Source organism: Sphaerodactylus townsendi, linkage group LG06 (assembly GCF_021028975.2).
Source record: "Sphaerodactylus townsendi isolate TG3544 linkage group LG06, MPM_Stown_v2.3, whole genome shotgun sequence".
In the NCBI taxonomy this organism is placed as follows: Eukaryota; Metazoa; Chordata; class Lepidosauria; order Squamata; family Sphaerodactylidae; genus Sphaerodactylus; species Sphaerodactylus townsendi.
This window is the reverse complement of record NC_059430.1, coordinates 97,883,007-97,952,811: the sequence shown is the minus strand read 5'-3', so window position 1 is coordinate 97,952,811 and position 69,805 is coordinate 97,883,007.

Genomic DNA, 69,805 nt, shown 5'->3' with positions numbered 1-69,805 from the left:
CCTGGGAATTCTACCCGAGAAGGAGGTTTGGAAGCAGTGAGAGAGAAGCAAGCCAAAAGATCACACCTTTCTCACTTCACAGAGCATGGTCTTCCCTTCATGAGAGTTCTCTGTTCTACAGCACACAAGCTGGGAATCTGATTGTCAGGAGAAACAAAAGCATATTATTCACAATGCATAATTGTGATGGTAGGTCCATTCACTTGGATTGGGGTTTCCCCCCCAAAAAAAGATTATACAGATCACGTAGAAGAGATTGTTGATCATGGGAGTAAAATGGCGCTTCCTTTGTTCTCAGAGTACCAGGTGCCAGAGACAAATAATAGGGGCAAGGCATATATGACCTTATCTTGAGAGCATCCCTGAAGCATCTGTTTGGCTAGAACTGGCCAGCAGGCAAGTAGTTCTAAATTCTGTTGAGAGGTGGCTACCCCCTTTTCAGTCATATATATCCTGCCTTTCCTTCAAGTATGGTCTCGAAGGTGGTTTAGACCATCTTGGTGACAGTATTCTAGTTCTGAGGCCAAGGCTGCTCTTGCCACCCAGTTCTTTCCCAGACAATGGCAGATGGCATCCTAACTGGAGGATGCTTGATGGAATTGTGGTATAGTGTGCAGACTCTAATTTGGAGGACCAGGTTTGATTCCCCACTGCTGGCAGCTCTAATCTGGAGAACTGGATTTGATCCCCACTCCTCCACATAAGCGGCAGAGTCTTATCTGGTCAACCAGATCTGTTTTCCCACTCCCATACATTCCCGTTGGGTGATCTTGGGCTAGTCACAGTTTTTTAAACTCTCTCAGCCCTATTTTGTTGTGGGGAGAGGAAGGGACAGGAGTTTGTAAGCCCCTTCCAGTCACACATGATCAGTCAGACCTCCCTTACAAATTTGTTATGAAGATAAAATGTAGGCCAGGAAAACAATTGAAGCTGCTTTAGGTCTTATTAGGGAGAAAGGCAGGGAATGGCATTTGTTATAAATTTAATTTTGCCTGCAGCTCACCAAAAGAGGATGATTGCTCTTGTTTCATCAGGTCTTGCTGTAACTATTTTGTCAGGAGGAAGAACTGTTCATTCAGTATTCAAACTATCGCTAAATACTGCGAGCACAGTAGTATGGACAGGCCCCGAGTATCTACACAAGCCTTTGTAACTGCAGAAAAGAAGCCAGATCAGCTTTCTTGATGTCTTTCCAGGCAAGCTGTTCCTGCCAAAAATGCCCTCCACATCTACTCAGTTTGTACAGCCTGTGCCTCCCAACATTATTCTCTATATTATAGCAGCTCTCCAGATGTTATGGACTACAGTTCCCATCATCCTCTGCCAGCATGATGCTGACAGGGAATGATGGGAACTGTAGTCCATAACATCTGGAGGGCCACGAGTTTGACACCTGTGCTCTATAGCTATGTACGTAATTCAGTAGTTTTATATTTCCTACACACACATATATGCTTAACAATATAGGATACACTTATTACATCTGATGAAGTTGTCTGTAGTTCACAGATATGTCATGCCACGATAAACCTTTAATAAGTAAACTAGTAAGTCATCTATTTCAGTTTACGCTTGTTCATGTACCTTACCCAGCACAATATCAGGAAGGAAATGGTTACATATTGGTGCAGGATGAGAAAGACTGGGATTGATTTTGCTGACACTTAAAAAAAAATCACATCGTTTGCTATTTAACTTAATTCCTACAGTAGCAAAATTGCATTTCCAAAGAGATATACCAATTCAATAACAATAACCCAATGCAGTGTTTAAAATGTAGTTACATCTAATTAAATGGTGGGGGGAGCTCTAACTCCTGCGAGTTACCATACATGTAACCAAGAGGACGCATCCTTTTGCTATTTTAATAGATCGTGAGTCAATATTAACTTTTTGCCCCTCCCCTCAGTTCATAATTTTAGCAAAGGTTTACTCCTATACTGTAGTGGACTATTAAGAATGCTACATGTTGCCAGTGAGGATGGGGTGAGAAGGAATTGAGACCAAGACTGAAAAGTAAGAGGTGGGGAGAAAAATTAGAAATGACAGCAGATCATAGAAGCAAGAAAGCAGAATGAAGAGTAAAGTATGGAAAAGAGGAAGAGGAGAACAGAAAGAAAAGTGGTTTTATTTTGCTACAGCGCACTAAGAACTTTGCAAAATTTAGCTAGGCAGACTTAAACTGTGGAGTTGGACAGAACAGAGGAAGGAGGAAACAAAAGACTACTAGAGAAAACAACCTTGTTAGCAGACTGCATCCTGGCAATGACTGTAGCAGTTATCAGTTGTACTTGATGGTCTTGCTTTGCTCTATTGCTGGCTTGGTTGATATACTGAACTGCCTCATGGTAGCAAACTTTACAGAGAGGCTCTGCCAGCAGACTCAGAAAGCTGCTGTTTACTGTGCTCTATCTGAGCTCCTAGTGGCTGTAGTGTAGAACTGCATTAAAAGTAAAATAAATTGAAATGCAATTGGTCCCAGAATTTTGTATGCCCAGTCCCACCCTCTTGACAGTCTTTGTGATTGGCCATAGGTCACCTATTTGTTGCTAAGTAAAGATTTGAACTTGGGACCCAAGATCCCAGTTTCACACTCCAGTCACTATGCCATGATGCCTCATCTGTGGATTTTTCTCCCCCCTTTTTTCTTTTTGCCATCAAGTCACAGCTGATTTATAGGGTTTTAAAAGCAAGAGAGGTTTGGAGGTGGTTTGCCATTGCCTGCCTCCACATCATGACTCTAGTGTTCCTTGGATGTCTCCCATCTAAATACTAGCCAGGATCAAAGCTGAGAGTGTGTAACAGGCCCAATGTCACCCAACAACCTTCCATGGCATGAGTGAGGATCTGAACCTGGGATTCTCAGGTCCTAATTCAACATCTTAACCACTGTACTATGCTGGCTGTTCATCTATGAACAGGTTAGGGTTGGAGATTCGGCCAGTCCAAATCCGAATTTTTACCGAATCTGCACTGATTCGGACGGATTCGGACGAGGAGGGGCCGAATCTGAACTGTCCGAATCCTAACAGATCCGAATCCATGGGATTCGGATCACCAGCCGAATTGCGTTTTTATTTTTTGGGGGTTTTTCACGTTTCGGCCTGCAGGGGGCGCATTTTTAAACATATCAGCACCAAGATTTCAGGGTATCATCAGGAGACTGTCCTTATGATACCCTCCAAGTTTTGTGAGGTTTGGTTTAGGGGGGCCAAAGTTATGGACCCCCAAAAGGGGTGTCCCTATCTCCCATTCTTTCCAATGGGAACTAAGGAGATGAGGGCTACCCTTTTGAGGGTCCATAACTTTGGCCCCCCCCTGAACCAAACTGCACCAAACTTGGAGGGTATCATCAGGACAGTCTCCTGATGATACACTGAAATATTGGTACCGATACATCTACAAATGCACCCCCTGCACCCCCCCCCAGAATTTCTGCACAAGATTCTTTTGTTCTGCAGTGACTTAGCTGCATTGCTGTCAATAGGGAAATTTTCTGATAGAGGGGAGCTGTGGAGTGCACATTTCATGAACTATTGCATCTCTTTCATTAGAGTCTCTGGATGACACCATCCAGGGTTGGGGGACATTACTTCAGGTGGCAGTGGGAGATGGACCCTTTCCTCTTCGGGTCCCATAGAATTAAAACCCCTGAAGCAAAAATCTCCAAAAATGCGTGGTGTCCTCCAGAGCCTCTCCTGAAGATAACAATTCTGGAAAGTTTTGTGACCATACCTTCAGAAATGTGCACCTCACAGCTCCTCTACCAAAAAATTCCACATTGAAAGCAATACAGCCAAGAAACTGCCGAACAAAGAATCTTGGGCAAATTTCTGGGGGGTGCCTGCAGGGGACGCATTTTGAGATGTATCGGCACCAAATTATCAGGGTATCATCAGGTGATTGTCCCGATGTTGCCCACCAAGCTTGGTGCAGTTTAGGCACCAGGCATGGACTTCAAAAGGCGTGCAACTATCCCCCCATTGTTTCCAGTGGTAGCTGATAGGGGATGGGGGCTACACCTTTGAGAGTCCATAACTTTGGCTCCCCTGAATTGAAACTGCACCAAGCTTGGGGGGTATCATCAGGACAGTCTCCTGATGATACCCTGAAAGTTTGGTGTCACTAGCTTTAAAAATGCTGGTTTGCATGGTTTCCCCACCGCTCACTCACTCCAGCAGGCTTCATGTGCAGGAGCGGTGAAACATGAAAACCGGAATTTTTAAAGCTAGTGGCACCAAATTTCAGGGTATTATCAGGAGACTGTCCTGATGACACCCCTGTGTTTATGCAGTTTGCCCAGGGGGGGCAAAGCTATGGACCCTCAAAGGGGGGCCTCTATCCCCTATTGTTTCCAATGAGAGCTAAGGAGATGGTGGTTACCTTACTCTTTGAGGTGGTCCATAACTTTGGCCTCTGGAAACCAAACTGCACCAAGTTTGGGGGGTGTCATCAGGACAGTCTCCTGATGATACCCTGATATTTTGGTGCTGATATGTCTAAAACGCGCCCCTGCAGGCAATTTCAAAAATTTGCCTAAGATTCTCTTTTTTTCTGCAGTGACTTCTGCATTGCTGTCAATGGGGAATTTCGGGTGGAGGGCCAGGTGCACATTTATCAAGGTACAGTCACAAAATGTTCAGGGTATCTTCAGGAGAGTCTCGATGACACTATCCAGGCTTGAGGAACTTTGCTTATGGGGGGCAGTGGGAGATGGACCTCTACCCATAACATTGAACCCTCTTTGAAGCAACGGTCACTAAACCTGGATGGTGTCATGAAGAGACTCTCCTGAAGACACCCTGAAAGTTTTGTGGGTTTACCATGAGAAATGTGCACTCCACAGCCCTCCCACAGAAATTTCCCATTGGCTGCAAATGGAGCCAGCCAGCCACTACAGAGCACAGAATCTGGGGAAATTGTTTGGGTGATTATGAGGGGTGCAGTTTTTAGAGCTAATATCACCAGAATTTCTTTAGGGTATCATACAAGTACTGTCCCTATGATACTCCACAAGTTTGGTGAAGTTTGGTTCAGGGGGTTCAAAGTTATGGACCTAAAAAAGTGTAGCCCCCATTTCCTGTTAGCTTCCCATTAAAACAATGTGGGATGGGGCACCCCTTGGAGGTTCAAATAACTTTGCTCCCCCTGAACCAAACTGCACCAAATCCTTAGGGAGAATCATCAGGACAGCCCTGTGATGATATCCTGAAAGTTTAGTGCTGCTAGCTTTAAAATTGCACCCCCTGCAGGCCAAAACGTGTAAAAACACCAAAAATTCAAAAAAATAATAAAACGGACCCGAATTTTTCGGATTTACCCGAATTTTCGGGCATATCCGAATTGGCTATGATTCGGATTCGGGCATACAAATCATTTTATGCCCCAAAATACCCAAATCCGAATTTTACCGAATTTCTTTTGTATTGACCAACCCTAGAACAGGTGTATGAATTCTGAGCTGGTATGTAATTTGTATAAGAGTCTTGTTCCGATGGATGAAGTTCAGAATTGTTCCAATTAGCTCCTGTCTTACCTTCCTTTGGATCATTGCCTCCACATCCCCCTCTTGAGTAATAACAGTTTGCATTGTCTGTGAGATGACTTGGAATGCTTGTGTCTTAATGTGATTGTTCTAACAGTGAGTACTATTAAGAACATAAGAACAAGCCAGCTGGATCAGACCAAAGTCCATCTAGTCCAGCTCTCTGCTACTCGCAGTGGCCCACCAGGTGCCTTTGGGAGCTCACATGTAGGATGTGAACGCAATGGCCTTCTGCGGCTGTTGCTCCCGATCACCTGGTCTGTTAAGGCATTTGCAATCTCAGATCAAGGAGGATCAAGATTGGTAGCCATAAATCAACTTCTCCTCCATAAATCTGTCCAAGCCCCTTTTAAAGCTATCCAGGTTAGTGGCCATCACCACCTCCTGTGGCAGCATATTCCAAACACCAATCACACGTTGCGTGAAGAAGTGTTTCCTTTTATTAGTCCTAATTCTTCCCCCCAGCATTTTCAATGAATGCCCCCGGTTCTAGTATTGTGAGAAAGAGAGAAAAATTTCTCTCTGTCAACATTTTCTACCCCATGCATAATTTTATAGACTTCAATCATATCCCTCTCAGCCGCCTCCTCTCCAAACTAAAGAGTCCCAAACGCTGCAGCCTCTCCTCATAGGGAAGGTGCTCCAGTCCCTCAATCATCCTTGTTGCCCTTCTCTGCACTTTTTCTGTCTCCTCAATATCCTTTTTTTGAGATGCGCTTACGACCATTGTGAACTGGACACAGTAATTCCATGCGCGGTCACATTCACACTGCTTTATATATGGGCATGACAATCTTTTGCAGTTTTATTATCAAATCCTTTTCTAATGATCCCCAGCATAGAGTTTGCCTTTTTTACAGCTGCCATGCATTGAGTTGACATTCCCATGGAACTATCAACTAAGACGCCTAAATCCCTTTCCTGGTCTGTGACTGATAGCACTGACCCCTGTAGCGTGTATGTGAAGTTTGGATTTTTTGCCCCTATGTGCATCACTTTACATTTTGCTACATTGAACTGCATTTGCCATTTCTGAGCCCACTATTACTACATGCTTGATATTATCATGGTCTCAATGAAATTCCTTCTGATTTCACCACACCCCAAGTCTTGGTACTTCTTCCAAACTTCCACAAGGAGCCTGCTCAATTTTGTCAAAGTTTCCTTTTCCTGGTGGTCTTAGGCCTTGTATATTTCTAGCTTATGGTGTAAAACCCTAAGCCAGCAGATCCTTTCACCTTGGAGTGACAGGAAGGCAACCTTCTGTGCTCCAACTTTTTCTGTGTGAATGTTGAACAAATTGGAAATGATTCATACATGTACCTTTATAATATTAGTATACCCCCTGGTAACAATACATTGTTTCAATTCTAAAGAGTATTGTCGAAGACTTTCATGGCTGGATTCAACTAGTTGTGGTGGGTTTTCCGGGCTGTGTGGCCGTGGTCTGGTATAAAGAAGAGACTCTGAAAATTAACAAAGCTTGGCTGCCAGTACTTAAAAACATCAGAATCAAAGGCCAAGGGCATGCAAACCCCACCCGCAATACAATATTATCAGCCACACTTTTGCATAGCAAGTTCCACTCAAACACTCACTGATTTGTTCCCCTCCCTGAGACATGGACAATATATACCCCACTAAAACACACCCTTTTCACTGGGCACAGTGTGTAACAGACTTCCCTCTGTGATACACCTCTGAAGATGCTAGCCACAGATGCAGGCAAAACGTTAGAATCAAGATCCACCAGACCACAACCACACAGCCCAAAAACCCCACCACAACCAAAGAGTCCCTTCCCTGCCCCCCACAATGTTTTTACCAGTTATTTGCTGGACTCAGTTTTCAAGCTGTCACAAGTGCTGAAAGTATCAGTCATAGCCAACTTATGGTTTGCCAGGCAGGAGACAAACAGAGGGGGTTTGCCACTGCCTGCCTTTACATAATGACTCTGGAAGTCCTTGGTAGTGGTCTCCCATCCAATTACTAACCAGGACCAATCCTGCTTAGCTTCCAAGATTAGGCTAGCCTGGACTGTCCAAGTCAGGGCCAAGTAACGATGAATGCCCTTTCTTTCTGGCCTTCTGTACAAGTGAAATTACACTTTGTAAAACCATTCCCAATTTCCCACTTTCTACAACCCCTTTAACCCTTTAACCTCCATAGCATAATGATTCAATGGATCATGCCGATTCAATGGATCATGCATTCAAGTCCAATGCAGAGCTTTCAAGATACTTTCATTAAGGAACTTTGCTTTTTAATGAAGGGCTGTGTTAATAAGGCTGTGCTGGGGAAAAGATCAAAGCATTAAGATGCAGAAGGAAAAACAGACAAGGGTGGGGAGAGAAGAACCACTCGTCTCCTGGCAATGGGCACTTCCCCGGTCCACTCAGTGTCCTGAATAATATTAGAGTGGCACAGTCTGGAATTCGTGTCTTTGTAAAGAGGGAGACAGACGTACAGCAGAGCAGTCTCTTACAAGAGGATTCATGCTTCCCTATAAACAGTATGGATAATGGTGTGTAAATCCATTGGATTAGAACTCCTAGAAAAATGCCCTCCATAACTAAACCGAGCTTTAATAAACACTAAGGCCTCTACATTTTTGATAGGCTGTCCACTGACACATTCGTGGCTGGCAGGCTGCTTTGCTACAACCTTTCTTAATGGTGCAGTCCAGAACAAACTTGCACATGCATGTTCTCATACAGCTTGGGTTCTACTCAACTTGACGATATTCCACGGGGAAACAAGTGTGGGTGTGGCTCCAGAGGCATAGCAAGGGGGGAAAGCGCCCGGTGCACTGGTGCATCCTCCACTCCTGTCCTTCTCCGGAACGCCCCCATACCTCCCTAGAATGCCCCCGGAATGCCCTCGCCACACCCTCAAAGGGGCGCGCGCCCGGTGCATCATGCGCCCCCAGGTCCCCTTGGAGCTACGCCTCTGGGTGGCTCAGTAGTAGAGTGAATTATTTATTCATTTTTATTTATTTATTTATTTTATTTGATATACCGCCCCATCCCCGGAGGGCTCTGGGCGGTGTACTGCATAAAACCACATAAAATCATCGTAAACATCCACAATTATAATAAAAACAGCAGTTGTTATATCCTAAGATGGCGTCCCACCTGAACCTAATCCTCCTAGAACCGTGGTGGCGAACCTTTGGCACTCCAGATGTTATGGGATTCAATACCTCTTATCAGTTCCTCCCAGCACAATGGCCATGCTGGAAGGGGCTGATGGGAATTGTAGTCCATAACATCTGGAGTGCCAAAGGTTCACCACCACTGTCCTAGAAGGAGGAGGGAGAGGTAGTGGGTCCTGATGTTATTGAGGACCCATAGATCCCAGTAATGGGTCCCACTGATATTGGGGACCCCTAAACTGATCCCAGGGTTAATATTCAACATCTCTTATTATGGGAAACTGGAGAGTGCCTTCCAAAGTAAGCGGGACTGTCCTTGATAGACCAAGGGGTGACTCAGTGTAAAGCAGCTGAAGGCTCACATTGCAGGATTCCTGGCACCCACATTTAAATGGATCACATAGCAGGTAGGGTTATCAACTCCATGTTGGGAAGTTCCTGGAGATTTGAAAGTGGAGTCTGGATAGGGTGGAGTTTTGGCAGGGATGTGGTGCAATGCACCGCACCATCCAAAGCTGCCATTTTCTCCGGGGGAACCGATTTCTGCACTCTGAGAATGCAGTGTAATTCCAGCCACCACATGGAGCTAGGTGATGTGGAAGACTTCTTGAGATCCTGGACAGCCACTGCCAGTCACAGTAGACAAAACTGCCCAAGGGTAAGGCAGGGGAAGGCAGGGTTTTGTGTGCATGGGTTCACAACCAGAGAGGTAATGCAGAAAGAGATTCCCTGCAAGGATAAAGTTTGAAAGCCATCGTGAAGAGTTTAATTGCTAAATATAACTGGATTGTGCACAGCAAATGTAGAACAGTTGCAGTCATGATCAAAGAACCCATTTTCCTTTCTCTGGTTCACATGCAGCGATTGGAGCCAATGGAAACAATCCGGGTTGCTTTCATGCCTTCACATGCGGACGCTTCTCTCTTTTTTTTAATGTCCTGCAACACATGTGTAGCTGCACAGGCATACAGAAATGAACCCCTGCAACCACGCCGATCATCCCACAATATGATCAGCTGCCCTTGCGTAGCCGTGCATGTGCAACATGCAATTTTTTCTTAGTAAAAAGGGACTCCGTATGGTGGTGTTGGAATAAACAAACGTGTTGCTGTAGACACATTAAGCACTTTAAGGCCACGGGGAGAAAACATGCTTGGGGGACTTTGTACCCTGTAGGACACTCAGAGACTCTGCCTACAACCTGCTGGGTGACCTGCACAGAATGGCAGGTGGGCGGATTCTCCCTGATGGTGGACAGCATGGAGCTTACAGTGAGCAGGTGGAAAGGAGGGAAATAAAGAGTTTCCTGCCTGGCCATTCACGCAGAAGCGACTTCAACCCAGAATATTGCAAAAGAATTGCTGGTTTATTAATTTTTGAAAATCCCAGGTGGAGGGTAATAAAATGGGGCAAACTCATTTTCGGAACAGGACCTGTGCAAAGGCCCCCTCCAAATGGTTTGTTTTGTGTCCTACACCCATAACATTTGCCTTGTATAGAATCCACCTCAGAGCTGCAACCACAAAAACACAGAAAGTCCAAAAAAGAGGGCTGCACTAGCTTCCTGTCTCAGTGTCACATGATGAATGGGGCCACCACTGCTGAGTAAATATCTGAGCAACTCAAAGTGTTCTAGGCCAAAGTTGGTACTATAATACCCCACACTGTCCATTGGTGACACTGTATCACCCAGTTATTTTTATCACACCAGACATGCAGGGAAGACAGAGGGGATATTGGAGAGAAACTGTCATATTTCCTTGAGGGAAAAAAAAAGGATGAAGATGAAAACAAGAATGAGAGCCTGAGGGGGGAAAAAACATGAAGGATCTTTTCATTAGCAGGGCTGGCTTTCTGCTCTGGTTGAATTCTGTCACATAAATACTGCAAGCAATAGGTTGTGGTAGTGCCAGCCTGGAAAAGAATGGGCTTTTGAAGGAACACTTCGACCTCAGAAGCCATTGCTCAAAATTACTGCTGCGAGGTCCTGAGTTGTTATTTATTGCCCGAGGAAGTAGGTTCCCTCTCCTTGTAGGTGTTCTGAAGCTTAAAGGAAAGGTTGTTAAGGTAACTAATGGCACAAATAAAAACCCTCAGTCCACTAAACACCACTCCCCTCATCAGAAGTCCAAAGAGACACAAGGGAATGTGAAGGACTATTGGGTATCTTCAAGGATGTTGGTTCGCTAGGAATCAGGAAAAGTGATAGTGGGGTGGTTTAGTGATTGAATTGTTGCCCCCACCCACCTGAAATCTTCACCAAAATTTCTGACTCTTGATGTCTCTGACCAAAGGTCCAAAAAGAATGGGGGTGCTGTAAAAAATCAAGGAAGAAAGAAACTTTTCCAAAATTTTCAAACTACATAGGGTGTAGTGAGCTTTGAAATGCTGGTTGCCGGCTCTGGGTCAGGAAATTGTGGAGATTTAGCAAAGGAGCCTGGGGAAAGGGGATGGAGAGGGGAGGGGAGGGGAGGAGCCTAAGCAGACATGCTATGAAACCAAAATCACCCTCCAGAGTCCACCCTCCAAAGAAGCTATTTTCTCCCAATGAACTGAATCTCTGCAGTCTGTTGTAATTCCAGAAGATCTCTATGCCCTACCTGGAGTTTGGTAACCCTGTCTGAAATAATCCTCCTTCCAGGGAAATCGGTATGCCCTAGAGTACAATTATTTCTGAGATGCATCCAGTAGGTTTCTGTCTTGTTTTGCCTCTGCAGCAATTTCCTCCTTTCTTCTCCATGCACCCATCTAGCTCTTTCTTATTTTGCATTACATTAGAAAGAGGAAGGAGCTTTCCCTTCTATGTTTTCTATGCCCCTTCAGTCTCACTAACTGTCAAGGCATTTTTGTTTGAGAACATTTTTCCTGTCGGAGTGAAATCTTTGAGTGCTGTATTTTAACCTCTACCTCCCAGCCTGTGATTGATTTTTTCAGGCTGATATGAGACATTCTTGCCACTTAAAAAAAAAAGTATTTTATGTTGCCTTGAATACACTTCAACTCAACAATTCTTGGAGAAATGAAGAAGGAATTCCATCACTGTGACCTGCACATCTTTGGGAAACTGTCCCTTGTTCTTTTGAAATTCTTCTGGATTTCCTTGGATGTTTCATGTGAAGGAGACTTTCAGGTTGCTTCAGGAAAGATCCACTCACCAGGTAGTTGATCCCAAATAACAATTTTGTTAATGTTTACAACTGTTTAGAATTTCTTCACAGTTCCCTGGATGTTAGGCCCCTTCTGCACATGCAAAATGATGGGTTTTCAAACCACTTTCACAACTGTTTGCAAGTGGATTTTGCCATTCCACACAGCTTCAAAGAGCACTGAAAGCAGTTTGAAAGTGCATTATTCTGCATATGCAGAATGAGCCTTACACATGGGAAGGAACCTCTGAATTTGTTCAGAGTTTGATTTTGGTTTCAGGAAGTCCAATGGAATCAGCTACCTAATCCTTTTCTTCAACTCGTGTTAGTTTTCATGGGGGGTTGTACAGGAGTATTTCCCAGTAGATAGAGCTGTCAGAAGCCAGTTAAAGATGGCGGGTCATTCAAGCAATATATGTGGTAGGCTGAGTTTCATAGAGTCTTGTAGTCCTTCCAGAAGCATAGTATTAAGTAGAAGTACCCCTTTTCTCTGTAACACACCATATAATCTTTCAGTTGATGGCCCTCATGAAAACAGTAAATCTGTTATCCGTATCCTCCCTGATTTATATATGGGGCTTTGATTCTGTGCCTGTGTGTCAGTTTTGTGAAGACTCTCTTATGTTTATGAAAATAAAAGAGATTACACAAAAGTTGCTTTGTGCATCAATTATGGCAAAAGAAACAAATTCTATTGCCAATCCATAAAGGAGCAGGTGGGATTCTCTATTCTTCTAAGTAGCCTGCAGTCTTGCTTGCTCAATCAGTGAACTTGATTGTACCACAACTAAAGCAGTTCATCTGGACTGGGTAAACAACCCCCCATTCCCTCCAACAATTTATTAATAAATCTGGATACTCATAATAATGATCACTTTTAACACACTGCATGAGTGCCCCCTGTCGCACTATTACATATGTATGAGCTATCAAGTTGCAAATGACCCCAGCAAAAGACTTTGCAGGCAAGCAAGGATCAGAGGTGATTTACCATTGCCTTCTTCTGTAGAGCCTTCCTTGGTGGTCCCCCATCCAAGTACCTACCCTGCAGCAGGGATCTGATAAGACTGGCCTGTACCATACCATTCCACATCCCAATTCCCACTATTATGCCATTCATCTACTCTGTGATAACACACACACGCACCTCCTGTCCTTTTACAGTTTAACCAAGTTCGCCCTTTTTATTAAATACATGAAGGGTACACTGCAGTTTTACATGAGAGGAGAAACAAGTGAACAGAATGGAGCTCACATGTGAGTGAACATACACAGAATCAGCCATTTTATACCATTAGCATGACCTGATAGTACATCCTCCCCATCCCACAGGATACTACTTTGGATTGCTTGTGGTGTTTCTACATATTTCAGTGTCCATCTCCTTATTCCAGAGAAAATTCGTCTTTGCAGGAGACTGCTAGCTCAAATTTTTCTATCTGAACTAGTGCAAGCGATGTTTTTTTTTTATTTACAGAGAACAGAAAGCCCAGTTCATTCTCTGAGAAGGTGATGATGTAAAATTTGGCATAAATTTGCTGTAGTGTTGCCAGCTTCCAGGGGGGTGGCTGGACATCTCCTGGGTTTACAACTGATTTTCAAGGAACAGGCTAGGCTGAAAGAGAGATCACCTGGTCCAAATTCATCCCCCAACATTTCATAGCTAAATAGGAATTTGAACCCAAGTCTTCCAGGTCCCAGTTTGACAACATAACCACTACACCAATGTCAGTGAAAGGATAGCTCCCTCCTTCATGGGTGGAGCCACAGAACAGCATTTAATTTTTTTCAATAATGAAGGGGAAAAGATACACAAGTGAATTTCATTAAACCATTATTAGTTATTAAATAGCCCACTGCTCAGTGAACTATTGCAGAAGTCTGCACGCAGCTTAAATTTTAATCAGCATTAACCCAGGAACAGCAATGAGGGCACAATGTTAGGAGTATCTGACTATCTATACAGTTTGCCAGGAAGGACATGGCAACCTGGAGGCGGGTTAGGGGCAGGGATATGGTGGGGGGTGGCATGGAAAGCACGATGATATTACTTCCAGGGAAAGTCCAGAAGTGACACATTGCCTCTAGGAATCACTGGAGATTTTATGGTAAAACCACAGTTTCCAAGGATTCCTAGAGCAGCTTGCTGTCCCTTCCAGGTATTTCCAGGTAATGATGTCATCTTGCTTGCAGTGTCAGTGACATTCCCCTCCCCCCCCATTCTTGCAGTAGCTTTGGGCAAAAGGAGTTTGGTACAGGGACTTGGAAAGCCTGAGTTTTACTCTACCATCCCTCCAAGGAGCTCAGGGCAGTATACTTTGCTGCTCCCCTCCCCCAATGGCCTCGCCCAAGTCACGCTGTCGGGAGTGTGAGATCAGTTCATTCTCCAGATGTAGTCCTCGTTAAATTAGATGGGAGTGTATGATTTCCATTAACAATGCCATTAACATGGTGAGGGGAGGACAGCTTACTGGTTCTGTGCCAGATTCCAGGATATTCCTTCACAATCCCTCATCCAAATATGTGCTAGCACATGCTAGAATTCCTCAATAATTTCTGAGCATGCCTGGAATATGTCCATCTCAGCATCTCTGCAGGTTACATGTTTCTGGCCGATTCTGTAGCCTTTCAGTCTTTTCAAGTGTAGAAGAAGAAGAAGAAGAAGAAGAAGAAGAAGAAGAAGAAGAAGAAGAAGAAGAAGAAGAAGAAGTAGAAGAGGAGGAGGAGGAGGAGGAGGAGGAGTTTGGATTTATATCCCCCCTTTCTCTCCTGCAGGAGACTCAAAGGGGCTTACAATCTCCTTGCCCTTCCCCCCTCACAACAAACACCCTGTGAGGTAGGTGGGGCTGAGAGAGCTCCGAGAAGCTGTGACTAGCCCAAGGTCACCCAACCGGCGTGTGTGGGAGTGTACACGCTAATCTGAATTCCCCAGATAAGCCTCCACAGCTCAGGCGGCAGAGCTGGGAATCAAACCAGTTCCTCCAGATTAGATACACGAGCTCTTAACCTCCTACGCCACTGTATAAGGGCTTGATGCTTGTCATTTCATAGAGTCAGATACTGAAATTTGAAGAAAACAAACACCCACATCTGTTGGCCCTAGCTACAAGCCTTTAATCTTTGTCTTTTCCCTCTATTAAAGATAAATAAATAAATTGAGCCTAACCTCTGCAATGTTTCAGTGGGTTATTTAATAGTGCTTAATTGCACAGGCCAGTGCCATTCATAATAATAACTGGAATAGCCAGCACACCATATTAATTTGATTAAGAGTTTCTTACTAGTTCTTCAAGCCACAGCTCACTGAACTCCTTTGAAGAGGGGAATGGAGAAGTGATGCCGATATGTTGTTTCTGATGTTCAGCATACCTCGAACCACTGCTGCAGAGTAGTGCAACTTACTCCAGAGTAGTACCGTTCATTTCATGAGTCATTCAAACTATATCAGATCGTGGCCTAGGTGTGACCATGCAGGCCCACTTGACCTCCAAGATAGGACTAACAACCTCCAGGTGGCACCTGGAGTTTTCCTGGAATTACAACTCATCTCCAGACTACAACGATTAGGTCCCTTGAAGGAAAAAGCAGCTTCAGGAGCTAGACATTATTTGGTACCATGGAGTATCAGAGCAAGGGAAGTCCTAAATTGACATTACATCCCCAGTGAGTTTCCTCCACATATTCTGCCTTCCCCAGGCTTGCCTTTTAACCTCCAGTAACTTCCAAAGCCAAAGTTAGCAATGCTATTTTAGGAGTATCAGATGTCTTAGCAGATGGTCAGCTGCCCTACCAAAGCTTCCAAAACTTTGTTTCACAGAAAGGTGATAGTTCGGTCAATTGAGATACAGTGATTGAGAATTTTTGTATGCTTCCGCATTAGAAAATAGTCTTGAATGAGTATGAAAATTATCATTCATTTTTAAGTGCTGCCTTTGTCAAAACCATTATTTTGTGTATTTTTGAACATAGTACTTTTTGATACAAGAGCATTTATGCCAAAATGTATATATATGTTAATAGGAAGGAGAATTACTGAACATATTTGTATCTCGCACCTAGAAACTGCACGGGTCTGTCCATATAATTTTCCCTTTCCTCCATTACATCTTTACAAGTATCCTTATTTATATTTATTTATACATTTGTATCTTGCTTTTCTCCTAAATGGGAACCCAAAGAGGCTTACAAAACCATTTCCTCCTCCTCCATGTTATCCTCATATCAATGCTGAGCGCTAGGTCAAGCTGAGAGTGAAATTGGTCCCAAATCACCCAGCAAGCTTCCAGGGCTAGGAGTGTATCTGACGGAGGGACATGTGACACCACATGTCCCTCCGTCAGATACACTCCTAGCCCTGGAAGCTTGCTTCCCATTTGATCATGGGGGGAGTGCAAAATCACCCCCACACAACCCTCTCGTGGAGAGGTGTCCCCACCCAGCGCTCCCCCCTTTGCCGGCCACAGTGGGCCGGGATAGTTACAGCTGCGGCCCCTGATGAACGAGGCAGGGAGGCAACCACCAATGAAGGTGGAGCCAGGGGCCCCAGCAGCAGCCAGTGGGTCGCGGCAAGCCTTGGGCCAGGCTGGGATCCTGCTGTGGGCCCGCTGAGCGCCCCTTGACCTGGCCCCACCAGACCTGCCTGGGACCGCTGCCGCCCTCCTCCGTTGGGCCGCCTACAGCCATTTCAGCTGCTGGCTGAAGGAGCAGGCTGGCCACTGCCTCACACAGCCCGGGCGGGGGTCTGTGTTGCAGTGAGGTGGAGGAGAGGATGCCCCTCGTAGACACTTGCCAGCTTGGTGAGGTTAGTTGGAATCCAGGAGGGGCACTGGGAGGAATTCCGAATCATCCACAAGGTATGGGTGTTAACCTTCAAGGCCTTGCGCGGCCTGGGGCCCTCGTACCTTCGGGACCACCTTACCCCATATGTCCCTACACGGCCTCTGCGCTCGGCAGAGGCCAATTTACTTATGGTTCCTGGCCCCTCAATGACACGGGTTGGTTTTCACCTGGGCTAGGGCTTTTACTGCCCTGGGCTCCCCTGCCTGGTGCTCACTCTTCCTCCAACTATCCTCAACTCCCAAGTGGGATCTTGAGGAGTTCCGTGAGGGCCTGTAAGACCTAGTTGTTCCAACTGGCTTTTGGGAGGGCTAGCTGCTGAGGGTGAGCGCCCTCCTTTGTTGCTCCCTCTTAACATCTGGGGAGCTGCTCTCTTTTTTAACATCTGGGGAGCTAGGACACCTAGATTCCTGCCGGCCCCCTCTCTGGGAGGCTTGGACATAGTTTATACTGGACGCCAAGTGGTATGCTGTAATTTTATGTTCTATGTTTTAATGACGCTGTATTTTATATTACCTATTTATTGTTACGATTATTTATGTAACATCATTTTGTTGTTCACCGCCCAGAGCCCTCAGGGGATGGGGCGGTATATAAATACGATAATAAATAAATAAATAAATAAATAAATAAATAAATAAATAAATAAATAAATAAATAAATAAATAAATAAATAAATAAATATCATCACAAAATGGAGCCCGGGCAGGGGGCGCAAAATTCATTTCTTGCCCTGGGTGCCATTTTGTGTCAATACACCTCGGTCCATGGCAGAATGGAGATTTGAACCTGGGTTCCCCACCTGCACCCTCACCTCTGACACTCTAACCACTGTGCTATGCTGGATCCCTGTAATGTAGATTAGACTGGGAGTGGTCAAGGTCACTAGATAAGCACATCAGAATCAGGATTTCTCCAAGCCTAATCCAACATTGTAACTACTGTTCCACACTGATTCTCAGAAGATACCAGTGCCATAACTGGACTCCTATTCCACGGCCCTTTGCTGGGCAACTATGGAGGAAAGATTTGTTTTCCAAGTCGTCAATCTCTGGGGCAAATGGATCACAAAACAGCCTACAGCTTGCATTCTATTAGAATCTCTTCCTTCCCTAAATAGCGAACTGATGCCCCGTGGGTTGGAGACACCTTCCTCCGTTTACATTTTGCAGCGCCAAACGTTAATCAGTGTGTGGCAAGCCAGGGGGGCCACTGCTCACTTGCAAGAAAAGAGAGCACAATTCCCTGTATTTCACATAAACATGGATTCTCTCGCTCTCTCGCATTCTCACTGCCATCTGCTCTGCAAGGGAGGCTGTCAGAAAGCACATTCATCCCTGGGAGGATTTTTAAGCATCTTGGGATCATCAAGGCTCCACTGCCTCTCCAATTGAGTGTTTATTGATTCTTCAATTGAAGGCATGCTTCATAGTGACAAATTTATATCCCTTAACTTGTTTTATCCACTTTAGCTAATCAGTGCTGCCATTAACGTGATCTTTTCTTACTTGGATGAGTTCAAAGTAAGGCTGCACTGAATATTCTCAGTTTCAAAAACATAGCAGTTTGGGTGGAGGAGAAACCTTTGCATAAAGTCTCTTTCTTTGACTGCATAAATGCTTGTTTTTTTAAAATCCAATTTTAAGACATGGAATATATTGTCCCTATTTTCTGGTAACAGTTTCTAATACATGGCAATGCCGATTCTGTCTCTGCAAGGAATTCTTGCCTCAGTACCAACTCCAGGGTTACTGACTGGCCAGGAGAAAAAAAATATCCTGCCCAAGTAACAGGCTTAATGAGATATTATTTACCGCCATGAACCAAAAAGCTTCACACATTAAGCCTCTGCTACACAGTAAGGACATTTCCCCCTTGCCTTGCACCAGTGGCGAAGCTCCAAGGGGACGGAGGGTGCGCCGTGCACATGCCTGGGGGTGCCAAAAATCGCCCCCAAGGCCCCTCCCCCTTTCCCCCTCCCCCCTCCCCGGCACCCCCCCTCGGCATCCCCCCTTCCCACATTTACCTTAGTTTCTTTCCTTTTTGAGAACTTTTTCAGGCTGCAAAAGGCCTGTTCACAGTAAAAACGCCCTGAGGGGCTCACAAGGTCTCCTGGGAAGTATAGTTCCCATCTGGCCGTTTTTACTGAGAACAGGCCTTTTGCAGCCTGAAAAAAGTTCTCAAAAATGGACGGAACTAAGGTAAGTGTGGGAAGGGGGAAAGGGGAAAGGGAGAAAGGGAGGGGGCACCGCGGGGTGGGGGTGGGGGCGGAAAATATAAAATGCGCACTGGGCGCAATTTGGCCCAGCTATACCTCTGCCTTACACCTGCCCTGGATTCATTTGTTTAAAACATTGATATGCAGCCTCTTCAGAGACCTGTTTGAGATGGTTCACAAAGCAAAAACAAGACAAAATAGTTGAAAACGTAACGTCTTATTCACAGCCATTATAAACCCAATCAATAAAAACCCAGAATCATAAATTCATCATCATCATTGTGAGCCATCAAGTCACAACAGATTTGTGGTGACCCCACATGGAGTTTTCAAGGCAAAAGATGAGCAGGGGTGGTTTGCCATTGCCTGTTTCTTTGTAGCAACTCTGGACTTCCTTGTTGACATCCCATCCTGATACTAACAATGGCCAGCCCTCAGGGGTGGAGCAAGGGGAAACTGCGCCTAGGGCACGTGCGCCCCCCGCCCCTGCCATGGCGCCGCCCACCCCACCCTGGAACACCCCCACCACACCCCCTCTACGGCCATGCCTGGCCATGCCCCGCCACAGCTCCGCTCTGGGGCGTTGCGCCTCCCCCCCACCCCGTTGGAGGCTTTGAAGTGATCAGGCTAGGCTGGGCTATCAGGCTGTTAGAAACATAACAGCAGTGTAAAAAACCCAGAACACCTTATAACCATCACAACACATAAGAAAGTCTTCTACTGCACCAGACCATTGATGTTTCAATGTCTATTCTGATTGACAGTAGCTGTCACATCACTTTCTAATACGGTTGCCATCTCTGGGTTGGGAAATACCTAGAGTTTTGGCAGTGGAGCTTGAGGAGCGTGGGATTTGTGGAAGGGAGACACTTCAGTGGGGCATTATGGGGTATCCAGATGAACTGATCTCTGTTGCCTGGAGATCGTTTGTAGTATGGGAGATCTCCAGTCACCACTCCAGTCAAAACAACAGTTCAACAAAGATCCATGTATGTATCTGAAACAATATAATGTATCATTACTGATAACTCATAAGTGATTGTGCATGTAAAGTGCCCCCAAGCTGCAGCCAACTTGCAGTGACCCATCTTAGGGTTTTCTCGGGAAAAGATAAACACGTGGTTGGCCATTACCTGCCTCTGCATAGCCACTTTAGACTTCCTTGAGGGTGTCCTATCCTACTACTAACCAGAATTAGCCCTTCTTAGTTTCCCAGATCGGATGAGATCGAGCTAGCCTGGACCCTCCACATGTTTAGTAACCAGTAAAGTTTCCACAGTCCCCCAAACTGGTCATTTGCAAAGGTTTTACTAGGAATTAGCACCCGCGGCATCTTGCAACAAGTTATAAATCTACACAGGAACATCCTGTACCATTATTTTAATGCATTGCAATAAAGCTGGCACATGGTTTGCACTTGATCTACTGGCAACTGTTCCTTTTGGATTACTGTCTCTCCTTTTCCTTTCTATAAAGCATCTCTAAGAAGCTCTTTAGTCCCATCAAAAGATCTTTGCCTGCCATTCCCTTCGCATCCTGGTTCTATTAGCGTTTCAACTACTCCTTCAATATACCTCAGCAATAAAGATCTGATATGCTTTTGTAAGGAGACAAGTTTGGTTCTGTACTGAGCCACATTTGGCCCTGGACCCATAGGATGCAAATCCCCTGCTCTAACCACTACACCCCACTGGCATGAAGTCCTTAGTAAGCCACCATGCATGGCCAGTGTACTTAATTTAGCTCAGTGGCCAAAAGTTAGACAAGACCAAGGTCATTCATGTCAGCTAGAAAACCCAGTTTCACGTCTGCTCTGATAATTCTCTGAGGACACACCATGAGGAAAAGGCTGTGGTTGCAGCAGGAAGATAAAAAGGAAACACGGCCCGCAGATGAAACTGTGGGCACAGGGGAAAAGAAGCTCTTTCCTTTCAATTGCAGGGCTTCATTAACTCCCCATCACATCCCCGCCACACAGTGAATAATGGCTACCTCTAACACAGAAATATGTACTGCGCTCGGCGCATTAAGCAAGGCTTCTGTGTGAATGTCTCCCACAAGCAGAACTAATAAAAAGACTAAAGAGAGTGCCAGATCTGCCGTTGACGAATGGGCTAAGCAGGAGATGCTTAGCAAAGGGGCTGTTTTTAGGACGCACAGTGATGATTGATCAAGCGCTGATTGGAAATCAGTTGACCCCTTGAGTGTTTTTGGAGAGGGCGATTATGAAGGGGGCTATGGGTTCTTTCCTATCATATGCTGGGAGGAAAAAATGCTTACACTGCAGCAATAGGAAACATCAGATTTTTCTGAGTGCTGTTCGATCACACTTCAGTCTTTTCCAGTCTTAGGCTGTTTCTGCACAGCCAATTACAGCGTTGTGCCGTTGGTGTTTTTGGCAACGCTGCAGCAACGGAGCGTTCTCATGGGCGGGTGCTCCTTAGACAGGTAGTGCATTGGCTGAACCCTGGCACTTCGCACGGCTGCGCTTTGCAAACGGCGTTCTTTTCCCCCCAAGGTAGATGTCATGGGAGTTCTGCGCAGAGATTGGCCATTGTGGGCCGCCATTGGGGGTGGGTGGGCTCTGCGGCACCAATTCCCGGCGGGCGCTTCACACGACACTGACTGCAGAGCGCCGTTGTTGAAAAGACATGCTTGGTGAGCGACTTTTCAATAAACTGTTGTGGGGCTGCTGGAGCATTGCCGCATTGCTGCAGCATCGTTTCTGCAGTGATGGCCATGTGAACTCCCCACCTATAACGCTGTTTTTAGCGTCCTTTTACTGGCTTTTTTTGCCCATGCGGAAGTGACCTTAGAATGAAAAGCTGCTCAAACGAGAGTTGGCAACAAGGTATACCTGAATTGAAATTTCTAGGCAAATTTAGAGGTTGCTGCTCAGGTGGATCATCTGGGAATTTTCAAAGAATGTATTGGAAGTCTGGAGAAGACTCCCACAGTCCTGGGGGCAGAGGGCATGCATCCTAAGGTTTTCTAATGGATTTCCCATAAAATGATAATTCAATTTATTTAGTTATTTAGTTTAATTTATATCCCACCCTTTCCCCCATAGGGCTCAGGCCAGGTTACAACAAAATGTGGAAGTTCTAGTTTGGTCAAACCATCTGAGAGATCCTGAATAAAGCAAGAGAAGTTTCAAAGAGACTAGAAATATTTATTGGGAGTGGGGGGAGTTTCCTTAGAATCCTTTTTAACAAAGTACAACCTAAAAGAGAATGATGGTAACTGTATTGTCAAAGGCTTTCACAGCCAGAATCACTGAAGTGTTGTGGAGTTTCCAGGCTGCATGGTTCTGTTCCAGTAGCATTTTCTCCTGATATTTCACCTGCAACTGTGGCTGGCATCTTCAGAGGATCTGATGGTAGTGAAGCTAGTGGACCAGGGGTCTGCAACTTGCGGCTCTCCAGATGTCCATGGACTACAAATCCCATCAACCCCTGTCAACATGGCCATGGTGGCAGGGACTGATGGGATTTGTAGTCCATGAACATCTGGAGAGCTGCAGGTTGCAGACCCCTCTAGTGGACTATATATACCTGTGGAATGTCCAGGGTGGGAGAAAGAACCATTTTCATTGCTTAACAAGTGTAAAGGGTGCAATTAGCAATCAAAGGGATTAAAATGCAAGGCAACTACTATGCAGATGTCCTCACTAATTGATTATGCAACTTCCTTGTTACTTACATATGCTAAAATGGGTGGATTTCACTCAACACATGCAAATCACGATTGCTAATTGCACCCTTTACACTTATTTATTATTCATTCATTTATTCTGCTTCTCCTGGAGAAAGCGGCTGCTTTGGAAAGTGGACTGCATGGCATTATACCCAAAATATGTCCCTCCTCTCCCTAAAGCCTACTCTCTCAGGCTCCACCCTCAAATATCCAGGTATTTCCAAACCAAAGTCGGCAACCCTAGGTTCATCCTAGGCAACAGGACTATGCCTAGGGAAATGTTAGAAAGAAGAGGGAGAGAAATTAGAGAGTCACAGGAAGCACAAAATGGACAAATCACATATGCCAGTTAAGGTTATGAGGGATCAATTGTCTTCAGAAGGGGTGAAGAATGGAGCCCAAGATTTAGAACGAGGATGATTGAGGGATTGGAGCACCTTCCTTATGAGGAGAGGCTGCAGCGTTTGGGACTCTTTAGTTTGGAGAGGAGACGTCTGAGGGGGGATATGATTGAGGTCTATAAAATTATGCATGGGTAGAAAATGTTGACAAAGATAAATTTTTCTCTCTTTCTCACAATACTAGAACCAGGGGGCATACATTAAAAATGCTGGGGGGAAGAATTAGGACTAATAAAAGGAAACATTTTTCATGCAAGATGTGATTGGTGTTTGGAATATGCTGCCACAAGAGGTGGTGATGGCCACTAACCTGGATAGCTTTAAAAAGGGCTTGGACAAATTTATCGAGGAGAAGTCGATGTATGGCTACCAATCTTGATCCTCCTTGATCTGAGATTGCAAATGCCTTAACAGACCAGATGCTCAGGAGCAGCAGCAGCAGCAGAAGGCCATTGCTTTCACATCCTGCATGTGAGCTCCCAAAGGCATCTGGTGGGCCACTGCGAGTAGCAGAGAGCTGGACTAGATGGACTCTGGTCTGATCCAGGTGGCTTGTTCGTATGTTCTCCTTGATGACTTATCACAAGGAGGAGCTAGTGTGCAAAGCAGGAGTTCCTCTCTTGGAGTCCATCTACAGTCATCTGGGGACAAAGGGTAATGCTTGCTTTGATTGATGTGTGCCTCTCCATTTGAATAGATTTTTCCCCACTTTGATGACATTCTAGTTATTTTTCCAGTGTCCGGATAGTTTTTATAAGAGTCCACTTTTGCATCTGGGCCCTGCTGGGAAGTGGAAGCTTCAGCGAAAGTTACCAAACCAACAGGAAGCCTGTATCACTTTTGACAGCCCTCGCATTTTGTGATTCCTCTACCTACCCTCTCTCCCCCTCCCACCTCAACGTTTCCCTGAGTTCAGCAGGAAAACTGCAAGAGGAGGCTTTCTGGAGAAAAGGCTTTCTGGAGAATCAGCACACCAGGGTTCTGATTTATCATTGTGTACAGAGAAGGAGAAGAATGATTGGATTCTACCCTTGAACACTTCATTTATTTTACAAATGTCTTTGTGAGGGTTACTTAAAATTCTCCAACAGGGTGTGAATGAGAGAGAGAGAGGGAGAGAGAGAGACTGTCCAGATGTGCAGACATTCTCAAAAGTATTAAGGGAGCTTCCCTCCCCTTCCCCATACTTCCCAGATAGTATAAAGGCACGTATACACGGTAATGTGCCAGCCATTTAAAGAATGACAATATATAAAGACCTTTTCTGGACCAGCCTAAGCATGTAGTAATTCTAGCATCTAGTCCACAAAGAACATGTCGAAGCCCACTCTATTTATACACAGTCAATTTTTGTTTGTTTGTTTGTTTTATTTATTCTATTTATATGCCACTCTTGACTTTTTCCCTTTCAAGCACAGGGTGGCTTCCAACATTTAAAGTACAATCAACATTTAAAAGTACAATCACCATTTAAAGTACAATCAAAACAAAAACCACAAATAACAACAATTAAACGCAGATGGTGAATAAAATCAGGTTCCATTAAAATAACCCCACCAATATAAACAATAAAGGGGAGAACAGGTATTCAACAAGTATTCAGAGATAAAACTTCAGGAAACAGGGTGGTTCTGCCTTGTGATGGAAGCTGATATGCACTTTCATCCAGAAGAAAAAGAACATATTGTTGAGTCACAACTGACTGATAGCAAGGGATGAATAGAGGTGGTTTGTCATTGCCTTCTGCCGCACAGCAGTCCCAGTCTTGGTGATCTCCCACCTAAGTACTAACCAGGGTTTATCTGCTTAGCTCCCAAGTTCTGCTGAGCTCAGGTTAAGGTGGGCTGTTTCCATTGATCGTCATGATCCACAAATACGTCACAGTAACTAGTAAATAGCAGAGCTCTAAACATCCCATCTATATTCAAATGTAAATCTGCCCCAAGGGTGAAGCTTGTCACTGTTTGGAATGCACATGATCACTCTTAATTAATTATCTGGAAACCTAGATAAAGCACAGATATAAATCGGATGCTGTGTGTTTTCTGGGTTGTAGGGCCGAGTTCCAGTAGTATTTTCTCCTGACGTTTCGCCTGCATCTCTGGCTGGCAACTTCAGAGGATCCGACAATATATGAATATAAATGTTTGCAATTGTGCTTGTAGATAACAACACCCCCCCCCCCTCCCGGCTGATGTATGATGATCTAATTGTTTTAAAATTATTTGCGAATCTTTGCCCCAACGCTTTGGATTAGTTCCTCTATTGAGTCCAACACTGGGACTTCAGAAACTAAGCAGGTTGACCCTGGTGGTTAGGACTCGAATGGGAGATCACAGAGGACATCCAGGGTTGCTACCCAGGAATGGCCAACCACATCTGAATGTTTCTTTCCCTGGAAATCTTAGGGGGTCACCATGGTGCATCAGCAACTTGATAGCACTTTACACCCAGGAGGAGATGCCAGCACTTTACACCCAGGAGGAAGCATCCCTTGCCTTGGCTCCCATCATTAAGATATGGCTTTGCATCCAGCCCCTACCCTCAACCACACAGTATAGGAACCACCACAGTAAATAGCAAACACAACTTTATTTCCAATTTTATTGTAAGAAATCTATCAATATTGAGCCAATATGCTCGAGTTGGCTGCATCTATCAAACCCAGCAAAGCATAATTTGAAAACATCTGCCATCTGCACCCGGGGCCCCAGGGACCTGCTGGCCCATCCCCTAGAGATCCTCCCTGGCCTTGGGGTGCCTTACACCACAATCCCTATTCCTTCCCCTGGATTCCCACTAGGAGTCTTGTCACAAGAGCCACCTCCTGCCTGCCTTGACTCCTGTCTCCTACCTCCACCTCCAGTGTGTTTAAGGTCTGGTGACCTGCTCAGATCCATCAGCTAGCCCTCTATCACTGTTGTCTTTCTGGCCTCCTTCAAACTTGTACCTTTGGCTCTCTTGTCTGCCACTGCCATCCCTGGCCCCGCTTCTGACACATCTGAAGGCCACTGTTTTGCAGCCACTTCAGCTCCTGCCACAGCTGGTGGGCCCTCCTCCGGACCCATCTGCACATCTTTCACTGCCTTGCTGTCTTTGTAGGTCTCTCTCGGTCCCTATCTCTCTGTCCCTAGACACAGCTACACAGTGGTTGTCGTGGCTTCATGTTGAGGCTCATGCAGCCTCCTCCCATCCTTCACTCTTTTCTTTCTGCTTCCATCCCTCCCCATCCCTCCCCCATCAGCTGGTCCCAGGCTGCCTTTCATGATTGGCTCAAGCAGATCCTGCTCTTCTGGTGGTGCCTCAGCATTCCTTCTGGTCTGGCAGTCTTTTCTTCTGGATGGCACTTCAGGAGCACCCTGGCGCTGTTCAAGTCCCACAGGCCACACAGATGGCCACAATATCTCATGACTTTGGCCAGCTCCACTGGTCTCTAAGATGGTCTCTGGAATCCACCTCGCAAATCCTCAACCATTGTTATCCCTGCCCTTATGTCCCAGAGGTGTGGGAGAACTGGAAGATCTCTGGCTTACCTTGTGATCTGTGTGGATTCCAAGGTGAAGTATCGAAAAAAATGTTCCTTGGGAGGAAGAAATAAGTTAAAAACAAGAGCTTCAAGAGGAAGCAGCAGAATCCCAAAGAGTGCTGGACACATCCATAGGAATGAGGGTAGAGGGAATTGTCTGCAAGGGGACAGAAATGAATGCCAGGAGGCAGAATCAGGGGCAAGCCTCAAACTCTGTGTCGTTTGCTCACGAGAGGAACTGGTTTGCCACTGTGTGAGACCAGACACTGGACTAGATGGACCACTGGTTTGGTCCAGCAGAGCTCTTCTTATGTCCTTAAAATCAGGAGAGATACCCATGGCCAAAGCCCACAATGGCATAGAAAGCCATCCTCTTTTGAAACTACGAACTGAATATGGAGGCTGGAGATTTCCAATCCACTTCAAGGAAGCAAAAAAATGGGGATTTGAAACAACTGCAGCCACGGGGGCAGGATCTGTCCCGGGCCCTTGAAGGACTGCATCATTCAGGTACCACTAAAACAAGGAGCCAGCATGGACTTGGAGGGGCTGCTCTTACCATCAGCTTTTGCCATCAATCAAAGGCAAGCTATTCCCGTCCAGGCAGGGGGCTGACACTGCATCTTCCCCGTCACTTGTGAAATGGGCTGAGTGACGTGTTTACAAGGCCAAGCAGTGGCAGGTCACCCAGCCGTGCTGAGGTATTACAGAAAGCCTGCCCAGCTCGCATGGATGAAAAAGCTATTCACCTTCACCGGGCGCTGGCTCTGACATCACTTGCTTTATCTTGTTTCTTTCTCTGGCTGCTTCCTCCATGTCAAGTGTGATCGACACCCCTCCAAACTGGGGGTCAGAAGGAGGCCAGCAAGATTAATCGCTCCAGGGAGAAGACAGAGAAGGGCATCGCACACATTCTGCATGCAAAATTCACCCCTTCTTTCAGAGCAGAGATGGTGAGAGACTGAAAGCTCAGGCGCTGGGGCTATCTCCTCTGGCCTCTTCATGAGCTTATTCAATTTTAATCAAGAGTAATGTCCTCGCTCTATCTATCTTTCCTGAGAAGAGATTGGCTTGCATGGCAAAATATACATCCAACCTATAGCAGCTCTCCAAATTAGGGTGCTCAAAATTCCACCCAGCTCTGCACCATTTCTCAAGACCTACTACTCCACCCCTACCTGGTTCCACCTTAACAAAGAGGGAGAAAAGGCAGAGGCGTAGCTAGGGAAAATGGAGCCTGGTAAAAAATCTGAATTTTGCTGTCCCCCCATGTTCATTTGTGTTTTTTGTATTTTTAGTGTTTTTTTCAGTTTTCAGACTGCAGGGGGTGCAGTTTTTAGGCTAGCAGCATCAAAATTTCAGGGTATCTTTAGGAGACTCTCCTGATGATACCAGCTAGGTTTGGTAAAGTTTGGTACAGGGGGTCCAAAGTTATGGACTCTCAAAGGTGTAGCCCCCATCTCCTATTAGCTCCCATCGGAAACAATGGGGATGGGGCACTACCTTTGGGAGTCCATAACTTTGGACCCCCTGAACCAAACCTCAACTAACTTGGGTGGTATCATCGGGAGAATCCCCTGAAAGCTCCCTGAAATTTTGGTGCTGCTAGCCGAAAAACTGCGCTCCCTGCAGGCCAAAACTCGAAAAACACTAAAAAATACAAAAAACAAACCTGAATTTTTTGCTGCCCCCCAGGCACGTGCCCGGTGCACTGCGTACCCCCCGGCCCCCTTGTAGCTACGCCTCTGTGGAAAGGGGCTTGCCCAAAGCTAAGAGATAAATCTATTTCAGAAAGTCCTTGAACACAATTATTAGCTCAGCAGAAGAGGGGATAATGTTTTACAAAGGGGAAGCTAGGGTTGCCAACTCTGGGCTGGAAAATTCCTGGAGATTTGGGGGGGGGAGATCCTAAGGAGCTCAGGGTTCAGGGAGGGGAGGGGAGGAACTTCAGTGGGATATAATACCACAGAGCTTATCTCCGAAAAAGCCATTTTCCCCAGAGGAACTGATCTCTGTTGTCCAGAGATCCATTGTAACTCTGGGGGATGTCTAGATCCCACCTGAAAGCTGGCCACGCTAAGTGAAGGGAGGTCTCCTTTAGGACCCATTTTTAACGGGAAAAAGTTCCTTATTATGAAGGGACTCATCTCGTGCTTGAAAAGGAGCAGTAAGAATTCTAGCTGTCTCTCTAGGCTAGGATTGAGAGAGAGCACATCTTACCCTCACAGCAGTTAGACAAAGAAGCCGAATAAAAGGAAGGTAGCCGGAAGAAGGAAGAAAACCCCTGAAAGTAGCAATCTTGTCAAACAGAGATGACAGCAGAGCAGACAAGAGCACAAATCCAGAGGAACCTGACCGATCCGGCTAACTCGCTCTGCCACCTCTGGAACACTGGTGTGGTTGTACAAAGACACATAGTACAGTGCCTCACTTTGAACAAGAATGACTTCTTTAAATGCCCCTGTATCTACTGGGAATGAAGGTCGGGAAACAAACTGCACTGTACATGATGCTCGAAGTTCTATAAAGGCACATTAGGATGCCTGGTATTGAATCAGACCATGTGTTCATCGTGGTCGGTATTGGCTACTCAGACTGGAGATGGCTCTCCGGGGTCTCAGGTGGAAATCTTTCACATCACCTGTTATCTAATCCTTTAAGCTGGGAATGCTGGCCCCTCTCCTGATCGCCGGGGGAAACATCAGGCTCCAGATGTATTTTAGATCCAGTGGGCAGACAGCAGATCTGTGGGGCCATTTCATTTGAGGGAAATGGTGCAGGAGGCTTAAAAACCCTTCCACTACGTCACTGAATGAGGGCCCCGACTTGAATTCTAAAAGAAAACTGCAACTCCTGGGCCTGTTCCACACGGGCCCCCGCAGCGGCTGCACACCGGCAAATATGATACCGGTGTGGCCCTGGGACTGTTTGCATGCTGAGGTGTGAGCGGCCTCCGTTTCATTTCCCCATATATACCTTCTCTCCCTGTTGAGCTCCGCAGAGACAAGGAGACATGCCTATGTTGCCCTCTCCCCCCCCCCGGGGGTCGAAGGGAGCACGGGTGTGTCTCCTCGTTCCCTGCAGAGCTCCACAGGGAGAGAAGGTATATGTGGGGAAACGAAATGGAGGTGCATAAAAGCGATGCCTCCAACCCAGTGCCATTTGCACGGTGCCAGCCGGGAAATGTTGTTTCCCAAAAGAAAGTGGTGCCCGGCCGGTTGTGGGGGGGGGGGGGAGGATGCATGGCGCTGCCTTAATGCAGAGGCAGCAGGTGTGTGATCAGCACCCTGGAACAGTGTTTTTGCCATTCCAAGGGTGCTGTTTTTGACCCATGTGGAATGGGCCCTTGTGCCCCATATCATATAATAAAAAACAGATAAACATCTGTCCTTCTGGAGAGTTTGGCTAATGATTTGCTCCTTGTTCAATACCGTTTGAATTTTATGTTGTTCACCGCCCGGAGCCCTTCGGGGATCGGGCGGTATAGAAATTTAATAAATGAATGAATGAATGAATGAATGAATGAATGAATGAATGAATGAATGAATGAATCTGGCAGTCCAGTGAAGAGCCCAAAGGGGTTGCTTTGCTACCAGTAACTGTGTAGAACGGAACACTGGGAGGGGAAGGAAGAGGAGATGTATTTATTCATTTGCTGGTACTTCATTTGTTTTCCACTTTTCTCTCCAAAGGGATTCAAAGCTGGGTCTCACAGATCCTTGTCCAGCACTGACCACTATATCACTCTGGCTCTGATTGTACTCCTGGTCTCCCTTCTGGAAATGTGAATAACACAAGAACAAGTCCAAAAGAGAGGAGGAGAGTGCGGGGACTGAAAAGGGGCAGGAGAGCAGAAAGTTATGGCTCATGATGGGTTGGGAAAGATTGGGGAAAATAGCCTGAAAATAAGGTTGTCAGGTTGCCCTTGGCTACTGGTGGGGGTGGGATTGCCAGATCCAGGTTGGGAAACTCCCTAGATATTTGGGGATGGAGCCTGGGAAGCACAGGGACCCCGGGGGGCGGGGGTACAATGCTATACAGTCCCTCCTCCAAAGCTCACATTTTCTCTGCAGGAATTGATCTCTGGAGATGAGCTGTGATCCCAGGGGATCCCCAGGTCCCATCTGGAAGCTGGCATCCCTCCCTGAGAAGAAGGCTTGTGTCTGCAAACAAAACAGGATTTATTTTGGATGTACAGAGGATACAGTTTGGGGTGGGATGAAAAAAATGAGGTGACGCAGCCTCTGAGGCTTTGGGACAGATATGGTAGCGAAGGAGGCCACACAACCAAATAGAAAACCTCCCCCCGCCTGCCTTCCCTGCCTTGAAAGGCCGTGGAATGCAAGAGGTGTTGTCTGTGACCTTTCAACAGAAAAGTCAAACACTTCTGTAAAAATTCTTCATTGCATTTTTTTAAAAATGCGAGTGCATTTGTGTTTTGCCTTTTACATGTCCAGCCACCATCTGTACTTCAGTATATGAACACAGGAAGTTGCCTTAGACTGATTCAGCCCATTAGTCCTTCAAGGTCAGTCCTGCCTACTGGACTAACTAGTGTTTTGGTTAGTCTCAGGTAGTGGCAATGCACCCCACTGAGATGCTAAGGCTCAAGCCAAGGACCGCAAGCCGAGTAGGTACTCTAAAACTGAACATAAGAACATAAGAGTCTGCTGGATCAGGCCAGAGTCCATCTAGTCCAGCACTTTGCTACTCGCAGTGGCCCACCAGATGCCTTTGGGAGCTCACATGCAGGGTGTGAAAGCAATGGCCTGCTGCTGCTGCTGCTGCTGCTGCTGCTGCTGCTGCTGCTCCCGAGCCCCTGGTCTGCTAAGGCATTTGCAATCTCAGATCAAGAAGGATCAAGATTGGTAGCCATAGATCAACTTCTCCTCCATAAATCTGTCCAAGCCCCTTTTAAAGCTATCCAGGTTAGTGGCCATCACCACCTCCTGTGGCAGCATATTTCAAACACCAATCATGCAATGCGTGAAGAAATGTTTCCTTTTATTAGTCCTAATTCTTCCCCCCAGCATTTTCATTGTATGCCCCCTGGTTCTAGTATTGTGAGAAAGAGAGAAAAATTTCTCTCTGTCAACATTTTCTACCTCATGCATAATTTTATAGACTTCAATCATATCCCCCCTCAGACGTCTCCTCTCCAAACTAAAGAGTCCTCTCCTCATAAGGAAGGTGCTTCAATCCCTCAATCATCCTCGTCGTCCTTCTCTGCATTTTTTCTCTTCTGCACTTCTCTGCCACAGCCTCACTACCAAAATAATGGCAGCATAAACTGGAAAGGGAAAAGAAAGTAGTGGAGAAAAGGAAGAATGAAATGGAGAAACATACTCAGTTTAAATTTTATTCTTAGCACATGTGCAAAACTCTATAAATCTCAGCCATGGACAGTCTTCTTCATGGCAGCCAACCCTGGTTTGGTTTCTGGGCAAAACGTCTGCGCATCCAAGCAGTAAGGAGGAGGCTATTTGCTGAGAGGTGATATAAGAAAAAAGAGAATGGAATGGTGAACTTTATTTCCTATGTCAGATTAACAGGCAGGGGCTTGATGAACCCTTTGAGTTGTCACCGGCGCTTCTGCTGCTGCAAGGGGACACACCATGGCCTTCAGAATGCTTATTTAGCTATTTATTAAAAGCATATATCTGCTGTCCTTGCAACCCCCACTCGGACAGGAGTTGCAATAGATTTAAGGCAATATCAATATACAATTCTTACAAAACAGAACACATCTAACGTGCACAAAATAAGAACCCGGTATCTTTTATTTTTTAAAAAAAGGCAACCAGCCTTCAAGCAACTGACAGCTAAAAAGAAAAAGCCAACAATTCCAGAAACAATAAAAAATAATTACAAACACTAATATGAACAGACTTTAGCTGCACAACAATTCCAGATGGGTAGTTTCACCCCCTCAGGGCAGATACGGACTGGTTATTTTACTGGACATTGAAACTAGGCTCTCTTGATATCCTTTCATGCAACCACTGTACACACACTTCTGTTGTTTTCTGTTTTTAGTGTAAGTACAACTGCCTAATAGGCACACATTCTTCAAACATCTGAAGCAGCGGGTTTTTCTGCATAAAAGATGGTGCTGGAAAAAAATGTTACTCGTTTTTAAGGGGCCACTATTTTACTTAGTTACAGGCATGGAAAGTGCTGTCAAGTTTTACTTTTTGTAGCTTCTATGCTGTCTCCCCCAAAATTAAAAAAACAACAACCCAGGGAACCACACATTGTTGTAATCGGCAGGAGAAGCTGAGGCCATTCATGTATTTTATTCACTGAAAAGGTACCCAGCCATGGTGCCAGCAAAGCAAATGTCCCTTCACAAAATGGCAGACGTTACGGAAAATTCAAGAGTCGGAACATGGCGGCAGGAGGAAAGGAAAGTGACAGCTTGCAGATCAGGTGGGAGAAAAAATCCACTGTCTCCTCAAACCGTTTATTTGTCCATGCTATCTGGACAAAAAATGAGAAGAAAATGAGAAGAAGTCTTTTTTTAAAAAGCGTCTCCATGACGTCTCACAATGGTTGTGCCAAAACAATTCCCAAAATATCTTTTGGCTGTCCTTTTCAGGTAGTGGTAGAATGTCAGACTCTAATCTGGGTAACCCAGGTTTGAATCCCCACTCTGTCTTGGAAGCTCATGGAGTGACCTTGGGCCAGTGACTCCCTCTCACCTACCTCATGGAATGATGGTCATGAAGATCAGCCTGGAGGAGGAGAGACTGAGGCTGTAAGCCCCTTTTGGGTCCCTGATGGGGACAAAACCAGGGTATAAGTATCTAAATAAGTGAATACATTTTTCTGATGTTTTGCTTCTGGAAGGACACTCATATTCACTTGGAATTTCATATTAGAGGGAATTTTAGTGGAAACTCAGCTAAATATCACTGCATTCCAATAATCAAATACCATTGATTTTTAAATATCACCCCAGTGGGGGGGTGGGGGGGGGGGGGGGTGGGGGGGGGGGGGGGTGGGGGGGGGGGGGGGTGGGGGGGGGGGGGGGTGGGGGGGGGGGGGGGTGGGGGGGGGGGGGGGTGGGGGGGGGGGGGGGTGGGGGGGGGGGGGGGTGGGGGGGGGGGGGGGTGGGGGGGGGGGGGGGTGGGGGGGGGGGGGGGTGGGGGGGGGGGGGGGTGGGGGGGGGGGGGGGTGGGGGGGGGGGGGGGTGGGGGGGGGGGGGGGTGGGGGGGGGGGGGGGTGGGGGGGGGGGGGGGTGGGGGGGGGGGGGGGTGGGGGGGGGGGGGGGTGGGGGGGGGGGGGGGTGGGGGGGGGGGGGGGTGGGGGGGGGGGGGGGTGGGGGGGGGGGGGGGTGGGGGGGGGGGGGGGTGGGGGGGGGGGGGGGTGGGGGGGGGGGGGGGTGGGGGGGGGGGGGGGTGGGGGGGGGGGGGGGTGGGGGGGGGGGGGGGTGGGGGGGGGGGGGGGTGGGGGGGGGGGGGGGTGGGGGGGGGGGGGGGTGGGGGGGGGGGGGGGTGGGGGGGGGGGGGGGTGGGGGGGGGGGGGGGTGGGGGGGGGGGGGGGTGGGGGGGGGGGGGGGTGGGGGGGGGGGGGGGTGGGGGGGGGGGGGGGTGGGGGGGGGGGGGGGTGGGGGGGGGGGGGGGTGGGGGGGGGGGGGGGTGGGGGGGGGGGGGGGTGGGGGGGGGGGGGGGTGGGGGGGGGGGGGGGTGGGGGGGGGGGGGGGTGGGGGGGGGGGGGGGTGGGGGGGGGGGGGGGTGGGGGGGGGGGGGGGTGGGGGGGGGGGGGGGTGGGGGGGGGGGGGGGTGGGGGGGGGGGGGGGTGGGGGGGGGGGGGGGTGGGGGGGGGGGGGGGTGGGGGGGGGGGGGGGTGGGGGGGGGGGGGGGTGGGGGGGGGGGGGGGTGGGGGGGGGGGGGGGTGGGGGGGGGGGGGGGTGGGGGGGGGGGGGGGTGGGGGGGGGGGGGGGTGGGGGGGGGGGGGGGTGGGGGGGGGGGGGGGTGGGGGGGGGGGGGGGTGGGGGGGGGGGGGGGTGGGGGGGGGGGGGGGTGGGGGGGGGGGGGGGTGGGGGGGGGGGGGGGTGGGGGGGGGGGGGGGTGGGGGGGGGGGGGGGTGGGGGGGGGGGGGGGTGGGGGGGGGGGGGGGTGGGGGGGGGGGGGGGTGGGGGGGGGGGGGGGTGGGGGGGGGGGGGGGTGGGGGGGGGGGGGGGTGGGGGGGGGGGGGGGTGGGGGGGGGGGGGGGTGGGGGGGGGGGGGGGTGGGGGGGGGGGGGGGTGGGGGGGGGGGGGGGTGGGGGGGGGGGGGGGTGGGGGGGGGGGGGGGTGGGGGGGGGGGGGGGTGGGGGGGGGGGGGGGTGGGGGGGGGGGGGGGTGGGGGGGGGGGGGGGTGGGGGGGGGGGGGGGTGGGGGGGGGGGGGGGTGGGGGGGGGGGGGGGTGGGGGGGGGGGGGGGTGGGGGGGGGGGGGGGTGGGGGGGGGGGGGGGTGGGGGGGGGGGGGGGTGGGGGGGGGGGGGGGTGGGGGGGGGGGGGGGTGGGGGGGGGGGGGGGTGGGGGGGGGGGGGGGTGGGGGGGGGGGGGGGTGGGGGGGGGGGGGGGTGGGGGGGGGGGGGGGTGGGGGGGGGGGGGGGTGGGGGGGGGGGGGGGTGGGGGGGGGGGGGGGTGGGGGGGGGGGGGGGTGGGGGGGGGGGGGGGTGGGGGGGGGGGGGGGTGGGGGGGGGGGGGGGTGGGGGGGGGGGGGGGTGGGGGGGGGGGGGGGTGGGGGGGGGGGGGGGTGGGGGGGGGGGGGGGTGGGGGGGGGGGGGGGTGGGGGGGGGGGGGGGTGGGGGGGGGGGGGGGTGGGGGGGGGGGGGGGTGGGGGGGGGGGGGGGTGGGGGGGGGGGGGGGTGGGGGGGGGGGGGGGTGGGGGGGGGGGGGGGTGGGGGGGGGGGGGGGTGGGGGGGGGGGGGGGTGGGGGGGGGGGGGGGTGGGGGGGGGGGGGGGTGGGGGGGGGGGGGGGTGGGGGGGGGGGGGGGTGGGGGGGGGGGGGGGTGGGGGGGGGGGGGGGTGGGGGGGGGGGGGGGTGGGGGGGGGGGGGGGTGGGGGGGGGGGGGGGTGGGGGGGGGGGGGGGTGGGGGGGGGGGGGGGTGGGGGGGGGGGGGGGTGGGGGGGGGGGGGGGTGGGGGGGGGGGGGGGTGGGGGGGGGGGGGGGTGGGGGGGGGGGGGGGTGGGGGGGGGGGGGGGTGGGGGGGGGGGGGGGTGGGGGGGGGGGGGGGTGGGGGGGGGGGGGGGTGGGGGGGGGGGGGGGTGGGGGGGGGGGGGGGTGGGGGGGGGGGGGGGTGGGGGGGGGGGGGGGTGGGGGGGGGGGGGGGTGGGGGGGGGGGGGGGTGGGGGGGGGGGGGGGTGGGGGGGGGGGGGGGTGGGGGGGGGGGGGGGTGGGGGGGGGGGGGGGTGGGGGGGGGGGGGGGTGGGGGGGGGGGGGGGTGGGGGGGGGGGGGGGTGGGGGGGGGGGGGGGTGGGGGGGGGGGGGGGTGGGGGGGGGGGGGGGTGGGGGGGGGGGGGGGTGGGGGGGGGGGGGGGTGGGGGGGGGGGGGGGTGGGGGGGGGGGGGGGTGGGGGGGGGGGGGGGTGGGGGGGGGGGGGGGTGGGGGGGGGGGGGGGTGGGGGGGGGGGGGGGTGGGGGGGGGGGGGGGTGGGGGGGGGGGGGGGTGGGGGGGGGGGGGGGTGGGGGGGGGGGGGGGTGGGGGGGGGGGGGGGTGGGGGGGGGGGGGGGTGGGGGGGGGGGGGGGTGGGGGGGGGGGGGGGTGGGGGGGGGGGGGGGTGGGGGGGGGGGGGGGTGGGGGGGGGGGGGGGTGGGGGGGGGGGGGGGTGGGGGGGGGGGGGGGTGGGGGGGGGGGGGGGTGGGGGGGGGGGGGGGTGGGGGGGGGGGGGGGTGGGGGGGGGGGGGGGTGGGGGGGGGGGGGGGTGGGGGGGGGGGGGGGTGGGGGGGGGGGGGGGTGGGGGGGGGGGGGGGTGGGGGGGGGGGGGGGTGGGGGGGGGGGGGGGTGGGGGGGGGGGGGGGTGGGGGGGGGGGGGGGTGGGGGGGGGGGGGGGTGGGGGGGGGGGGGGGTGGGGGGGGGGGGGGGTGGGGGGGGGGGGGGGTGGGGGGGGGGGGGGGTGGGGGGGGGGGGGGGTGGGGGGGGGGGGGGGTGGGGGGGGGGGGGGGTGGGGGGGGGGGGGGGTGGGGGGGGGGGGGGGTGGGGGGGGGGGGGGGTGGGGGGGGGGGGGGGTGGGGGGGGGGGGGGGTGGGGGGGGGGGGGGGTGGGGGGGGGGGGGGGTGGGGGGGGGGGGGGGTGGGGGGGGGGGGGGGTGGGGGGGGGGGGGGGTGGGGGGGGGGGGGGGTGGGGGGGGGGGGGGGTGGGGGGGGGGGGGGGTGGGGGGGGGGGGGGGTGGGGGGGGGGGGGGGTGGGGGGGGGGGGGGGTGGGGGGGGGGGGGGGTGGGGGGGGGGGGGGGTGGGGGGGGGGGGGGGTGGGGGGGGGGGGGGGTGGGGGGGGGGGGGGGTGGGGGGGGGGGGGGGTGGGGGGGGGGGGGGGTGGGGGGGGGGGGGGGTGGGGGGGGGGGGGGGTGGGGGGGGGGGGGGGTGGGGGGGGGGGGGGGTGGGGGGGGGGGGGGGTGGGGGGGGGGGGGGGTGGGGGGGGGGGGGGGTGGGGGGGGGGGGGGGTGGGGGGGGGGGGGGGTGGGGGGGGGGGGGGGTGGGGGGGGGGGGGGGTGGGGGGGGGGGGGGGTGGGGGGGGGGGGGGGTGGGGGGGGGGGGGGGTGGGGGGGGGGGGGGGTGGGGGGGGGGGGGGGTGGGGGGGGGGGGGGGTGGGGGGGGGGGGGGGTGGGGGGGGGGGGGGGTGGGGGGGGGGGGGGGTGGGGGGGGGGGGGGGTGGGGGGGGGGGGGGGTGGGGGGGGGGGGGGGTGGGGGGGGGGGGGGGTGGGGGGGGGGGGGGGTGGGGGGGGGGGGGGGTGGGGGGGGGGGGGGGTGGGGGGGGGGGGGGGTGGGGGGGGGGGGGGGTGGGGGGGGGGGGGGGTGGGGGGGGGGGGGGGTGGGGGGGGGGGGGGGTGGGGGGGGGGGGGGGTGGGGGGGGGGGGGGGTGGGGGGGGGGGGGGGTGGGGGGGGGGGGGGGTGGGGGGGGGGGGGGGTGGGGGGGGGGGGGGGTGGGGGGGGGGGGGGGTGGGGGGGGGGGGGGGTGGGGGGGGGGGGGGGTGGGGGGGGGGGGGGGTGGGGGGGGGGGGGGGTGGGGGGGGGGGGGGGTGGGGGGGGGGGGGGGTGGGGGGGGGGGGGGGTGGGGGGGGGGGGGGGTGGGGGGGGGGGGGGGTGGGGGGGGGGGGGGGTGGGGGGGGGGGGGGGTGGGGGGGGGGGGGGGTGGGGGGGGGGGGGGGTGGGGGGGGGGGGGGGTGGGGGGGGGGGGGGGTGGGGGGGGGGGGGGGTGGGGGGGGGGGGGGGTGGGGGGGGGGGGGGGTGGGGGGGGGGGGGGGTGGGGGGGGGGGGGGGTGGGGGGGGGGGGGGGTGGGGGGGGGGGGGGGTGGGGGGGGGGGGGGGTGGGGGGGGGGGGGGGTGGGGGGGGGGGGGGGTGGGGGGGGGGGGGGGTGGGGGGGGGGGGGGGTGGGGGGGGGGGGGGGTGGGGGGGGGGGGGGGTGGGGGGGGGGGGGGGTGGGGGGGGGGGGGGGTGGGGGGGGGGGGGGGTGGGGGGGGGGGGGGGTGGGGGGGGGGGGGGGTGGGGGGGGGGGGGGGTGGGGGGGGGGGGGGGTGGGGGGGGGGGGGGGTGGGGGGGGGGGGGGGTGGGGGGGGGGGGGGGTGGGGGGGGGGGGGGGTGGGGGGGGGGGGGGGTGGGGGGGGGGGGGGGTGGGGGGGGGGGGGGGTGGGGGGGGGGGGGGGTGGGGGGGGGGGGGGGTGGGGGGGGGGGGGGGTGGGGGGGGGGGGGGGTGGGGGGGGGGGGGGGTGGGGGGGGGGGGGGGTGGGGGGGGGGGGGGGTGGGGGGGGGGGGGGGTGGGGGGGGGGGGGGGTGGGGGGGGGGGGGGGTGGGGGGGGGGGGGGGTGGGGGGGGGGGGGGGTGGGGGGGGGGGGGGGTGGGGGGGGGGGGGGGTGGGGGGGGGGGGGGGTGGGGGGGGGGGGGGGTGGGGGGGGGGGGGGGTGGGGGGGGGGGGGGGTGGGGGGGGGGGGGGGTGGGGGGGGGGGGGGGTGGGGGGGGGGGGGGGTGGGGGGGGGGGGGGGTGGGGGGGGGGGGGGGTGGGGGGGGGGGGGGGTGGGGGGGGGGGGGGGTGGGGGGGGGGGGGGGTGGGGGGGGGGGGGGGTGGGGGGGGGGGGGGGTGGGGGGGGGGGGGGGTGGGGGGGGGGGGGGGTGGGGGGGGGGGGGGGTGGGGGGGGGGGGGGGTGGGGGGGGGGGGGGGTGGGGGGGGGGGGGGGTGGGGGGGGGGGGGGGTGGGGGGGGGGGGGGGTGGGGGGGGGGGGGGGTGGGGGGGGGGGGGGGTGGGGGGGGGGGGGGGTGGGGGGGGGGGGGGGTGGGGGGGGGGGGGGGTGGGGGGGGGGGGGGGTGGGGGGGGGGGGGGGTGGGGGGGGGGGGGGGTGGGGGGGGGGGGGGGTGGGGGGGGGGGGGGGTGGGGGGGGGGGGGGGTGGGGGGGGGGGGGGGTGGGGGGGGGGGGGGGTGGGGGGGGGGGGGGGTGGGGGGGGGGGGGGGTGGGGGGGGGGGGGGGTGGGGGGGGGGGGGGGTGGGGGGGGGGGGGGGTGGGGGGGGGGGGGGGTGGGGGGGGGGGGGGGTGGGGGGGGGGGGGGGTGGGGGGGGGGGGGGGTGGGGGGGGGGGGGGGTGGGGGGGGGGGGGGGTGGGGGGGGGGGGGGGTGGGGGGGGGGGGGGGTGGGGGGGGGGGGGGGTGGGGGGGGGGGGGGGTGGGGGGGGGGGGGGGTGGGGGGGGGGGGGGGTGGGGGGGGGGGGGGGTGGGGGGGGGGGGGGGTGGGGGGGGGGGGGGGTGGGGGGGGGGGGGGGTGGGGGGGGGGGGGGGTGGGGGGGGGGGGGGGTGGGGGGGGGGGGGGGTGGGGGGGGGGGGGGGTGGGGGGGGGGGGGGGTGGGGGGGGGGGGGGGTGGGGGGGGGGGGGGGTGGGGGGGGGGGGGGGTGGGGGGGGGGGGGGGTGGGGGGGGGGGGGGGTGGGGGGGGGGGGGGGTGGGGGGGGGGGGGGGTGGGGGGGGGGGGGGGTGGGGGGGGGGGGGGGTGGGGGGGGGGGGGGGTGGGGGGGGGGGGGGGTGGGGGGGGGGGGGGGTGGGGGGGGGGGGGGGTGGGGGGGGGGGGGGGTGGGGGGGGGGGGGGGTGGGGGGGGGGGGGGGTGGGGGGGGGGGGGGGTGGGGGGGGGGGGGGGTGGGGGGGGGGGGGGGTGGGGGGGGGGGGGGGTGGGGGGGGGGGGGGGTGGGGGGGGGGGGGGGTGGGGGGGGGGGGGGGTGGGGGGGGGGGGGGGTGGGGGGGGGGGGGGGTGGGGGGGGGGGGGGGTGGGGGGGGGGGGGGGTGGGGGGGGGGGGGGGTGGGGGGGGGGGGGGGTGGGGGGGGGGGGGGGTGGGGGGGGGGGGGGGTGGGGGGGGGGGGGGGTGGGGGGGGGGGGGGGTGGGGGGGGGGGGGGGTGGGGGGGGGGGGGGGTGGGGGGGGGGGGGGGTGGGGGGGGGGGGGGGTGGGGGGGGGGGGGGGTGGGGGGGGGGGGGGGTGGGGGGGGGGGGGGGTGGGGGGGGGGGGGGGTGGGGGGGGGGGGGGGTGGGGGGGGGGGGGGGTGGGGGGGGGGGGGGGTGGGGGGGGGGGGGGGTGGGGGGGGGGGGGGGTGGGGGGGGGGGGGGGTGGGGGGGGGGGGGGGTGGGGGGGGGGGGGGGTGGGGGGGGGGGGGGGTGGGGGGGGGGGGGGGTGGGGGGGGGGGGGGGTGGGGGGGGGGGGGGGTGGGGGGGGGGGGGGGTGGGGGGGGGGGGGGGTGGGGGGGGGGGGGGGTGGGGGGGGGGGGGGGTGGGGGGGGGGGGGGGTGGGGGGGGGGGGGGGTGGGGGGGGGGGGGGGTGGGGGGGGGGGGGGGTGGGGGGGGGGGGGGGTGGGGGGGGGGGGGGGTGGGGGGGGGGGGGGGTGGGGGGGGGGGGGGGTGGGGGGGGGGGGGGGTGGGGGGGGGGGGGGGTGGGGGGGGGGGGGGGTGGGGGGGGGGGGGGGTGGGGGGGGGGGGGGGTGGGGGGGGGGGGGGGTGGGGGGGGGGGGGGGTGGGGGGGGGGGGGGGTGGGGGGGGGGGGGGGTGGGGGGGGGGGGGGGTGGGGGGGGGGGGGGGTGGGGGGGGGGGGGGGTGGGGGGGGGGGGGGGTGGGGGGGGGGGGGGGTGGGGGGGGGGGGGGGTGGGGGGGGGGGGGGGTGGGGGGGGGGGGGGGTGGGGGGGGGGGGGGGTGGGGGGGGGGGGGGGTGGGGGGGGGGGGGGGTGGGGGGGGGGGGGGGTGGGGGGGGGGGGGGGTGGGGGGGGGGGGGGGTGGGGGGGGGGGGGGGTGGGGGGGGGGGGGGGTGGGGGGGGGGGGGGGTGGGGGGGGGGGGGGGTGGGGGGGGGGGGGGGTGGGGGGGGGGGGGGGTGGGGGGGGGGGGGGGTGGGGGGGGGGGGGGGTGGGGGGGGGGGGGGGTGGGGGGGGGGGGGGGTGGGGGGGGGGGGGGGTGGGGGGGGGGGGGGGTGGGGGGGGGGGGGGGTGGGGGGGGGGGGGGGTGGGGGGGGGGGGGGGTGGGGGGGGGGGGGGGTGGGGGGGGGGGGGGGTGGGGGGGGGGGGGGGTGGGGGGGGGGGGGGGTGGGGGGGGGGGGGGGTGGGGGGGGGGGGGGGTGGGGGGGGGGGGGGGTGGGGGGGGGGGGGGGTGGGGGGGGGGGGGGGTGGGGGGGGGGGGGGGTGGGGGGGGGGGGGGGTGGGGGGGGGGGGGGGTGGGGGGGGGGGGGGGTGGGGGGGGGGGGGGGTGGGGGGGGGGGGGGGTGGGGGGGGGGGGGGGTGGGGGGGGGGGGGGGTGGGGGGGGGGGGGGGTGGGGGGGGGGGGGGGTGGGGGGGGGGGGGGGTGGGGGGGGGGGGGGGTGGGGGGGGGGGGGGGTGGGGGGGGGGGGGGGTGGGGGGGGGGGGGGGTGGGGGGGGGGGGGGGTGGGGGGGGGGGGGGGTGGGGGGGGGGGGGGGTGGGGGGGGGGGGGGGTGGGGGGGGGGGGGGGTGGGGGGGGGGGGGGGTGGGGGGGGGGGGGGGTGGGGGGGGGGGGGGGTGGGGGGGGGGGGGGGTGGGGGGGGGGGGGGGTGGGGGGGGGGGGGGGTGGGGGGGGGGGGGGGTGGGGGGGGGGGGGGGTGGGGGGGGGGGGGGGTGGGGGGGGGGGGGGGTGGGGGGGGGGGGGGGTGGGGGGGGGGGGGGGTGGGGGGGGGGGGGGGTGGGGGGGGGGGGGGGTGGGGGGGGGGGGGGGTGGGGGGGGGGGGGGGTGGGGGGGGGGGGGGGTGGGGGGGGGGGGGGGTGGGGGGGGGGGGGGGTGGGGGGGGGGGGGGGTGGGGGGGGGGGGGGGTGGGGGGGGGGGGGGGTGGGGGGGGGGGGGGGTGGGGGGGGGGGGGGGTGGGGGGGGGGGGGGGTGGGGGGGGGGGGGGGTGGGGGGGGGGGGGGGTGGGGGGGGGGGGGGGTGGGGGGGGGGGGGGGTGGGGGGGGGGGGGGGTGGGGGGGGGGGGGGGTGGGGGGGGGGGGGGGTGGGGGGGGGGGGGGGTGGGGGGGGGGGGGGGTGGGGGGGGGGGGGGGTGGGGGGGGGGGGGGGTGGGGGGGGGGGGGGGTGGGGGGGGGGGGGGGTGGGGGGGGGGGGGGGTGGGGGGGGGGGGGGGTGGGGGGGGGGGGGGGTGGGGGGGGGGGGGGGTGGGGGGGGGGGGGGGTGGGGGGGGGGGGGGGTGGGGGGGGGGGGGGGTGGGGGGGGGGGGGGGTGGGGGGGGGGGGGGGTGGGGGGGGGGGGGGGTGGGGGGGGGGGGGGGTGGGGGGGGGGGGGGGTGGGGGGGGGGGGGGGTGGGGGGGGGGGGGGGTGGGGGGGGGGGGGGGTGGGGGGGGGGGGGGGTGGGGGGGGGGGGGGGTGGGGGGGGGGGGGGGTGGGGGGGGGGGGGGGTGGGGGGGGGGGGGGGTGGGGGGGGGGGGGGGTGGGGGGGGGGGGGGGTGGGGGGGGGGGGGGGTGGGGGGGGGGGGGGGTGGGGGGGGGGGGGGGTGGGGGGGGGGGGGGGTGGGGGGGGGGGGGGGTGGGGGGGGGGGGGGGTGGGGGGGGGGGGGGGTGGGGGGGGGGGGGGGTGGGGGGGGGGGGGGGTGGGGGGGGGGGGGGGTGGGGGGGGGGGGGGGTGGGGGGGGGGGGGGGTGGGGGGGGGGGGGGGTGGGGGGGGGGGGGGGTGGGGGGGGGGGGGGGTGGGGGGGGGGGGGGGTGGGGGGGGGGGGGGGTGGGGGGGGGGGGGGGTGGGGGGGGGGGGGGGTGGGGGGGGGGGGGGGTGGGGGGGGGGGGGGGTGGGGGGGGGGGGGGGTGGGGGGGGGGGGGGGTGGGGGGGGGGGGGGGTGGGGGGGGGGGGGGGTGGGGGGGGGGGGGGGTGGGGGGGGGGGGGGGTGGGGGGGGGGGGGGGTGGGGGGGGGGGGGGGTGGGGGGGGGGGGGGGTGGGGGGGGGGGGGGGTGGGGGGGGGGGGGGGTGGGGGGGGGGGGGGGTGGGGGGGGGGGGGGGTGGGGGGGGGGGGGGGTGGGGGGGGGGGGGGGTGGGGGGGGGGGGGGGTGGGGGGGGGGGGGGGTGGGGGGGGGGGGGGGTGGGGGGGGGGGGGGGTGGGGGGGGGGGGGGGTGGGGGGGGGGGGGGGTGGGGGGGGGGGGGGGTGGGGGGGGGGGGGGGTGGGGGGGGGGGGGGGTGGGGGGGGGGGGGGGTGGGGGGGGGGGGGGGTGGGGGGGGGGGGGGGTGGGGGGGGGGGGGGGTGGGGGGGGGGGGGGGTGGGGGGGGGGGGGGGTGGGGGGGGGGGGGGGTGGGGGGGGGGGGGGGTGGGGGGGGGGGGGGGTGGGGGGGGGGGGGGGTGGGGGGGGGGGGGGGTGGGGGGGGGGGGGGGTGGGGGGGGGGGGGGGTGGGGGGGGGGGGGGGTGGGGGGGGGGGGGGGTGGGGGGGGGGGGGGGTGGGGGGGGGGGGGGGTGGGGGGGGGGGGGGGTGGGGGGGGGGGGGGGTGGGGGGGGGGGGGGGTGGGGGGGGGGGGGGGTGGGGGGGGGGGGGGGTGGGGGGGGGGGGGGGTGGGGGGGGGGGGGGGTGGGGGGGGGGGGGGGTGGGGGGGGGGGGGGGTGGGGGGGGGGGGGGGTGGGGGGGGGGGGGGGTGGGGGGGGGGGGGGGTGGGGGGGGGGGGGGGTGGGGGGGGGGGGGGGTGGGGGGGGGGGGGGGTGGGGGGGGGGGGGGGTGGGGGGGGGGGGGGGTGGGGGGGGGGGGGGGTGGGGGGGGGGGGGGGTGGGGGGGGGGGGGGGTGGGGGGGGGGGGGGGTGGGGGGGGGGGGGGGTGGGGGGGGGGGGGGGTGGGGGGGGGGGGGGGTGGGGGGGGGGGGGGGTGGGGGGGGGGGGGGGTGGGGGGGGGGGGGGGTGGGGGGGGGGGGGGGTGGGGGGGGGGGGGGGTGGGGGGGGGGGGGGGTGGGGGGGGGGGGGGGTGGGGGGGGGGGGGGGTGGGGGGGGGGGGGGGTGGGGGGGGGGGGGGGTGGGGGGGGGGGGGGGTGGGGGGGGGGGGGGGTGGGGGGGGGGGGGGGTGGGGGGGGGGGGGGGTGGGGGGGGGGGGGGGTGGGGGGGGGGGGGGGTGGGGGGGGGGGGGGGTGGGGGGGGGGGGGGGTGGGGGGGGGGGGGGGTGGGGGGGGGGGGGGGTGGGGGGGGGGGGGGGTGGGGGGGGGGGGGGGTGGGGGGGGGGGGGGGTGGGGGGGGGGGGGGGTGGGGGGGGGGGGGGGTGGGGGGGGGGGGGGGTGGGGGGGGGGGGGGGTGGGGGGGGGGGGGGGTGGGGGGGGGGGGGGGTGGGGGGGGGGGGGGGTGGGGGGGGGGGGGGGTGGGGGGGGGGGGGGGTGGGGGGGGGGGGGGGTGGGGGGGGGGGGGGGTGGGGGGGGGGGGGGGTGGGGGGGGGGGGGGGTGGGGGGGGGGGGGGGTGGGGGGGGGGGGGGGTGGGGGGGGGGGGGGGTGGGGGGGGGGGGGGGTGGGGGGGGGGGGGGGTGGGGGGGGGGGGGGGTGGGGGGGGGGGGGGGTGGGGGGGGGGGGGGGTGGGGGGGGGGGGGGGTGGGGGGGGGGGGGGGTGGGGGGGGGGGGGGGTGGGGGGGGGGGGGGGTGGGGGGGGGGGGGGGTGGGGGGGGGGGGGGGTGGGGGGGGGGGGGGGTGGGGGGGGGGGGGGGTGGGGGGGGGGGGGGGTGGGGGGGGGGGGGGGTGGGGGGGGGGGGGGGTGGGGGGGGGGGGGGGTGGGGGGGGGGGGGGGTGGGGGGGGGGGGGGGTGGGGGGGGGGGGGGGTGGGGGGGGGGGGGGGTGGGGGGGGGGGGGGGTGGGGGGGGGGGGGGGTGGGGGGGGGGGGGGGTGGGGGGGGGGGGGGGTGGGGGGGGGGGGGGGTGGGGGGGGGGGGGGGTGGGGGGGGGGGGGGGTGGGGGGGGGGGGGGGTGGGGGGGGGGGGGGGTGGGGGGGGGGGGGGGTGGGGGGGGGGGGGGGTGGGGGGGGGGGGGGGTGGGGGGGGGGGGGGGTGGGGGGGGGGGGGGGTGGGGGGGGGGGGGGGTGGGGGGGGGGGGGGGTGGGGGGGGGGGGGGGTGGGGGGGGGGGGGGGTGGGGGGGGGGGGGGGTGGGGGGGGGGGGGGGTGGGGGGGGGGGGGGGTGGGGGGGGGGGGGGGTGGGGGGGGGGGGGGGTGGGGGGGGGGGGGGGTGGGGGGGGGGGGGGGTGGGGGGGGGGGGGGGTGGGGGGGGGGGGGGGTGGGGGGGGGGGGGGGTGGGGGGGGGGGGGGGTGGGGGGGGGGGGGGGTGGGGGGGGGGGGGGGTGGGGGGGGGGGGGGGTGGGGGGGGGGGGGGGTGGGGGGGGGGGGGGGTGGGGGGGGGGGGGGGTGGGGGGGGGGGGGGGTGGGGGGGGGGGGGGGTGGGGGGGGGGGGGGGTGGGGGGGGGGGGGGGTGGGGGGGGGGGGGGGTGGGGGGGGGGGGGGGTGGGGGGGGGGGGGGGTGGGGGGGGGGGGGGGTGGGGGGGGGGGGGGGTGGGGGGGGGGGGGGGTGGGGGGGGGGGGGGGTGGGGGGGGGGGGGGGTGGGGGGGGGGGGGGGTGGGGGGGGGGGGGGGTGGGGGGGGGGGGGGGTGGGGGGGGGGGGGGGTGGGGGGGGGGGGGGGTGGGGGGGGGGGGGGGTGGGGGGGGGGGGGGGTGGGGGGGGGGGGGGGTGGGGGGGGGGGGGGGTGGGGGGGGGGGGGGGTGGGGGGGGGGGGGGGTGGGGGGGGGGGGGGGTGGGGGGGGGGGGGGGTGGGGGGGGGGGGGGGTGGGGGGGGGGGGGGGTGGGGGGGGGGGGGGGTGGGGGGGGGGGGGGGTGGGGGGGGGGGGGGGTGGGGGGGGGGGGGGGTGGGGGGGGGGGGGGGTGGGGGGGGGGGGGGGTGGGGGGGGGGGGGGGTGGGGGGGGGGGGGGGTGGGGGGGGGGGGGGGTGGGGGGGGGGGGGGGTGGGGGGGGGGGGGGGTGGGGGGGGGGGGGGGTGGGGGGGGGGGGGGGTGGGGGGGGGGGGGGGTGGGGGGGGGGGGGGGTGGGGGGGGGGGGGGGTGGGGGGGGGGGGGGGTGGGGGGGGGGGGGGGTGGGGGGGGGGGGGGGTGGGGGGGGGGGGGGGTGGGGGGGGGGGGGGGTGGGGGGGGGGGGGGGTGGGGGGGGGGGGGGGTGGGGGGGGGGGGGGGTGGGGGGGGGGGGGGGTGGGGGGGGGGGGGGGTGGGGGGGGGGGGGGGTGGGGGGGGGGGGGGGTGGGGGGGGGGGGGGGTGGGGGGGGGGGGGGGTGGGGGGGGGGGGGGGTGGGGGGGGGGGGGGGTGGGGGGGGGGGGGGGTGGGGGGGGGGGGGGGTGGGGGGGGGGGGGGGTGGGGGGGGGGGGGGGTGGGGGGGGGGGGGGGTGGGGGGGGGGGGGGGTGGGGGGGGGGGGGGGTGGGGGGGGGGGGGGGTGGGGGGGGGGGGGGGTGGGGGGGGGGGGGGGTGGGGGGGGGGGGGGGTGGGGGGGGGGGGGGGTGGGGGGGGGGGGGGGTGGGGGGGGGGGGGGGTGGGGGGGGGGGGGGGTGGGGGGGGGGGGGGGTGGGGGGGGGGGGGGGTGGGGGGGGGGGGGGGTGGGGGGGGGGGGGGGTGGGGGGGGGGGGGGGTGGGGGGGGGGGGGGGTGGGGGGGGGGGGGGGTGGGGGGGGGGGGGGGTGGGGGGGGGGGGGGGTGGGGGGGGGGGGGGGTGGGGGGGGGGGGGGGTGGGGGGGGGGGGGGGTGGGGGGGGGGGGGGGTGGGGGGGGGGGGGGGTGGGGGGGGGGGGGGGTGGGGGGGGGGGGGGGTGGGGGGGGGGGGGGGTGGGGGGGGGGGGGGGTGGGGGGGGGGGGGGGTGGGGGGGGGGGGGGGTGGGGGGGGGGGGGGGTGGGGGGGGGGGGGGGTGGGGGGGGGGGGGGGTGGGGGGGGGGGGGGGTGGGGGGGGGGGGGGGTGGGGGGGGGGGGGGGTGGGGGGGGGGGGGGGTGGGGGGGGGGGGGGGTGGGGGGGGGGGGGGGTGGGGGGGGGGGGGGGTGGGGGGGGGGGGGGGTGGGGGGGGGGGGGGGTGGGGGGGGGGGGGGGTGGGGGGGGGGGGGGGTGGGGGGGGGGGGGGGTGGGGGGGGGGGGGGGTGGGGGGGGGGGGGGGTGGGGGGGGGGGGGGGTGGGGGGGGGGGGGGGTGGGGGGGGGGGGGGGTGGGGGGGGGGGGGGGTGGGGGGGGGGGGGGGTGGGGGGGGGGGGGGGTGGGGGGGGGGGGGGGTGGGGGGGGGGGGGGGTGGGGGGGGGGGGGGGTGGGGGGGGGGGGGGGTGGGGGGGGGGGGGGGTGGGGGGGGGGGGGGGTGGGGGGGGGGGGGGGTGGGGGGGGGGGGGGGTGGGGGGGGGGGGGGGTGGGGGGGGGGGGGGGTGGGGGGGGGGGGGGGTGGGGGGGGGGGGGGGTGGGGGGGGGGGGGGGTGGGGGGGGGGGGGGGTGGGGGGGGGGGGGGGTGGGGGGGGGGGGGGGTGGGGGGGGGGGGGGGTGGGGGGGGGGGGGGGTGGGGGGGGGGGGGGGTGGGGGGGGGGGGGGGTGGGGGGGGGGGGGGGTGGGGGGGGGGGGGGGTGGGGGGGGGGGGGGGTGGGGGGGGGGGGGGGTGGGGGGGGGGGGGGGTGGGGGGGGGGGGGGGTGGGGGGGGGGGGGGGTGGGGGGGGGGGGGGGTGGGGGGGGGGGGGGGTGGGGGGGGGGGGGGGTGGGGGGGGGGGGGGGTGGGGGGGGGGGGGGGTGGGGGGGGGGGGGGGTGGGGGGGGGGGGGGGTGGGGGGGGGGGGGGGTGGGGGGGGGGGGGGGTGGGGGGGGGGGGGGGTGGGGGGGGGGGGGGGTGGGGGGGGGGGGGGGTGGGGGGGGGGGGGGGTGGGGGGGGGGGGGGGTGGGGGGGGGGGGGGGTGGGGGGGGGGGGGGGTGGGGGGGGGGGGGGGTGGGGGGGGGGGGGGGTGGGGGGGGGGGGGGGTGGGGGGGGGGGGGGGTGGGGGGGGGGGGGGGTGGGGGGGGGGGGGGGTGGGGGGGGGGGGGGGTGGGGGGGGGGGGGGGTGGGGGGGGGGGGGGGTGGGGGGGGGGGGGGGTGGGGGGGGGGGGGGGTGGGGGGGGGGGGGGGTGGGGGGGGGGGGGGGTGGGGGGGGGGGGGGGTGGGGGGGGGGGGGGGTGGGGGGGGGGGGGGGTGGGGGGGGGGGGGGGTGGGGGGGGGGGGGGGTGGGGGGGGGGGGGGGTGGGGGGGGGGGGGGGTGGGGGGGGGGGGGGGTGGGGGGGGGGGGGGGTGGGGGGGGGGGGGGGTGGGGGGGGGGGGGGGTGGGGGGGGGGGGGGGTGGGGGGGGGGGGGGGTGGGGGGGGGGGGGGGTGGGGGGGGGGGGGGGTGGGGGGGGGGGGGGGTGGGGGGGGGGGGGGGTGGGGGGGGGGGGGGGTGGGGGGGGGGGGGGGTGGGGGGGGGGGGGGGTGGGGGGGGGGGGGGGTGGGGGGGGGGGGGGGTGGGGGGGGGGGGGGGTGGGGGGGGGGGGGGGTGGGGGGGGGGGGGGGTGGGGGGGGGGGGGGGTGGGGGGGGGGGGGGGTGGGGGGGGGGGGGGGTGGGGGGGGGGGGGGGTGGGGGGGGGGGGGGGTGGGGGGGGGGGGGGGTGGGGGGGGGGGGGGGTGGGGGGGGGGGGGGGTGGGGGGGGGGGGGGGTGGGGGGGGGGGGGGGTGGGGGGGGGGGGGGGTGGGGGGGGGGGGGGGTGGGGGGGGGGGGGGGTGGGGGGGGGGGGGGGTGGGGGGGGGGGGGGGTGGGGGGGGGGGGGGGTGGGGGGGGGGGGGGGTGGGGGGGGGGGGGGGTGGGGGGGGGGGGGGGTGGGGGGGGGGGGGGGTGGGGGGGGGGGGGGGTGGGGGGGGGGGGGGGTGGGGGGGGGGGGGGGTGGGGGGGGGGGGGGGTGGGGGGGGGGGGGGGTGGGGGGGGGGGGGGGTGGGGGGGGGGGGGGGTGGGGGGGGGGGGGGGTGGGGGGGGGGGGGGGTGGGGGGGGGGGGGGGTGGGGGGGGGGGGGGGTGGGGGGGGGGGGGGGTGGGGGGGGGGGGGGGTGGGGGGGGGGGGGGGTGGGGGGGGGGGGGGGTGGGGGGGGGGGGGGGTGGGGGGGGGGGGGGGTGGGGGGGGGGGGGGGTGGGGGGGGGGGGGGGTGGGGGGGGGGGGGGGTGGGGGGGGGGGGGGGTGGGGGGGGGGGGGGGTGGGGGGGGGGGGGGGTGGGGGGGGGGGGGGGTGGGGGGGGGGGGGGGTGGGGGGGGGGGGGGGTGGGGGGGGGGGGGGGTGGGGGGGGGGGGGGGTGGGGGGGGGGGGGGGTGGGGGGGGGGGGGGGTGGGGGGGGGGGGGGGTGGGGGGGGGGGGGGGTGGGGGGGGGGGGGGGTGGGGGGGGGGGGGGGTGGGGGGGGGGGGGGGTGGGGGGGGGGGGGGGTGGGGGGGGGGGGGGGTGGGGGGGGGGGGGGGTGGGGGGGGGGGGGGGTGGGGGGGGGGGGGGGTGGGGGGGGGGGGGGGTGGGGGGGGGGGGGGGTGGGGGGGGGGGGGGGTGGGGGGGGGGGGGGGTGGGGGGGGGGGGGGGTGGGGGGGGGGGGGGGTGGGGGGGGGGGGGGGTGGGGGGGGGGGGGGGTGGGGGGGGGGGGGGGTGGGGGGGGGGGGGGGTGGGGGGGGGGGGGGGTGGGGGGGGGGGGGGGTGGGGGGGGGGGGGGGTGGGGGGGGGGGGGGGTGGGGGGGGGGGGGGGTGGGGGGGGGGGGGGGTGGGGGGGGGGGGGGGTGGGGGGGGGGGGGGGTGGGGGGGGGGGGGGGTGGGGGGGGGGGGGGGTGGGGGGGGGGGGGGGTGGGGGGGGGGGGGGGTGGGGGGGGGGGGGGGTGGGGGGGGGGGGGGGTGGGGGGGGGGGGGGGTGGGGGGGGGGGGGGGTGGGGGGGGGGGGGGGTGGGGGGGGGGGGGGGTGGGGGGGGGGGGGGGTGGGGGGGGGGGGGGGTGGGGGGGGGGGGGGGTGGGGGGGGGGGGGGGTGGGGGGGGGGGGGGGTGGGGGGGGGGGGGGGTGGGGGGGGGGGGGGGTGGGGGGGGGGGGGGGTGGGGGGGGGGGGGGGTGGGGGGGGGGGGGGGTGGGGGGGGGGGGGGGTGGGGGGGGGGGGGGGTGGGGGGGGGGGGGGGTGGGGGGGGGGGGGGGTGGGGGGGGGGGGGGGTGGGGGGGGGGGGGGGTGGGGGGGGGGGGGGGTGGGGGGGGGGGGGGGTGGGGGGGGGGGGGGGTGGGGGGGGGGGGGGGTGGGGGGGGGGGGGGGTGGGGGGGGGGGGGGGTGGGGGGGGGGGGGGGTGGGGGGGGGGGGGGGTGGGGGGGGGGGGGGGTGGGGGGGGGGGGGGGTGGGGGGGGGGGGGGGTGGGGGGGGGGGGGGGTGGGGGGGGGGGGGGGTGGGGGGGGGGGGGGGTGGGGGGGGGGGGGGGTGGGGGGGGGGGGGGGTGGGGGGGGGGGGGGGTGGGGGGGGGGGGGGGTGGGGGGGGGGGGGGGTGGGGGGGGGGGGGGGTGGGGGGGGGGGGGGGTGGGGGGGGGGGGGGGTGGGGGGGGGGGGGGGTGGGGGGGGGGGGGGGTGGGGGGGGGGGGGGGTGGGGGGGGGGGGGGGTGGGGGGGGGGGGGGGTGGGGGGGGGGGGGGGTGGGGGGGGGGGGGGGTGGGGGGGGGGGGGGGTGGGGGGGGGGGGGGGTGGGGGGGGGGGGGGGTGGGGGGGGGGGGGGGTGGGGGGGGGGGGGGGTGGGGGGGGGGGGGGGTGGGGGGGGGGGGGGGTGGGGGGGGGGGGGGGTGGGGGGGGGGGGGGGTGGGGGGGGGGGGGGGTGGGGGGGGGGGGGGGTGGGGGGGGGGGGGGGTGGGGGGGGGGGGGGGTGGGGGGGGGGGGGGGTGGGGGGGGGGGGGGGTGGGGGGGGGGGGGGGTGGGGGGGGGGGGGGGTGGGGGGGGGGGGGGGTGGGGGGGGGGGGGGGTGGGGGGGGGGGGGGGTGGGGGGGGGGGGGGGTGGGGGGGGGGGGGGGTGGGGGGGGGGGGGGGTGGGGGGGGGGGGGGGTGGGGGGGGGGGGGGGTGGGGGGGGGGGGGGGTGGGGGGGGGGGGGGGTGGGGGGGGGGGGGGGTGGGGGGGGGGGGGGGTGGGGGGGGGGGGGGGTGGGGGGGGGGGGGGGTGGGGGGGGGGGGGGGTGGGGGGGGGGGGGGGTGGGGGGGGGGGGGGGTGGGGGGGGGGGGGGGTGGGGGGGGGGGGGGGTGGGGGGGGGGGGGGGTGGGGGGGGGGGGGGGTGGGGGGGGGGGGGGGTGGGGGGGGGGGGGGGTGGGGGGGGGGGGGGGTGGGGGGGGGGGGGGGTGGGGGGGGGGGGGGGTGGGGGGGGGGGGGGGTGGGGGGGGGGGGGGGTGGGGGGGGGGGGGGGTGGGGGGGGGGGGGGGTGGGGGGGGGGGGGGGTGGGGGGGGGGGGGGGTGGGGGGGGGGGGGGGTGGGGGGGGGGGGGGGTGGGGGGGGGGGGGGGTGGGGGGGGGGGGGGGTGGGGGGGGGGGGGGGTGGGGGGGGGGGGGGGTGGGGGGGGGGGGGGGTGGGGGGGGGGGGGGGTGGGGGGGGGGGGGGGTGGGGGGGGGGGGGGGTGGGGGGGGGGGGGGGTGGGGGGGGGGGGGGGTGGGGGGGGGGGGGGGTGGGGGGGGGGGGGGGTGGGGGGGGGGGGGGGTGGGGGGGGGGGGGGGTGGGGGGGGGGGGGGGTGGGGGGGGGGGGGGGTGGGGGGGGGGGGGGGTGGGGGGGGGGGGGGGTGGGGGGGGGGGGGGGTGGGGGGGGGGGGGGGTGGGGGGGGGGGGGGGTGGGGGGGGGGGGGGGTGGGGGGGGGGGGGGGTGGGGGGGGGGGGGGGTGGGGGGGGGGGGGGGTGGGGGGGGGGGGGGGTGGGGGGGGGGGGGGGTGGGGGGGGGGGGGGGTGGGGGGGGGGGGGGGTGGGGGGGGGGGGGGGTGGGGGGGGGGGGGGGTGGGGGGGGGGGGGGGTGGGGGGGGGGGGGGGTGGGGGGGGGGGGGGGTGGGGGGGGGGGGGGGTGGGGGGGGGGGGGGGTGGGGGGGGGGGGGGGTGGGGGGGGGGGGGGGTGGGGGGGGGGGGGGGTGGGGGGGGGGGGGGGTGGGGGGGGGGGGGGGTGGGGGGGGGGGGGGGTGGGGGGGGGGGGGGGTGGGGGGGGGGGGGGGTGGGGGGGGGGGGGGGTGGGGGGGGGGGGGGGTGGGGGGGGGGGGGGGTGGGGGGGGGGGGGGGTGGGGGGGGGGGGGGGTGGGGGGGGGGGGGGGTGGGGGGGGGGGGGGGTGGGGGGGGGGGGGGGTGGGGGGGGGGGGGGGTGGGGGGGGGGGGGGGTGGGGGGGGGGGGGGGTGGGGGGGGGGGGGGGTGGGGGGGGGGGGGGGTGGGGGGGGGGGGGGGTGGGGGGGGGGGGGGGTGGGGGGGGGGGGGGGTGGGGGGGGGGGGGGGTGGGGGGGGGGGGGGGTGGGGGGGGGGGGGGGTGGGGGGGGGGGGGGGTGGGGGGGGGGGGGGGTGGGGGGGGGGGGGGGTGGGGGGGGGGGGGGGTGGGGGGGGGGGGGGGTGGGGGGGGGGGGGGGTGGGGGGGGGGGGGGGTGGGGGGGGGGGGGGGTGGGGGGGGGGGGGGGTGGGGGGGGGGGGGGGTGGGGGGGGGGGGGGGTGGGGGGGGGGGGGGGTGGGGGGGGGGGGGGGTGGGGGGGGGGGGGGGTGGGGGGGGGGGGGGGTGGGGGGGGGGGGGGGTGGGGGGGGGGGGGGGTGGGGGGGGGGGGGGGTGGGGGGGGGGGGGGGTGGGGGGGGGGGGGGGTGGGGGGGGGGGGGGGTGGGGGGGGGGGGGGGTGGGGGGGGGGGGGGGTGGGGGGGGGGGGGGGTGGGGGGGGGGGGGGGTGGGGGGGGGGGGGGGTGGGGGGGGGGGGGGGTGGGGGGGGGGGGGGGTGGGGGGGGGGGGGGGTGGGGGGGGGGGGGGGTGGGGGGGGGGGGGGGTGGGGGGGGGGGGGGGTGGGGGGGGGGGGGGGTGGGGGGGGGGGGGGGTGGGGGGGGGGGGGGGTGGGGGGGGGGGGGGGTGGGGGGGGGGGGGGGTGGGGGGGGGGGGGGGTGGGGGGGGGGGGGGGTGGGGGGGGGGGGGGGTGGGGGGGGGGGGGGGTGGGGGGGGGGGGGGGTGGGGGGGGGGGGGGGTGGGGGGGGGGGGGGGTGGGGGGGGGGGGGGGTGGGGGGGGGGGGGGGTGGGGGGGGGGGGGGGTGGGGGGGGGGGGGGGTGGGGGGGGGGGGGGGTGGGGGGGGGGGGGGGTGGGGGGGGGGGGGGGTGGGGGGGGGGGGGGGTGGGGGGGGGGGGGGGTGGGGGGGGGGGGGGGTGGGGGGGGGGGGGGGTGGGGGGGGGGGGGGGTGGGGGGGGGGGGGGGTGGGGGGGGGGGGGGGTGGGGGGGGGGGGGGGTGGGGGGGGGGGGGGGTGGGGGGGGGGGGGGGTGGGGGGGGGGGGGGGTGGGGGGGGGGGGGGGTGGGGGGGGGGGGGGGTGGGGGGGGGGGGGGGTGGGGGGGGGGGGGGGTGGGGGGGGGGGGGGGTGGGGGGGGGGGGGGGTGGGGGGGGGGGGGGGTGGGGGGGGGGGGGGGTGGGGGGGGGGGGGGGTGGGGGGGGGGGGGGGTGGGGGGGGGGGGGGGTGGGGGGGGGGGGGGGTGGGGGGGGGGGGGGGTGGGGGGGGGGGGGGGTGGGGGGGGGGGGGGGTGGGGGGGGGGGGGGGTGGGGGGGGGGGGGGGTGGGGGGGGGGGGGGGTGGGGGGGGGGGGGGGTGGGGGGGGGGGGGGGTGGGGGGGGGGGGGGGTGGGGGGGGGGGGGGGTGGGGGGGGGGGGGGGTGGGGGGGGGGGGGGGTGGGGGGGGGGGGGGGTGGGGGGGGGGGGGGGTGGGGGGGGGGGGGGGTGGGGGGGGGGGGGGGTGGGGGGGGGGGGGGGTGGGGGGGGGGGGGGGTGGGGGGGGGGGGGGGTGGGGGGGGGGGGGGGTGGGGGGGGGGGGGGGTGGGGGGGGGGGGGGGTGGGGGGGGGGGGGGGTGGGGGGGGGGGGGGGTGGGGGGGGGGGGGGGTGGGGGGGGGGGGGGGTGGGGGGGGGGGGGGGTGGGGGGGGGGGGGGGTGGGGGGGGGGGGGGGTGGGGGGGGGGGGGGGTGGGGGGGGGGGGGGGTGGGGGGGGGGGGGGGTGGGGGGGGGGGGGGGTGGGGGGGGGGGGGGGTGGGGGGGGGGGGGGGTGGGGGGGGGGGGGGGTGGGGGGGGGGGGGGGTGGGGGGGGGGGGGGGTGGGGGGGGGGGGGGGTGGGGGGGGGGGGGGGTGGGGGGGGGGGGGGGTGGGGGGGGGGGGGGGTGGGGGGGGGGGGGGGTGGGGGGGGGGGGGGGTGGGGGGGGGGGGGGGTGGGGGGGGGGGGGGGTGGGGGGGGGGGGGGGTGGGGGGGGGGGGGGGTGGGGGGGGGGGGGGGTGGGGGGGGGGGGGGGTGGGGGGGGGGGGGGGTGGGGGGGGGGGGGGGTGGGGGGGGGGGGGGGTGGGGGGGGGGGGGGGTGGGGGGGGGGGGGGGTGGGGGGGGGGGGGGGTGGGGGGGGGGGGGGGTGGGGGGGGGGGGGGGTGGGGGGGGGGGGGGGTGGGGGGGGGGGGGGGTGGGGGGGGGGGGGGGTGGGGGGGGGGGGGGGTGGGGGGGGGGGGGGGTGGGGGGGGGGGGGGGTGGGGGGGGGGGGGGGTGGGGGGGGGGGGGGGTGGGGGGGGGGGGGGGTGGGGGGGGGGGGGGGTGGGGGGGGGGGGGGGTGGGGGGGGGGGGGGGTGGGGGGGGGGGGGGGTGGGGGGGGGGGGGGGTGGGGGGGGGGGGGGGTGGGGGGGGGGGGGGGTGGGGGGGGGGGGGGGTGGGGGGGGGGGGGGGTGGGGGGGGGGGGGGGTGGGGGGGGGGGGGGGTGGGGGGGGGGGGGGGTGGGGGGGGGGGGGGGTGGGGGGGGGGGGGGGTGGGGGGGGGGGGGGGTGGGGGGGGGGGGGGGTGGGGGGGGGGGGGGGTGGGGGGGGGGGGGGGTGGGGGGGGGGGGGGGTGGGGGGGGGGGGGGGTGGGGGGGGGGGGGGGTGGGGGGGGGGGGGGGTGGGGGGGGGGGGGGGTGGGGGGGGGGGGGGGTGGGGGGGGGGGGGGGTGGGGGGGGGGGGGGGTGGGGGGGGGGGGGGGTGGGGGGGGGGGGGGGTGGGGGGGGGGGGGGGTGGGGGGGGGGGGGGGTGGGGGGGGGGGGGGGTGGGGGGGGGGGGGGGTGGGGGGGGGGGGGGGTGGGGGGGGGGGGGGGTGGGGGGGGGGGGGGGTGGGGGGGGGGGGGGGTGGGGGGGGGGGGGGGTGGGGGGGGGGGGGGGTGGGGGGGGGGGGGGGTGGGGGGGGGGGGGGGTGGGGGGGGGGGGGGGTGGGGGGGGGGGGGGGTGGGGGGGGGGGGGGGTGGGGGGGGGGGGGGGTGGGGGGGGGGGGGGGTGGGGGGGGGGGGGGGTGGGGGGGGGGGGGGGTGGGGGGGGGGGGGGGTGGGGGGGGGGGGGGGTGGGGGGGGGGGGGGGTGGGGGGGGGGGGGGGTGGGGGGGGGGGGGGGTGGGGGGGGGGGGGGGTGGGGGGGGGGGGGGGTGGGGGGGGGGGGGGGTGGGGGGGGGGGGGGGTGGGGGGGGGGGGGGGTGGGGGGGGGGGGGGGTGGGGGGGGGGGGGGGTGGGGGGGGGGGGGGGTGGGGGGGGGGGGGGGTGGGGGGGGGGGGGGGTGGGGGGGGGGGGGGGTGGGGGGGGGGGGGGGTGGGGGGGGGGGGGGGTGGGGGGGGGGGGGGGTGGGGGGGGGGGGGGGTGGGGGGGGGGGGGGGTGGGGGGGGGGGGGGGTGGGGGGGGGGGGGGGTGGGGGGGGGGGGGGGTGGGGGGGGGGGGGGGTGGGGGGGGGGGGGGGTGGGGGGGGGGGGGGGTGGGGGGGGGGGGGGGTGGGGGGGGGGGGGGGTGGGGGGGGGGGGGGGTGGGGGGGGGGGGGGGTGGGGGGGGGGGGGGGTGGGGGGGGGGGGGGGTGGGGGGGGGGGGGGGTGGGGGGGGGGGGGGGTGGGGGGGGGGGGGGGTGGGGGGGGGGGGGGGTGGGGGGGGGGGGGGGTGGGGGGGGGGGGGGGTGGGGGGGGGGGGGGGTGGGGGGGGGGGGGGGTGGGGGGGGGGGGGGGTGGGGGGGGGGGGGGGTGGGGGGGGGGGGGGGTGGGGGGGGGGGGGGGTGGGGGGGGGGGGGGGTGGGGGGGGGGGGGGGTGGGGGGGGGGGGGGGTGGGGGGGGGGGGGGGTGGGGGGGGGGGGGGGTGGGGGGGGGGGGGGGTGGGGGGGGGGGGGGGTGGGGGGGGGGGGGGGTGGGGGGGGGGGGGGGTGGGGGGGGGGGGGGGTGGGGGGGGGGGGGGGTGGGGGGGGGGGGGGGTGGGGGGGGGGGGGGGTGGGGGGGGGGGGGGGTGGGGGGGGGGGGGGGTGGGGGGGGGGGGGGGTGGGGGGGGGGGGGGGTGGGGGGGGGGGGGGGTGGGGGGGGGGGGGGGTGGGGGGGGGGGGGGGTGGGGGGGGGGGGGGGTGGGGGGGGGGGGGGGTGGGGGGGGGGGGGGGTGGGGGGGGGGGGGGGTGGGGGGGGGGGGGGGTGGGGGGGGGGGGGGGTGGGGGGGGGGGGGGGTGGGGGGGGGGGGGGGTGGGGGGGGGGGGGGGTGGGGGGGGGGGGGGGTGGGGGGGGGGGGGGGTGGGGGGGGGGGGGGGTGGGGGGGGGGGGGGGTGGGGGGGGGGGGGGGTGGGGGGGGGGGGGGGTGGGGGGGGGGGGGGGTGGGGGGGGGGGGGGGTGGGGGGGGGGGGGGGTGGGGGGGGGGGGGGGTGGGGGGGGGGGGGGGTGGGGGGGGGGGGGGGTGGGGGGGGGGGGGGGTGGGGGGGGGGGGGGGTGGGGGGGGGGGGGGGTGGGGGGGGGGGGGGGTGGGGGGGGGGGGGGGTGGGGGGGGGGGGGGGTGGGGGGGGGGGGGGGTGGGGGGGGGGGGGGGTGGGGGGGGGGGGGGGTGGGGGGGGGGGGGGGTGGGGGGGGGGGGGGGTGGGGGGGGGGGGGGGTGGGGGGGGGGGGGGGTGGGGGGGGGGGGGGGTGGGGGGGGGGGGGGGTGGGGGGGGGGGGGGGTGGGGGGGGGGGGGGGTGGGGGGGGGGGGGGGTGGGGGGGGGGGGGGGTGGGGGGGGGGGGGGGTGGGGGGGGGGGGGGGTGGGGGGGGGGGGGGGTGGGGGGGGGGGGGGGTGGGGGGGGGGGGGGGTGGGGGGGGGGGGGGGTGGGGGGGGGGGGGGGTGGGGGGGGGGGGGGGTGGGGGGGGGGGGGGGTGGGGGGGGGGGGGGGTGGGGGGGGGGGGGGGTGGGGGGGGGGGGGGGTGGGGGGGGGGGGGGGTGGGGGGGGGGGGGGGTGGGGGGGGGGGGGGGTGGGGGGGGGGGGGGGTGGGGGGGGGGGGGGGTGGGGGGGGGGGGGGGTGGGGGGGGGGGGGGGTGGGGGGGGGGGGGGGTGGGGGGGGGGGGGGGTGGGGGGGGGGGGGGGTGGGGGGGGGGGGGGGTGGGGGGGGGGGGGGGTGGGGGGGGGGGGGGGTGGGGGGGGGGGGGGGTGGGGGGGGGGGGGGGTGGGGGGGGGGGGGGGTGGGGGGGGGGGGGGGTGGGGGGGGGGGGGGGTGGGGGGGGGGGGGGGTGGGGGGGGGGGGGGGTGGGGGGGGGGGGGGGTGGGGGGGGGGGGGGGTGGGGGGGGGGGGGGGTGGGGGGGGGGGGGGGTGGGGGGGGGGGGGGGTGGGGGGGGGGGGGGGTGGGGGGGGGGGGGGGTGGGGGGGGGGGGGGGTGGGGGGGGGGGGGGGTGGGGGGGGGGGGGGGTGGGGGGGGGGGGGGGTGGGGGGGGGGGGGGGTGGGGGGGGGGGGGGGTGGGGGGGGGGGGGGGTGGGGGGGGGGGGGGGTGGGGGGGGGGGGGGGTGGGGGGGGGGGGGGGTGGGGGGGGGGGGGGGTGGGGGGGGGGGGGGGTGGGGGGGGGGGGGGGTGGGGGGGGGGGGGGGTGGGGGGGGGGGGGGGTGGGGGGGGGGGGGGGTGGGGGGGGGGGGGGGTGGGGGGGGGGGGGGGTGGGGGGGGGGGGGGGTGGGGGGGGGGGGGGGTGGGGGGGGGGGGGGGTGGGGGGGGGGGGGGGTGGGGGGGGGGGGGGGTGGGGGGGGGGGGGGGTGGGGGGGGGGGGGGGTGGGGGGGGGGGGGGGTGGGGGGGGGGGGGGGGGGGGGGGGGGGGGGGGGGGGGGGGGCGGGGTTGGGCCGGCTGGGGCCTGGGGGGGGGGGGCGGGGGGGGGGGGGCGTGGGGGAGGCCGGGGGGGGGGGAAGGGGGGGGGGGGGGTCAGGGGGAGTCACTGCCCAAATAAGAAGCTCCCTCTACCTCCCGACTTCCTGTAAACATATATGCGAGTCAATACGTTTTCCCAGGTTTTGGTAGTAAAATTAGGTGCCTCGGCTTATACACGAGTCGGCTTATACACGAGTTTATATGGGTATGCAGATCATGAAAGGGAGGGCAAGAAGGGTCGTGTCACAACTTGGTCTTGTGGCCCTTTCTTACACGCCTAGGGTAATCCTGATTGCCACTTTGGGAAGCAATTTTCCTCCAGACCAGATTGGCCAGGTGTCAGAGGTTTATCTGGTCATTTTCTGGCCATGGAGCAGGGCCACTGGGAGAGTAAGCGGGAAGGTAGTTGTGAATTTCCTGAATTGTGCAGAAGGTTAGACAAGAATGGTCCTTCCAACTCTATGATTTTATGCTGTAAGATTTCTGTATTTGGAGTGTTGTTTCTGTTATCTTGCTTGGGTCCTAGTTGACGGGAGAAAGGGGGGCTTATAAACGTTTTATAAATAAAATATCTCTCATGGATCATGAACTCCTAAATGAAATCAAACGCCATCCCTGAACCATTCCCTACAGGCATGGTTGTCAGTTTTCACTAGCGAATACTGTACCTGCTTCCAGAATTTTCAAAGGTGAAGGTTACTATGAAACACGCAAAATCCTGATGTTCATATAATCAATGTTTATATTAGCTGGGGATACTGCTTGTTAAAGACAGATTATTCTAGCCTCTGGAGACGCTTTTTCTCAGGCCATATATTGGTGAAAAATATTTTCAGAGAAAGGCAGCACTCTACTAGACTGTTCCGGTAAAGCTGTCCTTTCCTCAGCGAGTTTTTTGCCCATTTAGTTGAAGACTGCCCATTATGTTCTTGTGTTAATATGTAAAGACATTGCTCAGCAGAAATTTTTGTTCACAACAGCACAAGAAAATTCATCTTACTTGTTGCTTATCAATTATTGTTCAGTGAGATGATTGCTTCCTTGAAAGGCTGCATGCGTAATTGTGATATGTAACCTGAAAGATAATTTGTGTATTCTAAGTTCATGCTGGAAAGAAGTTGGAAACACTATTTCTTTGTAATGTAAATATAATGATCTGTACCATCTGAAGTTTCTGCCTTAATGTTTGTCTGCATCAGTGTACTTCTGGAAAGATTACAGTCTCTCTAAGCCAGGAAATTTTAGGGACACTAGATTGCAGAAACATATGATTTTGTCTTTTGTTTCAACTCTTCCTGCCCTCCACTTAAAAATCTGCACAAAGATCAACTATTGGTCCATGCTTGGATGGAAGATGACCAGGGTAAACTTTGCAGAGGACAGCAGTGGCAAACCACCTCTGCTTCTCTCTTGCCTTGAAAGCTTCTTGGCTGTTTTTGCATACTGAAATTGCCCCTCTGTAGGCACAGGGAATGCCCCAATGCAATCGGAAGTTTCGCACAGCCCTCGGTGCTGCAGCGTGACTGCCATGTTTCTGCCCCGGAGCCGCTCCGCAGCAATGGCTTTGCTCTGTGAATTTCCTGAACCGCAAAGGTTGAGGCCCTTTTGAAATGCCCCTTTGTTGCTCCGGAGGCTTCCACCAGCGTGCAAAACTCCTCCGTAGCATAAACGGGGCCAGTTTTCCTGCCTTGTCACTCTGACCCGTCCCACTGATGGACAGGAGTTGAAAAGCAGCACCCCCCCCCCAGTGGAAAAAAACAGAGGGAGAAACCTTGGGCAGAAAAGTAGCATGTGCAGGTGCCGCGAATGGGAGGGCGGCAATTCTCTTGCATGCACAAGAATTTTAGATTTACATTTACATGGAGGGGGTGGAGGATGGGGATCCCGTTGCACACACAAGGATTTTGGATGGGGGCTATTCTCAGTGCCTGATTTGTCATGTACGACTAAAATAGTGAAAGTGAGTGGGGGGAATGGGGCGAGATTCAGCGAATCTGAATGCAGGGAACGGAGACTTCCCACACATGCACGAAAGAGACTATGGAAGACCTTGCGGTGCTTAAGCGGTGCTTATGGGAAACTATTCGGGGCTTCCCTCACCAGCCCTGACTCGAGCAAAGAAAGAGCCGGGCAGCAGTGGGGAACTACAAGCAGGGTGAGAAGCCCCGCAGCAGGTACGCTCCCCAGCTAAGGCACTCAGTAAATGGATTGTGACTTGGTGATGCTTACATACATAGGCTATCGGGATTAGTATCCATGCCACCCACCAATTCTGCATACACACATACCAAAAAAAACCAACCCCAACCCATGTTCACATGGAGATTCTCTGAATGTCAGATGAAGGGGGTCGTCTGTTGGAAGATCAGTTTGCTTCCCAGTCAAGCATTAAAAACAGAAGGTTTGGAGTTGAGCTTCAGACATGCAGCAGAGTTAGGAGAAAGGCAGAAGATGTTCCATTTTTGAACAACTAAAGGAAGAAGAGCAAAGAAGAGAACCAAGAGCACAGCTCTTTCCAGTAGGTGAGACTCTATACTGTCTAAGGCATGTAAGGTCCAGTCACCTTCACTTGGTGAGTGGGCATAGTCCACAGAAAGCTCTGGAATCCTATTAGCGCCATAAAAATCCAGGACCAACCTGGTCACAATCACACCTACTACAGATCAACCTTCTTAGAAATTAGAACAGTTCTTAATAATCCACCCACATCCATAGCCCTTAGGGTGGATATGAAAGGACATGATAGCCACTGTCTTGGGTATAGTAACGTTGACTTGGAATAGCCACAGATCACGTTCAGTTACATTCAAGATGGCAGCAGCTGTCTTACTTGAACATTTAAAGGGGACTTTGTGTTCCTTACATGATTGAATGTCTAATTTACCACTTGATTTCAGAAGTAGGATGCTAAACAGACATTTGAAATAGGAGTAGCAGCAGCTATGAATATCATGGACAAGAAGATAACTTACCATGCCTGTCATGCCTTGGAGGTGTAAGATGCTTTGAAGGACAACAGGGGGTCCCTGCTTGTGTTCCCAGGGAAGAGAGCCATAAAAGGCACCACAAGATGCTGTTTTGCAGGGAGATCACCATTAACTCTACCTGCCAAGAAGGGCAAGATGGATAGTTGTTGTAAAACATGATCTGGGTACTGAGATGTGTGCCCTGGATTAATTGTGAGATGGAGGCTCACCTTCCCAAATCAGGGAGAGGCCCCTGAATTTGGACTGAATAAGAGGCTTCCTGTCAGAAAAGACAGAAAGGGTTAAATGATTGGTAGTGTCCATTGGCCGTCGTTCAAATATTAAAAGTCCAATTTTCTTGCATGGAGCACGTTGGGGTCAGCATGTGAATTTGTTGCATGGTCAGCTGAGGTTGGTGGGTGGGTGGGAGGGTGTCAGAGGTAAGCCTTCTGTATTGTTAAGTTTAACAGGAAGTTCAACATTTTCTTGTTATTGTCCTTAGTTCTGTAAACCAGTAGAGGTAATATATCATTTTCCCTGTCTTGTGCTCTAGCTTACATTGCAGCAATAAAGTTTTCCTGTTTAATAGAGAAAAGTGTGATTTCACGTCCTTCTTGAGTGCCTAAATCACCTGCTCGTGCTAAAAAATGCATGCACACAAGAAGGACTAAAGTAATTGGGAAACTCTGCCTTTTGCACATGCTCAGAAGCAGCCTTTACTAGTGTTTCCAGGTCACTGGAAATGTGAGAAGCTGGTTTTTTAACTTGGGATGGTGGCATGAAGAAGAGGAACATGCTTTACAAAAACATGAACACGCAACACACCTGTGAGCACAGATAGACCCAGGATGGGTTTATGACCATGTCATCCTCCCTGGTTTTCACTCATACACAGGAGGTTGCCTCAGCACTATAGGTAACTTGGAGACTGATTTGTACAGCAGAAAGGTATGGCTTCTTTAAAGATGTCAAGAGAGCTGAAATAGATCTTGAAGCTGCAACATTCTCACATAGATCTTATCCTTCCTAATCAGTTGTCTCTCTCATTTCATCTGGTCTGGTGTGAGTTTTTGCAATTGAGAGCAATTTTGTTCAATGGAAACATTGGCAAACCCTTCTGGTTGGATGACATCCCTGTCAGCCATGTCAGTTCTCTTTCCTTGCATTTCTGCTTGCACTCGGGAAACTGAACCACACATACACTGTGGTGCCAGAAAAACAATTAATCTGAAAGTTTCTGATGATTACTAAATGCTAAAAATTATGGCAGTTAGACTAATGATAATATTAACTAAAGAATGGTTGTGATTTGGGCCAGGCATTGATTAGATATTATCTGGCTGCACATCCCTGATAAAGTGCTAGCTTACTCTTAAGAATACAAGACTCAGATATCTGTACATTATTAAGGCTGCTGGAGCTAGCACAGGAAGTATCCACAACATTTTTTTTCCCAAATACCTTTCAATTAACTTTTTTTAGAAGAAAAATATAGGTCAGAATTATATGGTGCAAGGCTAGAATTCTGATTTCCCCTCCCCCCGTTATTTCGAAAGATTTCCCTATTTGTGGCTGCCGTTCCATTCAACCAACAGCCTGGACTCGGCTCAATTAGAGCAGTTTTAATTGCGAGAGGCAAAAGGTCCCCTAAGAAAAGTACATGGGCTGTCATCCCCAGTCTTTGTGGTAATTATATCGTCTCTATTTTGAAGGACTCCGCTGAGGAATGAGTGCCAGCACATCCATTTCTAAGTCATATTTGACTTTTCCCTGACCATTATTCTGAGGATAGTTAATGACATTAATGATTCACCCCAAGACAGCCTCCTAGCCATGCCTGCTACTTGGGTAATAAGAGTTACGCATCTGAAAGTCTGAGTAGTGCTGTGGTTTCAAAGAAGAAGGCAGGCTTCTTTAGGCAGGCATCAGAAGAAGGTGCTGGGGCAGGGAGGGGTGGGAAGGACTCAAAGTCTTCCCCAGTACAGAATCCTCAACATGTGTTGCCTCACCCATGTGACATAATTGTCACCAATGAGGCAGAACGTCCTCTCAGTGGCTTTCTGCCCACCCACTTTTTGCTACAGAAAGGGTCAGGATCAGTCATTTCTGGAAGCTCAGATCAGATGAACCATCCTTTGGGTGGGTGCCTAAGCAAATGCAGGAATATACCCTGTAAAGTGCATGCGCGCGTGGCTGTGGGGCCACCATATAGGTTCTGCACAGATAAGGGGCCGTTCAGCAAGAGGAGCTCTCCCAAGTGGCTCAGTTCCATGCAGTGCTTTGGAATTTCCATGCAGCACTGGGGAAGAATTAGAAGGTAAATTGTTTGTGGTGGTGGTGGCTGGGATGGATAGAATTTGGAAAGGATATGATGTCACTTCCAAATGATGATGTAGGCTGCCTCCCCTAATCTCTATGGAGTGAGAATAAGGGAGGTTCCTATAACATCACTATTTATGTGGGGTTTCTCCCCCTCCTGCTCAGATCTGCAAGGGAGGGTAATTTGGGTGGGGTAAGCAATTCCTGGGGTGACTAAATAGGAGGCCTAATAGGAAAATTCCACTATCTCTGGGGAAAAGCAGAGACTACAGAACAACAGCCTAGCACAGCAATGTCGAACCTTTTTGAGACCGAGTGCCCGAATTGCAACCCAAAACCCATTTATTTATCGCAAAGTGTCAACACGGTAATTTAACCTGAATACTGAGGTTTTTGTTTAGAAAAAACAGTTGGCTCCGAGGCGTGCGTTACTCAGGAGTAAGCTTGGTGGTAATCAATGGCTTTGCTTTGAAGCAACCGTTCAACTCTTTTAACAGGTGAATCATGACCCTAGGAGGGTTTACTCAGAAGCAAGCCTCATTGCCAGCAATAGAGCTTACTCCCAGGTAAAAGGATTGCTCTTTAGTTTAACAGTGCTTAACATGGTTACCTATACTGCTTCCCCAAAACTAGGTCTTGGGTTCAATGCTAATAATCAAGCCCAGCAGCCCAGGCCAGCCTTTGCGAATGCCCACAGTGCTCTGAGTGCCACCTCTGGCACCAGTGCCATATGTTCGCCATCACTGGTCTAGCAGGAACCCTACTCTGGGCCATGTGGAAACGTACAACCCATGGGGCCTTGCTAATTCTCATTCCCAAGTTCTGGGCCCCTTGCAATTACCCCCTGCTCCCAAGTCACAAGAGATGGGGAGTCCAAGTTGAATCCCATATCAGAATGTAGAGTGGCCCTCTTGCTGCATAAAGCTTTCCAGGAGAAAGAAGCCTAGACAAACCCAGTAGGACACCAGGGCTTGGTGACATTTCCTCACATGTAGGTAGGAGTGCCAAACTCCTGGTGGCACTTGGAGATTTCCCACAATCATAATTGATCTCCAGATGACAAAAATCAGTTCTCCTGGAGAAAATGGCTGCTTTGGAGAGTAGACTTTATGGCATTATACTCTGCTGAGATCCCTCCCCTCCCCAAACCCTGCCCTCTACAGGCTCCACTCCCAGAAACTCCAGGTATTTCCCAACCCAGAGCTGGAAACTCTATGTGTAGGACAGGGATTCCGAGACTGTCAGAAGGGACAGGTCAAAACTAATTCTTTAAACATAAGCAGAGCTGTACCTAGGGTTTGGAGACTCCTGATGGGCTTGGAGACTTCCCAGAAGAACGAGTGATCTCCAGACTGCAGGGGTCAGGGTTTGGGGATGTGGGGTTTTTTTTTGAGAAAATGGCTGCTTTAAAGGGTGGACTCTATGGCATTATACTTCTCTGAGGCCCTTCCACTCCGGGGCTGCCAACATTCAAGTGGTGGCTGGAGATCTCCTGCTATTAGAACTGATTTCCAGGTAACAGAGATCAGTTTACCTTGAAAAAATGGCCTCTTTGGAAGGTGGACTCTATGGTATTATACCCTAAGTCCCTCTCCTCCCCAGGCAATGCCCTCATCACCTCCCCCAACCACCTCCAGGTATTTCCCAGCTGGGATCTGGTAACCCTGCTCTTCTTCCAAAACCCTTCCATCCCTGAGCTCCACTCGACAGTTTACCTTGAAAAAATGGCCTCTTTGGAAGGTGGATTCTATGGTATTATACCCTAAGTCCCTCTCCTCCCCAGGCAATGCCCTCATCACCTCCCCCAACCACCTCCAGGTATTTCCCAGCTGGGATCTGGTAACCCTGCTCTTCTTCCAAAACCCTTCCATCCCTGAGCTCCACTCGAAATCTCCCAGAATCCCCCAATCTAGAGCTGGCAACCTTAGCTGTATCCAATACTGACCCACATACATCTGGGTGACAAACACTGTGATTCTGCAAAAGGTAGTTCTGCAAATCTTGTTTTTACTTTAGGGGGTGTTTTCTGCAGACATCTTACTCTGGCAAGATGTTTAATTGTTTTGTCTTCCTATTCTTTGGCAGCAGTAACACATCTATTGCTCTGCTTGTATTTATTTGTTCTGTGGGTCTGGCTGTTTTCATAAACTTGTTTTACTGTGTGACTTGTTTTTACTGACTTGGTTTATTGTTGAGATTGTCAGCCTCCTTGAGCAGGTCTGGAGAGGCTGCATACCAATTCCATATATATATGGCAGAATTTTCACAACCTGCACGGCTGAGTCCCAGCAGATTTAAAACAGATTTGCGGCACTGCAAGTTAGCAACATAAATACTACTGTGACTGTAAGGATACCTCCACAATCGTGTCAAGGGCTAAGGAATGAATAAGCCCAAATGCAAGCAGGAAAAAGGCATGTGTTTTGTTATTTAATCATGTCAGTCTAACTTTTGCCCTAGGCCCTTCAAATACCTAAGGTAAGTGATTCCATATTTAAGCATAAATCAGTTCTGAAAGAGTGAACTCCTGTGCCTTTAATAGGGTTCCCAACACTGCTCAGGCAAATGCTGACAGATTTGGCAGGAAGTGAGGTCACTTCCACAGGATATTCTAGATTTTTGGGAAGACTTGGGTACATTTCTGGACCCCCATTATGGAAGCCATATTTTTTCTTGCTTCTCAGTTCCTTGACAGTGGACAATTGGAACTGAGGACATGGAATTCACCAACAAGCTCAGGCAACTAGGAAGCCTAATCTTTTGTAATAGCAACAAAAGATCTCAGCAGGCACAGTTTTTTTCCTCATCTGCATTTAAGAAGCAAGAAACAAAGGTAGCAGCGGCCACTGGATTTTACAGGAGTCTTGAATAGATTGCTGATTGATAGAACTATAAAAGCCTATGAGCTACAATTGCATATTCAGAGGCAGTAGTCTGAATAGTAGACGCTAGAGGATAATTGCCAGACTTGTGGATTTTCTCAGAGGTATCTGGTTGGTCACAGAGCTAGATATAGGGCCACTGAGAAAGAGTAGGAGGGCAACATTGTCGGGGTTCTAGTTATGGTGGAGACTTTATACCCTGAGATTTATCTCCATAATGTGTTTGATTTGGGTCTAGGTGGTGCCAAATTCACTGGAAAAAGAGATGCTACTCGGACTGGTAAACGGAAATGGGGTAGGCCAATGGCTCGGTTGGAAACCATTAGGAGGGACATGGGCATGAACATCATCCAATTGAAAGAAGCTGTGGCAAACAGGGAAGCATGGAGGGGACTGAGTATCCAAGAGTTGGACACGACTAAACAGATAAAGAAGAAGAAGGTGTCTGGGAAGCCTAGAGGGAAAGTTTCATAACCTCTAAGTGGCAGCTGTACAGTGGCACCTCGTAAATCGTCGATAATCTGTCCGGAGATTATAGGCGATTTGCGAAAACGGCATATTTCGAGGTATGCCGTTTGCGCATGTCTAGCGCCTGTTTGCGTTCTTGTCTGCACAATGGCTAGCATTTCCATTACCCTCAATGAGCCGCCGCCGAAATTGAAGCTGACGAGCGATTTTTAGAAGGTGGAAATCATTAGAGCCTGGCTTGTCGTCGATTTCTGAAATTGACAATTGTCAAAGGCACCGATTTTAGAGGTACCACTGTAGATCTTCCAGAATTACAGCTGATTTCCAGACTGCAGAGGTCAGTTTCCCTGGATAAATACCATCTTTGGAGGGTGGACTCTGAGACATTATGCCCCTCTGAGTAAATGCCCCTTCCCACACACGCCACTTTCCACATGTTCTACCCCCAAATCTCTACTAGAGAAAATCTTTGCCTGATGGGGGCATGGCGAGTCTTAGCAGTCATGGCTGGACAGACCCTTGATATGATCCAGTAGGGTTCCTCTTCTGCGCTCTTGACTACTGTTAATGCTGTATGAGCTCTATTCTGTGTATACAGGTGTTCACTCCATTACTTTGGCCTGGAGATTGGTCTTCCAATTCCCCAATTTAGCAACCCAACTTGCCCTGGCCCCAAATCTATCTAAAACCCCACTTAAAATATCGTGACAATTGCTCCCATCCCACCTGACCACAATGAAGGGTCACTCTAGAGAGAACACCATGGCAAATCACTGAAGAAAATGAAATCGTCTTTTAATACAGAACCCAAACTGTACATAGATCCACTTTTATTGTAATCCTGCCAAACGCTCTGAGCTTTTTTTTTTAAAAAAAAAGGATCGCTCAAACAGAGTGAGCAATTTTCCCTCCAACCTTATGAAACTAATTATTTTATATTCCCTAACTGAAATGTATAATTCAATGTAATTGGCAGCCCAAGTCCCATAGTACCAATAACAGGGGCTGTTATTGTTTCCTCGACTAGAACCACAGTGTGAGGGCTGGGGATGCAGACTCCCATTCTTGTGTTTAATGGTAAGCATTAAAATAAATCAAGCCAGACTCAACAATGGGCTTCGTAATAAATAATCCCTTCCCCTTTCAAATGGTTTAAGTCTTGCTGGAGTTCGACTAAGTGAAGGACCCAACCTTTTGTGGCTAGAGAAAGAAAAGGGCCTGGCAGGGAGTATAATTTACCACTTAAGAGAAAGGGCATAGCAATCAGAAAAGGTGGGGGTGGGATTTATTATTAGTGAATGTAAAAAGAGGCTTGCCACACCAGACCAAGAGCCATCAAGGCCAGCAACCTTCTTTTAGTAGAGATCACCTGAGAAAGCTGCAAGCCAAGAATGAAAGCAACAGGCCTTCCCTGCTCTTACACTTAGCAGTAGGTATTCAGAGGTATATTGCCTCTGATCACGGAGGTTCCATTTAGCTAGGCTGACAGGCCATGAATTTATCTTGCCCTCTTTCATCGAGTTACTATGGTTCTGTAGCTGCAGCGAGTGAATTTGGATCATGGGGACATGCATTCAAAACCTCAACTATATATTCCGTTATATTTTTATCCTGCCCTTCCTCCATATCATGCACAATAGCCCTGGGAAGAAGGATAGGCTGAGGGAAAGAGTGAGTGGCCAAGGTCATTTTGTGGCTGAAAATGTGGGATTTGAATTCAGATCTCCCCAAGCCCAACACAACAGTTCATTAAGTTCTGGTCTGAATGACCTTCCACTGCAGGACAACTGAGTCCTAAAATGGCGGGAATTGTAATTCCACTTTCAACTCTACCTCAGTCCAGATTCCACCCTCAGCCGTAGACAGCTAGAGATAATAATCATATTTGCCGACTTATGGCAACCCCTCTAAGGGTTTTCAAGGCAAGAGATGAACAGAGGTGGCTTGCTGTTGCCTGTCTGTGTGTAGCAATCCTAGAGTTCCCTTCCCATGCCAATACTAACCAGGAATGACCCTGCTCAGTTCACAAGCTCTGATAAGTTTGGACTAATCTATTCTATGTAGAAATTAGATTCTGATGTTGTTGTTGAATCAGGTCTATTGCCTACTTAAAAAAAAACAGAATATATAACAGCTGAAGCACTCCCTGACATCGTGCCAGAGGCGTATCTAGGGAAAAAGGAAGCCCGGTGCAAAACCTTAGTTTTCGGGTGGGTACCCTCCATACGGGCAGCTGCCCTCCCCTACCATGACCAAACAACTTTTTTTGCACCAGGTCTTGAAGTCAATGTATGGACCCAGGCAGAAGGAGGAGGGGTGTGGTGGCGATTTTCTGCCCCCACATGACTAAATGGCTGCAGCCTGAGGACATTTGACCCCACATGTCCCTCCGGGCGATATGCCCCTGCATTGAGCTCAAAGGAGGGGAGCAGATTCTCCCAAGAAATTTCTCTCCAAATCTGAGAATGTGTCCCTTTACAGATGGTCAAATGATACAGGGAGAACGACTGTCCTAAGGCCACTGGGCAAAAGGTTCCAAATGCAAATCTCAAATAGACTGTCTCTCATTGGTTGGCATTCCTTGAACTGGCAGCGAGGACAGCTCCCAACCAATCTGGAAGAGGTATCACTGCACGCATGTCTGGGGCTCATTCCGCACATGCAGAATAATGCACTTTCAAACTGCTTTCAGTGCTGTTTGAAGCTGTGCAGAACAGCAAAA